Genomic DNA, 72,089 nt, shown 5'->3' with positions numbered 1-72,089 from the left:
TGAGGTCGGTCATACCGGATCTCATACACCTGGATCAGTCCGGCTTCCTACCGGATAGGGCGACTAAATTGAACTTGAGTCGGACGCACAATTGGCTACAGGAGGTGAGGGGACAAGTTGAACCCCACTGGTTCCTCTCCCTTGACGCGGAAAAAGCCTTTGACGCCGTACACTGGCCTTTTCTTACGGCGGTGCTCCAGAAGTTTGGCTTCGGCCCAAAATTCCAGAGGTGGGTCCAGCTCTTCTATACTACCCCGAGAGCGAGGGTGCGGGTAAATGGCAGACGGTCCCGAGAATTCCCGATCCGGCAGGGGTGCCCCCTCTGTCCCCTACTCTTTACACTCACCATCGAGATACTGGCAGCCAGGATCAGACAGAACGAGGACATAATAGGCTTTGTGAAACCAGGCACTGAGCTAGGCCAAGAAAAGATTTTGCTATATGCAGACAATGTTCTCCTCTACATAACAAGACCAGAGTCCACAGTCCCGGCGCTATTTCGGGAATTAGCGCTATATGGCGGGAGGGCGGGCCACACCATAAATTGGCATAAGTCCATCCTGTACGACCCTGAGGGACAGGACCGATGGGGATGGCTACCGGAGCGACTCCTGACTACCACTGAAGGCTTTCAGTACCTCGGAGTCTACATCACCTTGAATGTGGCTTTATCGTTCTGGAGGAATCTGGAGCGTATCATAGTGAATGCAGTGGCTGACATGGACCGTTGGAGACAGCTCCCACTCACACTCTTGGGTAGAGCGACCATGTACAAAATGATCATCCTGCAAAAATTTCTTTATGCGCTGCAAAACGAGTATTATCCGATATCTGTTGCGATGTTCAATAGAATCCATTCGGACCTGCGCACTTTTCTGTGGCTGGGTAAGCAACCACGGGTGGCCCTAACCACGCTCCAGAGGCACCAATACAGTGGAGGCATTTCGCTGCCTAACCTGGAGGCATAGTACTGGGCGGAGCATCTGATGCCGATCAATTCCTGGCTGCATACCCCTGCGGATCGCCCGACGTATGCCTTGGAGAGGCATAAAATGTCACCTAAGAACCTACTAAGCTACCTATATGGTGGCACCGGACGGGCGCGGCTCCTTCCGGCAACGGTCCAGACCCTCACAGCCTGGACTAGGGCCACGAAACGTATGGGGTGGGAGAAGAAGCTCACACGGCAGACTCCGCTGTGGCACTGTCACTGGCTGACAGAGCTCAGCAAACTACGCGGATTCCAACGATGGGACGATATAGGCATCTCCACTATAGGAGATGTGATTGTTAAGGGGAAACTGAAGTCCTTCGGGGCCCTGCAGGGAGACTTCGGCCTCCACGAGTCGCAGCTCTTTAAATACCTACAGTTCCGCAATGCGTGGAGGGTTCAGAATATACCGTTACAGGACATCCCGGAATACGTGTCGCTAGAGGGCGCCTACTCCAAGAACAGATGGTGGGACAGGCAGTTTCCCTTACCTACAAGACTCTAACGAACAACATGTTGGGAGATCTGGCAAAGCTCAGAGGCGTATGGGAGGCAGAGGTAGGAGAGATGGAAGACCTAGATTGGGAGATGGCCCTGATGCACCCCAGGGAGGTGGCAATCAAATCGAGATTACGCCTCATCCAGCTTAATGTGCTACACAGAACGTACTATGATCGACAACGTCTCCTCCGTATGGGGAGAGTGGCAGACGCCCGTTGCCTCAGGTGCCTGTAGCAGGAGGGAGACTTCTTCCACACTATATGGGCATGTAATAGGATACAGATCTATTGGACACACATATTCACTGAACTGGGAGAGGTTTGGGGAGTTCCACTCCAACAGGAGCCTAAGTTGGCGTTGCTGGGTTTGACCACTGAGGTTGACCTCCCGCGCCCACTCATCACTTTCCTGGTGCTATCAATGGTGGTAGCGAAACGGGACATTGCAAAACACTGGGGAGCGCAGGAGCCGCCTGACATAGAGGAATCGAGGAGAGGGCTCGACCTCTATATGGCAGCCGAAAGAGTGACTTACAAGGCAAGGGGTTGCCCGAAAAAATTCCGCAGAGTCTGGGCAAAATTGCGATACTACCATGGCTTAGACGGGGGCTGGGAGGGGAGGGAAGTGAAGAGAGGTTTAGGTTATTTCATTCCCAGAGGGCAGAGGAGGGGGAGGGCCCGAGGGGATCCAGGTTTTACATAAGGGGTGCCTTGAGGCACCGATTGTGAGATGCATCATTAGGGGATTGATCTTTGAAAACTGAAGGAGGTGGAGAGGGATATAGTTGCTGCCTGAAATGACCAAATGGTTTAGTTGCTGTGAGACATTGTAATGTATATGTGTTGGAAATCTTGAAGAATGACAGGACACAGTAAATAGGAAGATACTTGTTTAATGACCATCCACTCTCCTCTCTTGAGAACACACCAACATTCCACAGGGAGCTTCAGGATGGGAGAACCCAACAGGGGTCGGGGAGCAGGGGTGGACGGAATGTACCAACAGGGCTAATTGTAACAATATGCTTTCTTGAAACAAACGTTTTGAGGGGTGGGAAGAAAACGTAAAAGTGATGACCATTTCTGTATTGATAGTACATGCAGTTTTCCTCGATTTGTTCTCTGGGCAGTAGTGATCCGATGACATGGATGTGTAACGCCGCCCGGCCCCCGGGATGTGGGCTGAATGGCTGTGTGAGGCGCTGCCTGGTTAATTGATGCTTGGTTACGTTATCCCTCAGAAGAGGCACTGTACAGAATAACCTGCTTTCATCACAATAAAAAGTTGTTTAAAAAAAAAAAGATTATGTTGCATGATTAGAAAGAGAAGAAATGATCAATAAAGAAGGTGATTCAAGAAAAACAAGAAAGAGAAAGTGAAAAGGGCGATATAGAGATGGAAGAGTTCCAAGAGAAACTCTATCAAGATAGCAGAAAATTAGAAGATGCTAGAGTATAGTTCATACAAATCAAAAGAATTTGAAACATGTTAAAATAAAAAATGTGCTAAATGTTGGGAGATATTTGGTGATAAATCACCAAAGGAGGGAGATGATGGAGCGGTGTGGAACTAAATTTTGTATACCCCTCATGAAGTTACTTTCTCATAACAGTAACGTGGACTAATCGTATGGTTTTGAAAAATAATTAACATATAGTAGAATGCACACACAAATACACCTGGGAAACTAATTTGCTAGTGTTGCAACTATAATCGATTAACCAAGTGATATTGTGATGTCCAAAATTAATGCAGCAGCTATAAACTAACCAAAAGCAGCATGAATGTGCTTTCTGTTTATTTGTGGCAAAAACATGAAGACAGGTGAGCAAATCACGCATATGTGTTGCTTTATTTGCTAGGTAATAACTAACAGGGATACCTTAGTAAGGGGGGAGGTAAACAGAAGGGTTATAATTCAATAATTAACATTTGATTGTGTTTGTTTCTATAATAGTTCCCAATCTGGCCTATGAGGCCTAGAACAAAATGGATGTTTCCATAACTCCGAGATTGAAACGCTATAAGCACGCGCAGAGTGAATAAAGAATTGTAGACGAGCTCGAGATGACTATGCCCGTGCAGGATGGGTCAAGGACAGCGTGCCCTGAAAGTCCAGTTGAGTGCCAACAAAACGGATACCCGTGTTGAAAGAACGTGCGAAAGAAAGCAAAAATTGCAATTTATAGGACATGAGCGCAGCGGATGCAATGTGGACAAAGACCATTTCATTGAGTTGACATTGCGGAAATTAAACAATAAGATGATGAGGTTATGCTCATCCACCCCTTGTTTTGACCAATCAGAACTGTTGAAGACCCTAAGTGTTTCACATTTTAGATAGATTATATAGTGAAAAAAGGTATAAAAGAGTACGTTCGGACTTAAGAAAAAAACCTTCTTTTCCGATTTCCATCTGCGTATCCCGACATGCTGCTGGAATGCTGAATAAATAATGAGTTGTCCAGACTTTGAAAATTTTCTGAACTTAAACTTTATTTGAATGAGAAAGGAGTCTTTATATGAGGTTAATACCTAGAGAGAGTAGGGAAGTGAACTTTGGGAACTATTATGTTTTTGCTAATATTAATGTCCTATAATTTCAATAATAATATGCTTATTTTCTGAGCTTTGAATAAAACGAAATATAAATGTATGAGTTAAATTCTTGCTTTCCATTAAATCCATTTGCATTAAACAAATAAATGAGTGAATAAACACAGGTCATGCTAGGAGAATCTCTTTAAATAAAAATTAAAGAAATGAAGAATTAAGCTGGTCTTGTTCATCCTTAGCCTAATTTTTTACTAGCAGATCTATCGCCAAATAATGGTGGTGTGTCGAATAAATTGTCTTGTTGATAAAACCATAGTAAAACAATTTAAACTGCAGATGTACATATCATAAATAGGTAGCTTAATTTAGATACTCTGCTATGATTCAGCAGGTCTCCTTTGAAGTCTCACCAATCCATGAAGTAGGGAGAAGGTGTGTAAGAGTGACTCGCAGTGTTATGGGCCCCACTGATGAGTGAATGCATGATTTAATACTTTAGGGAAAGGTGATTAAGTTTTAGAAATTATTTCCGGAGTAGTGCTGCATCACTAGCACAGGGATCTAAATCAGGCTTTAGTAGCCTTGGAGGCAGTCACTCTTTTATTAATTATCATGACCAACACAATGTGATAAATATTACTTCCATCTTGACAGAAATGATATAGAAGCGCAGGCCCCCACTGGAAGGAAGTGTCGACATTCAGATGCTGATTAACAAAAAAAGGGGTGACCCTGTGTCCCTCAGAACCTGGGTATTCAATAGTTAAACAAACAATGGTTCTGTCGGGTAAGGCAGATTACTTGAACAATGCTCATAAGACTTATGAGCATTGTTCAAGTAATCTGCCTTACCCGACAGAACCATTGTTTGTTTAACTATTGACATTCAGATGCTGTTAAAGTCTCACTGATGCCTAAAGGAATGATTGTGAGATATACTTACCATATAAATTGGTCAAATGATGCTGTATGCCAGAAGACTGCCTTTTTCTTCTTCAGTCTCGGCAATGCAGACACATTCTGTTGTGAAACATTGTCACTGCTGGTCATTCAGTATAATCTGCAAATGGAAAAGTCCACTGTTAGCACATTTACTATAAGCAGTACAAAAAAGCTTGATTTTTATAAAGGGTAAACAGATCAATTCTATGGATTCTGTATTATTGTGAAAATCAACAGCATGTTATTAAATCTCAATTTGTGTTTTTAACCTACTATACTTCTCTGAATTCCATGCCTCATTTGCTAACACTCTTTAAACAGCTGTAGCATGTACATTAGGACATAGATAAAGAGATATTTTTGCCAGCCAATTGGCAGCGTACCCATCTCACTTCATTTGTTTTAGGATATGGTACACCAGTAGCAATTAAGCCAGCTGATAAGATGAGCGAGGAAGGGTTAAGCTACAGTTAATGGGAATAATAAAAGCTATGAATAGCATTGTCGGAGAGGACCGGATAGGGATGCCAAAAACATGGAAAACCTGCATCGGATTTTGTAACGTTCCTGGGTTAGGAACACACCTGACCGTCATTCGGGTAATTCCTGGTACGGGTCGTCTCTGTTGCAGGAAGATGAGGGAGGTCCTGGAGGTGCTGACCAATCCAAAACAACCAGGCAGGAAGAAAAGGCGTAACCAGGCAGAGAACGTGGTGATGTCTGGGAATCTGGATGAATGGAGAGACCGCGAGGATCGGAGAAACCGGGACTACAGAAGACGCCGCGAAGAGGACCCGAGAAGATTGAACACCCCACTGAAGATACCGAAGACGCCAAGGAGTGGAGTGAGGAGTGGTGGATACCCTCCCCCCAGGAGGACAAGAACGCCGCCGTAACTCAGGAGAGTTATGGCTATGGCGGTGAGTGAACCAGTAACAAGGGCACCACAGAGCTAACAAGGGAGGTGGGAGGGAACTTGTGGGAGGAGGGTGGTTGGGTTGGTAGGAATGGGAACCACAGGGCACTATAGGGATAAATGGGGACAATATTTAGGACCATTAGTGTCAGGTGAACTACAAGCTGCATACCAAGCAGTCAATCCATTGGGCCTCACCCCTTATGAGGATGTTAAAAGAAGTATTCGGGAGCGCATGGGGATAGATCGTTAAACATACAGAATCCATTTCCGGCAGGACTTCAGGAAACACACAGAGCACTAAACTATAGAGTTCAGGACTTAGCGGATTGCTGTTTACAACCAGCCCAGGCTATCAAGGAACAGATTATGGAAAAGGTATACCTGGAGCCATACATCACATCCCTACACCCTCCCATACAAAAGTGGGTCAGACAACATACCCAGCTTACATTGGAAAGTGCCGCAGAAATAGCCAGCGCTTTTAGCAGGGCCCAAGAGAGCCAGAAAGGGAGAGAGGAACCATCCTGGAAACACTCAGACAGAGGAGGTACCCATCGGAACATTAGACTCCCACAAAACCCCAAGAAATCAGAATCTGTGACTGTCTAACCCGGTCCCGTACCGGTGGTCTTGAGCCCACCAAATCCCCAAGGTCCCCAGTGCTTTAATTGTGGGGCATATCGACATATAGCTCGGGTATGCCCCCAAAAGGAGGAGCCAATGGAGATAGGCCTGACATGCTCATACCACTGTAAAGCAGAAGGAAAGACCCATCCTTATCGCCAGGTTTCCGTTAATGGAGAGCCCAGTGAAGCCCTAGTTGATACCAGATGCCTTCAGAGCGTCATGCAGCCACAAAGCCTTCCCAAGAACGTACATGAGACCCACGGAAATGTGAATATTCTGTGCGTGCATGGCAATCAAAAGCAGTATCCCATAGCAAAAGTAGATGTACAACACGATTCTGCCATTGCTCCCGTCAAAATTGATGTAGGGCTTATCCCTAAATTACCTGAACCTTTCATTCTTGGACGGGACTATCCATATATAGAGGATCTACTTAAGGAGACACGGACTAGCAAAGATGAACCAGTAACCAGGGCACTGCAGAGCTAACAAGGGAGGTGGGAGGGAACTTGTGGGAGGAGGGAGGTTGGGTAGGTAGGAACGGGAACCACGGGGCACTGTATATGCTTCCCGCTCTTCCACTGGCACCCCCTTCCCTTCTCACAGATTCCCCACCCGCCAAAATCTGCATTATTGTCCCGCAAATTGTCTTAATTAGACGGGCACTCTATTGATCCCCAACCGCAATGGATCGCACACCGCTAGTCCCTCTTCCGGATCGCCCCTAAGGTATCTGGTACATATAGTTCGTAAGTGGTTCACCTCAGTAGGTACAAGTAAGTACTTGTTGTTGTGAAGCTCTCTAGACCCGAGACTTGGCCCGGGTTTCGGGATATCTTCCCTCATCAGTAGAGAACGTAGTTGGGGTGGAAAAGAAGGCCGCCAAGTAACAGTCACAGGCCTTGATGCCTAAACGGCACGCAGGTGCGTCATTCAGAAGCTCGTCAGCTTAAAGGCTCATGGGAGCCCATTTGTAGAATCAACAGCGATGGATTGCTTATATTCAGGCTCCCTTGAGCCGGTGGGGCTGACAAGCCCATGGTTACGCACCTGCGTGCCACGAGCGGTACCGGACCTGAGAACATTTTTCGGCAGCCTACGCAGCGACCCTACATACATGCCTATTCCCTGCTGATGAGAGGTAACAACCTCGAAACACGTGTCTAGGGATGGTCAACGCGACAGTGATTTTTGCTCAAGACTCTGGCAGAGGCGTACTCGCTGAAGCTTACTTCATGGACCACAATGCTTTGGGGTAACACGCTGGTAGGACAAGCAGTGTACGACCAATTGGACTTTCGTTTATATTCAGGCTCCCTTGAGCCGGTGGCGCTGACGAGCCCATGGTTACGCACCTGCGTGCCACGAGCGGTACCGGACCTGAGAATATTTTTCGGCAGCCTACGCAGCGACCCTACATACATGCCTATTCCCTGCTGACGAGAGGTAACAACCTCGAAACACGTGTCTAGGGATGGCCAACGCGACTATGATTTTTGCTCAAGACTCAGGCAGAGACATATTCGCTGAAGCTTACTTCATGGACCACAATGCTTTGGGGTAACACGCTGGTAGGACAAGCAGTGTGCGACCAATTGGACTTTCATTTATATTCAGGCTCCCGTGAGCCGGTGGGGCTGACGAGCCCATGGTTATGCACCTGCGTGCCACGAGCAGTACCGGGCCTGAGAATATTTTTCGGCAGCCTACGCAGCGACTCTATATACATGCCTATTCCCTGCTGACGAGAGGTAGCAACCTCGAAACACGTGTCTAGGGATGGCCAACGCGACAGTGATTTTTGCTCAAAACTCTGGCAGAGGCGTACTCGCTGAAGCTTACTTCATGGACCACAATGCTTTGGAGTAACACGCTGGTAGGACAAGCAGTGTGCGACCAATTGGACTTTCGTTTATATTCAGGCTCCCTTGAGCCGGTGGGGCTGACGAGCCCATGGTTACGCACCTGCGTGACACGAGCAGTACCGGACCTGAGAATATTTTTCGACAGCCTACGCAGCAACCCTACATACATGCCTATTCCCTGCTAATGAGAGGTAACAACCTCGAAACACGTGTCTAGGGATGGCCAACGCAACAGTGATTTTTGCTCAAGACTCTGGCAGAGGCGTACTCGCTGAAGCTTACTTCATGGACTACAATGCTTTGGGGTAACACGCTGGTAGGACAAGCAGTGTGCGACCAATTGGACTTTAGTTTACTCTATTGACCACATTCTGAGAGGAACGCGGACAGCTTGTCAGCCCTTTGGACTGTCAATATTTTACCCTCACTACTCCCGGGTGTGGTGACCGCCTTCTACTGTCATTTACCTAAGCCATAAGGCAACATACTTTCCTCCCTCTGTGTTTTTTCTTTGGGGCTGCTGGGGCCGAAGGTATATCCTACCATAACTACAACCGGACACCTACGGGAGTACGACAACACCCTTCCCTGAACAGAAGAAGACCCAGAGACACAGCAGCCTCCCACATATTTCCTTCTCATACCAATGTCTTTAATTTTGTTACCATCTATCACAAATAAAAAGCACCATTGATAAATGGATTAAGCCTCCTAGCTTCTACTTCTGCCCATCCCTCCCACAAGCATGTTCACCATCATCATTTTAGGCAATTCCTACCAGTTCAGCAATAGTGAAGTTGAGACTCTTATGCTAAAACTTACCTTCATACAAATTTAGAAGTCTCAAAAATTGCCTTAATTTCTTTTATCTTACCATCTTAGTTTTCATTTGGGCATCCTGTGTACCCTGCTACTCATTTCATAACCAAGATACATGTATCCTGCTGCTTGCCCGGCAAAAGAGTGGCCTTCATGTCAGAACATATCTTGCTTTAGATTTATGATGTCAGAGCTCTTCTGGTCCAACTGTCCTTGTGGAAGCTGACCACACAGGAGGATGAGATATTAGAAGTTGTGCAGTAGGTTACTATCTGTATTCATGACTGGAAGGCAAGCAGGAGGGGGAATGGTAAAGGACTCTGCACCACTCAAAGCACTGGGGCCTTTTTGAAAGTGGGGTGGAGATACAAAAACACAGGTTATCCTTACCAACAATCCATCTGAAGTATGAGAGTCTAACAAACAGAGTGCAGGGGAAAACGTTAAATGATCTTCCTTCCATGAGAATGTAACACTATCGTTCTAAAGTGAGATAGTGCATTTCAGCCACAAAGGCAGCAATTTCCTTGAATGGAACATTGCTAGCAACGGGATGTAAATCAGGCTTTAGTAGCCTTGGAGGCAGTCAGTCTTTTATTAACTATCATGACCTATATAATGTGATCCATATTACTTCCATCTTGACAGAAATTATATTCAAGCACATGCCCCCACTGGAAGGTAGTGAGGACATTCAAATGCAGTGAAAGTCTTTTTAATGCCTAAAGGAATGATTGTGAGATTTACTTACCATATAAATTGGTCAAATGATGCTGTATGCCGAAAGACTGCCTTTTTAGGTCTCGCCTGACGAGCAGCGCGAAAGCGCTGTCGCTAGCGAGATCTATTGTTATCGACTTGCCTGCGAAGTGTTACAGACCGGGGCACGCGCAGGGCTTTGGCGATTGGGGTCGGTGGATGCACTTGTAAAGACACCCCGCGCGCACAAACGTAGCAGACGCCCCCAGCCGTGCACACACGCAGCAGCCACACACACATGCAGCAGCCACGCGCACACGCACCAGCCGCCCCCAGCCAGTGCACGAGTACTAAATTATTCAATAACAAACACACGCACCAGCCCCCCACAGTACAACCAAGCCCCACTCACTGGGCTCTTTTGTGGCTGCTAAAGGCTCCGTCTCAGGACTCCCCTGGTGTCATCTCCTCCGCCTCCATTGATGTGGCACACACGGGGCTTTCCTCACTCATGGGAGCCCCGCACTTGCATCGACGGCCTCGGCCGCCACTTCTAAGCCATAGCTTGTCCTTACTTCTGCCCCCACCGTGGGGCTCTCCCTCGGGCATGAGAGCCCTGCGTCACCACTGTCTTCTAAGCCAGCCACTCCGTGGGCACAGGCTTCCTGCGGAAGGCAGAAGTCCCACTCCACAGCAGGCATGACGCTGCTGGACTTCCGGATTTCGGGCCGGAGGCTTGCCAGGAACTCAAGCTATTTCTAGGTATTTGAAGAAAGAATGGTTTTTAGATGGCTGGTTGTTCACAAGCTGTGATTGATTAAAACAAGGAGACCAAGATTTCTTTATTGACACTTGTTTATTTATTCACATCAATTTGCATATAATTGTTGTTTTTCTGCACTATATTGAACATTTGCATTTGGACATATTGTATCCATTTTTGTACCTGTCAAGTGTGTGCATAGGGTATGTTTCCCTATTTCTAGGTATTTGTTTTATTTGTATTTTTATTTTCTTCCGTTTTCGTTTGCTACCTATCAAATGCGTGTTTACCCACAGTAATATGGGGAGGATGACATGGCCCTCTTTCCTATACGTTGATAGCAGATAACCACATCCCTATAGACTGTGGAGCCACTGTGCATATAGCATTAAAGCATTTAAAGCTTGTGCTACATTGACCCCTCTCCTGAATGAATTCCTCATTTGTTGCATCTCTGATTCCACTCCTATATCCCCCCTTAGATTTATTCACAAATGGACATCCTATACCGATATCTATACTGGTGTAGGTTCCCGCAGTAAGAATATTGTGCTTAAAATACAACACAAGAGAATGTTGTACAAAATATGGTTCTCTTCTTTTAGTCTATCCTAGTACATGCCCTTTTATCTGTGGCTTTGAAAGGCCCTGAATATTTGCCATTGTGCTTCTTTTGACGTCATTGTCATCTCAAGATTTAGATGTTAAAAAGCTGTCCCCAGAACGTGATGCCCTGATGTGTGGGCATGCTCCTTTTTCTCTGCATACTCTGTCAGAGACAGAGAGAAACAACCATTGTTTGCAGTGGTACCCAAGGGTCACGGTCCCCGAGGGTCATAGTCCCCTGCACTGCTGCGATCTTCTAGCTTCTTAAATCGTGTTTTTCATTCTAAAATAGTCCCAGGCATTTGTGACGCACTAGCTCATCAGAGTATGAATAGGCTTTATGGTTCATGTACCTGCAGCTGGAAGCTAATTTGTTTTCATGCATTTCCAAACAATGCAACTTATACTTCATGCACACACACCATTTCATTTACCTTAGCATTGGAACCTGCATCATCACCACCAGCTTGGTTTACGTTTAATATTTAGGTTCAGTGAGTTAGGTTCAGTGGCGAAGCTGTTCCCCACCTAAAGAGGTATTCCACAACTTTCTTCTTGTATGAGGCAGGCCCCTGGCCCACTGTTGCTGTTCCTATTTTAGTGTTTGGATAACTTCTTATTTAGATAGCCTAGTTTTAATTGAGACTGCTTACCGTTCAATGAGGCTTCCTCATAATGAGAGTTCTATGATTCTGCTTCTCATTCATTACTTCAGCTTTCTATTTATTTCTGTCACAACCACTTTAGTGAGACAGCATTCAGTTCACTAAATAAATATGGATAGATGGAAAAATATCTAGATATCTTTCTGGTGGCCATTTCCCTATGTGTTGCACTTCACCACTTTTAGGAAGCTTTATTCCATTTTGCAGCAAAGTGATGTGACCACATAAGACCCCGTAAGAGGGCCTACCTATTCCAAAAATTTGAGAAATGTGTTTCATTAGCAACATTTTACAAAACCTTATTATCATTTTAGTGTCAGTAGCTATATTTAAACACATCTAATATCATTGATAACTTTAACATCAGGATTCATATCAGTGCCAGAAACTCCAATGCAATTTAAAATATTTCAGAACATGCTTCTCTTGCATTCAGCAAGAAAAGGGACTCCTATTTTGCTGTTTTTCCTCCAACATATTCCTTGATATTCTTCCTTCAAGGTGGGTACCTTCCTCTGCGTTTCATGCTCGCATTGGCACTAGGTGCCTTAAGAACCTCCTGGCTTGCATGCAAAGTAAGGATGCATTGCCCCTAAAGGGACAATGGATTTAATTACCAAGAAAAGACAAAGTACATGATTGGTAGAATGCTTGAATGAGTCTTGTCCTGTTACTCATTACCCCTGTATTCCGAATTGGAAAATTCAAAATCCTGATTTTTATCCTGGGCAAATCTGTCACCAGGTATTATGGGATAAACATACATCAGTGTCAAATTTGTCCTCATCTTGTAATGCTGATGAGGGGGAAAATGCTGTTTCCTCCTACTGTCAAGTACCTGAGTTCCAACGTTGATTTCCGCAGGAGCCGATGCTAGTCCTCTAACTCCCACACCCCGATGCCAAGATCATATAGCTCCTGACAGCAAGGAGGGGGGAAATGGGAAGTGGAATAAGAGAGAAACACGCCACGTCTTCTACCTGAAGAGGATTCTGCTTCTGCTATTATCTTCTTCCTGTCAAAAGAGTTATTATGCAACCATGTACATACATAGATATATATATATATATGCAATCTCTATTTAATCTCTATTTAATTCTATAGCTTGATGCTTGATCTCTAAATTTTCTATCTATGTTACCTTAACCTTCAGGGTGGCTAGCTGTTCTCTAACTGTGTTCTTGTACTGGCTCTGGTCTCACTTACTGTAGTGTAGAACCTACAACATAAGACACCTGGTTATTCTCATTCTATCGTACTGTAGACCTAACCTTGCAAGACTTTTGCGTCTGGTTACCTTAACCTTAGTTTCATCAAGTCTTTACTCTGATACCTAGGTCTTCTAGTTCAAGAAGTTCGAAGAAACTGGAGATAGTCTTCTCTAAAGATGGTAAGTATCTTTATATATATATATATAAAATGCACACCTACTTGCTGAACCTCTACTGAAGACTTGTACCTTCTTCTTATAGCCAATTGTCTTTATAGAAAGATGTTTTTACTTCTGTCTATATATGTAATTACACCGTCCTTGTAACACTGGAATTTAGGCTTACGAATCTGGCTTTCGGGATTTATTTCTGAGTTCAATAGTCACTAGAAATTGAGTTCTTTGAGCCAATAGCCCTGTGACGCCTGTCACATTCCGAGACGTAGAAAAACTATACAATTATCCTCAAAAAGGTTTTCTGGATAACTCACCACAACTGCGGTAAGCTCGAACTCCAATGTGAGTGAATTTCTACTCACTATCTGCCTCACAGCAAAACTGAAGCGCCGCAGGAACAAAGAGCAGCCGCTTCGTCAAAACGAACAGTTGAAGTGCGCAGTTTACATTCAGCAAGCGCGCAACAACAGCTGCGGTGACTACTGGCAAACAACTAGACCGGCAACCGATTTGGCAACACCGGCAGCCATGTTGGAATACCTGCGAATACATCGCATCAGATTCCTGTGCACCAGCTGAGACCAGCGCTTGGCGAGAGTTGAAATAGTTTGCCCCAAACAATGTCGTTGCAGACCTGAAAGTACCATCACCATTCCTGAGGCATCATATTGATTAGCAGGACTAAAGGTATCTGAGAGGCTAGCGGGGACGATCCTGACACCTACAACTGCGTTAGCAGCTGGTTAAAAGGAAAACAATATCTTGTGAATGAACGAGGAATGTCGGGGGTAAGATTCACGAATCTGGGCGCACAGAGGCCGGGGAGTGTGTTGTAGCTGGGGGAGTTTTTGCAGGTTTATTTATTTTTTTTATGCATTTTCATACAGCGCGGACTTCACCCGAAGGTGTCAGAGCGCTTCACAATAGAAACAGTAACGTTACATCAGGAGAATATTACAAGTGGGCATGTTACAAAAGAAAACGTTATGTTACATGAGGAAAAAGTGACAATTGTGCATGTAACAAAAGCAAACAGAATACAAGCAGAGGTAGCAAACGATAAGTTACAAAAGGAACAAGCATTTGCATTGAAAAACACTAGTTGTTAACATATTATGTGCAAACTGGCTAAAAAATGCTATGAGGCGGGCAGTATTGGTCACGTCATAGTGCTTTTCCCTCTTTACTTTAAGCCTTATAACACAGCAGCCAGTGTTGAAAGTTTAAAACAAACCGATATGACATGGTTATCACTGGCTGAGTCACAGCGCTTTTTTCTTTACTTCAAGGCATGTTGCACAGCAACTCGGCTTTGCCAATCCGTGTTTAGAACTACACTTTCATCCCTCTTTCTGCCGACCCACCTCTCCATCTATCTCTACTTTGCGTTCATGTGGGTGAGTGAACACGGAGCTGCTTTCACTATTTAAAGACCAAACTATTGGCTTTATCAATGCATGTTTGATGCTGTCTTAACAATGCAGTAATTCTGAGAAGTGAATGTCTATTATGACATGTTGGTAAACTATAGCTCAGAAATATACCACGCAGTTTTATTTTACGGTAAACTATAGCTCAGAAATATACCACGCAGTTTTATTTTACGGTGCTTGTTTGTCAGAACCTCCTTTTTACTTTAAAAACACATTAGAGTCAACTTTTCAGATTAAAGGGTTATTTTGAAACAATACGCGAAATATCATTCAGGCCATTGAAAGGCAACACACTGTCCAAGTAGCAATGTTGTACTGCTGTTGTTTTGCGAGTTGCACGACTATGTACAAGCACTTGTGATGCAATAGGTCTCCCATTACCAAATGTTTGAGCTATTGCCATTACAAATAATAATGCAATGCACACACACAACCACACAAACAACCACAGACAAGCACACACACAACCACCCACACCCACACACACAACCACACACACACACAACCACACACACCCACAACCACCGATACACCCACAACCACAGATGCACATACAACCACACACACAACCACACACACACAACCACACCCACACAACCAAACACACACAATCACACAGTCAGTGCACACTTTCACCAGACACTGACACCATCAGTCATCAGTGCACGCTTTCACTGGGCACAAACACCACCAGCCATCAGTGCACGCTTTCACTGGGCACAAACATCACCAGCCGTCAGTGCACGCTTCCACCAGGCACACACACACCACCAGACGTCAGTGCACGCTTTGACGAGACATACACACACCACCAGCCATCAGTGCAAGCTTTCACTAGGCACACACACCACCAGCCATCAGTGCACGCTTCAACTGTTAACGCATCCACAAATTAATATTGTAGCAATCGCAGTATGGCGCACTTTACTTTTAAACATTCATCTAAAGCGCAGCATGCCACCATTGCTACAAAAATAAATACACATTTTTGTGGCCTAAAATGTATAGAGTTTTGTTACAATTGGTGTTGCAACATTTAGCAATGCGAATAGCTCAAACGTAATTAATGCGAGACCTATGGCATTGCAAATGCTTGTATTTTTCTTAAGTCTCTGCAATGCAGAGACATTCTGTTGTGAGACACTACCACTGATGGTCACTCAGTATAATCTGCAGATGGAAAAGTCCACTCTTAGCGCATTTACTATAAGCAGTATAAAAAAATCTTGATTTTTATAAAGGGTAAAGAGATCAAGTCTATGCAGACTGTATTACTGTGAAAATCAACAGCACATTAGAAAATCTCAATTTGTGTTTTTAACCTCCCATACTTCTCTGAATCCCATTCCTCATTTGCTAACACGCTCTAAACAACTGTACCATCACATTAGGACATACATAAGGAGATCTTTTTGCAAGCCAAGTGGCAGCGTACCCATCTCACTTCATTTGTTTTAGGATATGGTACACCAGTAGCAATTAAGCCGGCTGATCAGTTGAGCGAGGAAGGGTTATGCTACAGTTAATGGAAATAAGAAAAGCTATGAATAGCATGTTCACCATCATCATTTTAGGCAATTCCTATCAGTTCAGCAGTAGTGAAGATGAGACTCTTAAGCTCAAACTTTTTCTTTTGCGCTCCTGGGGCCGACGGTATATCCTACTATGACTACAACCAGACACCTACAGGAGTACGACAACACCTTACCCTGAACAGAAGAAGACCCGGAGACACAGCAGCCTCCCACATCATTCCTTCTCATACCAACATCTTTAATTTTGTTACCATCTATCAAAAATAAAAAAGCACCTTTGATAAACCGATTAAGCCTCTTAGCTTCTACTTCCTCCCATCCCTCCCACAAGCATGTTCACCATCATCATTTTAGGCAATTCCTACCAGTTCAGCAATAGTGAAGTTGAGACTCTTATGCTCAAAATTACCTTCATACAAATTTAGAAGTCTCAAAAAATGCCCTAATTTCTTTAATCTTATCATCTTAGTTTTCATTTGGGCATCCTGTGTACCCTGCTACTCATTTCATTACCAAGATCAATGTATCCTGCTGCTTGCCAGGCAGCAGAGTGGCCCTCATGTCAGACAACATCTTGTTTTACACAGGAGGGTGAGATATCAGAGGTTATGCAGTAGGTTACTATCTGTATTCATAACTGCAAGGCAAGCAGGAGGGAGAATGTTAAAGGACTCTGAGCCACTCAAAGCACTGGGGCCTTTCTGAAAGTGGGATGGAGATACAAAAACAGAGGTAATCCTTACTAACAATCCAACTTAAGTATTACAGTCCAAAATACAGATTGCAGGGGATGACATTAAATGAGCTTCCTTCCATGAGAATGTAACACTATCATTCTAAAGTGAGATAGTGTATTTCAGCCGCAAAGACAGCAATTTCCTTGAATGGAACATTGCTAGCACAGGGATCTAAATCAAGCCTTGGTAGCCTTGGAGGCAGTCAGTCTTTTATCAACTATCATGACCAACACAATGTGATCCATATTACTTCCATTTTGACAGAAATTATATACAAGCACAGGCCCCCACTGGAAGGTAGTGAGGACATTCAGATGCTGTGAAAGTTTTTTTAATGCCTAAAGGAATGATTGTGAGATTTACTTACCATATACATTGGCAAAATGATGCTGTATGCTGGAACACTGCCTTTTTTTTTCTTCAGTCTCGGCAAAGCAGAGACATTCTGTTGTGAAATACTGCCACTGCTGGTCATGCAGTATAATCTGCAAAAGGAAAAGTCCACTGTCAGCACAATTACTATAAGCAGTACAAAAATCTTGATTTTTATAAAAAGTAAACAGATCAATTTCATGGAATCTGTATTATAGTGAAAATCAACAGCACGTTAGAAAATCTCAATTTCTATTTTTAACCTCCCATACGTCTCTGAATCCCATGCCTTGTTTGCTAACTCTCTTTAAACAACTGTAACATGTACATTAGGACATACATAAGGAGATCTTTTTGCCAGCCAAGTGGCAGCGTACCCATCTCACTTCATTTGTTTTAGGATATGGTACACCATTAGCAATTAAGCCAGCTGATAAGTTGAGCGAGGAAGGGTTATGCTACAGTTAATGGGAATAATAAAAGCTATGAATAGCATTGTCTGAGGGGACCGGATAGGGAAGCCACAATCATGGAAAACCCGCATCGGATTTTGGAAAGTTCCTGGGTTAGGGACCCACCTGACAGTCATTCGGGTAATTCCTGGTACGGGTCATCTCTGTTGCAGGAAGATGAGGAAGGTCCCAGAGGTGCTCACCAATCCAAAGCAACCAGGCAGGAAGAAAAGGCTGAACCCGACGGAGAACATGGTGATGTCAGGGAGTCCGGAAAAACTGAGAGGCCGTGAGGATCGGAGAGACCAGGAATACAGAAGACGCCGCGAAGGAGACCCGAGAAAATTTAACACCCCACCGAAGATACCATAGATGTTGAGGAGTGGTGGATACCCTCCCCCAAGGAGGACGAGAGAGTTATGGCTACGGCGGTGAGTGAACCAGTAACCAGGGCAGCGCAGAGCTAACAAGGGAGGCGGGAGGGAACTTGTGGGAGGAGAGAGGTTGGGTTGGTAGAACGGGAACCACGGGGCACTGTATATACTTCCCGCACAGCCACCGGCACCCCCTTCTCTTCGCACAGATTCCCCACCCCCATAAATCTGCATAATTGGCACGCAAACGGTCTTAATGCAAAAGTTACTTACCTTCAGTAACGATATATCTGTAAGAAACAGTGGTTAATATTAGATTCCTTACCTTAGAATAGATACCCCAGCAATACCAATTACGGTGGTGGGTCTGCGAACCAATGATCACACCAGAAAGACCTGGAGAACGGAACGGCCAAAGAAGCCATTTCTCTGGACTTGGCTGTCCAGGCAGTAGTGTCTTGCGAACGTGTGCAGCGAGGCCCACGTAGCTGCCTGACAGATGTCCTGCAGGGGGACTCCGCGACCCAGGGCAGTAGTGGCCGCCGTGGCCCGAGTGGAATGGGCCCTCAGCCCAACAGGAGGCTCCTTTTTAGCCAAAGAGTAGCATACCTTGATTCACAACACAACCCACAGAGAGATGGTCCGCTTGTGCACTGCTCGACCTTTCTTAGCGCCCAAGTAACCAACAAAGAGTTGGTCATCCACCCGGAACTGGCGTGTGCGAACCAGATAGAATGAGCGCACACTTTTTGGGTTTAGACCAGGGGTCTCCAAACCGGTCCTGGAAGGCCGGATCCATGCCAGATTTTTTGGATATCCCCATTGAGATACATGTAGTTATTTTAAAAATCTGGCATGGATCCGGCCCTCCAGGACCGGTTTGGAGACCCCTGGTTTAGACGGTGGAGCCTCTCATCTTCTTTCGAGGGATGCGGAGGCGGAAAGAAGGTGGGCAAGGTGATGGACTGCCTGATGTGGAAGGCTGTGACTACCTTGGGCAGGAAAGAGGCTCACGTCCGCAACACAACTTTGTCCGGATGGACAGAAAGGAAAGGAGATTTAGAAGAAAGAGCCTGGAGCTCCCTCACTCTCCTGGAAGAGGTGATGGCAACCAGGAATGCAGTTTTAAGAGTAAGGAGACGAAGAGGACAGTTATGAAGTGGCTCGAAGGGAGCGCACATCAGATAGGTCAGAGCAAGGTTCAAGTCCCACTGAGGCATCACGAAAGGAACAGGAGGGAACATATGAGTGATGCCCTTCAAAAACCTATTTACAACCAGGGACTTGAACAAAGAGGGCTGATCAGGGAGCCTTAAGAAGGCGGATATGGCAGAGAGGTAACCCTTCAGAGTGCCCAGAGCAGAGCTATTTTGGGCAAGAGAAAGAAGAAAAAGGAGGACCTCTGAAAGAGGGGCAGAAAGGGGATCCACAGCCTTTGCTGTGCACCATGCCACAAATTTGTTCCACCTGCAGGCTATACCGTTTTTGAGGAGGGACGCCTGGCTGCCAGAATCACATTACAGATTTCAGGAGGCAAGTCAAATGGCCTCAACTGCCACCGCTCAATCTCCACACATGTAAATGGGGACTGGACAGGTTCGGGTGGCGAACCGGGGGATCGACAGACATGCTGAGTACCTTGGGATACCAGTATCTACGTGCCCAGTCCGAAGCCACAAGGATGACTTGGGCCCGGTCACGCCTGGTCTTCTTCAGCACTCTGGGCAGAAGTGGTATAGGCGGAAAGGCCTACAACAGACTGCCGCTCCACTTGCGACGAAAAGAGTCTCCGAGCGAGTGCCGCCTTGGAAATTCCAACGCGCAGAACTGATGACATTGTGCGTTCTCTTCTGTGGCGAATAGATCTAACCAAGGCTCTTACCACTGTTGAAAGAGGCCTTGCGCCACGTCCGAGTTCAGACGCCATTCGTAATCCATCATGCACCGACGGCTGAGTTAGTCTGCCTTGGCGTTCAGGGAACCTGCCAGGCGTTGAACCACAAGGGTCACGCCCTGTTGTTCCAGCCACTGCCAGAGGCACAGAGCCTCCTGACATAGGGTCCACGACCCCACCCCGCCCTGTTTGTTGCATTACCACATGGCGGTGGTGTTGTCCATGAACACCTGCACTACACTCCCCGGACAGAGGGGAAGAATGCCTTCAGTGCAATCCGGATCGCCCGCAGCTCCAGAAGGTTGTTGTCGAGCCGGGACTCCGCTGGAGACCAGAGGCCTCTTATCTTCGCCTCTCCCATGTGGCCCCCCAGTCCTGAGGGACACGTCTGTCACAACTACATGCTCCGGTTGGGGTAGGGAGAGGGATCTGCCACTGACCCAATCGTGGTCCGTGAGCCACCACTGCAACTGTCTTGCAGTGCCCTCCGAGATCAAGACATGGTCGGACAAGTTGCCCCGATGCTGGGCCTACTGAAACTTCAGGTCCCACTGCAGAGCCCGCATCCGCCACCTGGTATGATGCACCAGAAGGATGCAGGATGCAATCAGCCCCAGAAGCCGTAGCGTCAACCTGACCGCGACCTGGGATAACGGCTGAAAGATCGGAATCAGAGCCTGAATACCCCAAACCCTCTGTTCAGGAGGATAAACCCGAAACTGCGCCGAGTCTAGAATAGCTCAGATGAAGAGGAGCTTCTGAGAGGTACACAGGTGTGACTTTGGCACATTGATGGAGAACCCCAGCAGGTGCAGGAGGTCGGCCGTAGTCTGGAGGTGGTTGAGGACTGTCTGGGGCGAGCCCGCCTTCAACAACTAGTCATCGAGGTAGGGGAAGACTGAAACCCCTAACCTGCGCAGATGAGCAGCGACCACCACCATCACTTTCGTGTACACCCGTGGGGCGCTGGTAAGGCTGAAGGGGAGCACGGTAAACAAAGTGCTCATGGCCTACCATGAACAGCAGGTAACGCCGATGGTCCGGCAGGACGGGGATGTGAAAATAAGCGTCCTGCAATTCCAACGCATACCATCTGGTCCAGGGCAGCTAAGACCTGAGCCAGTGTCAGCATCTTGAACTTTTCCTTCCGGAGGAAGCCGTTGACGTTCCACAGGTCCAAGATAGGGTGTAGTCCCCCTTTGCCCTTCTTGGGAACCAGTAAGTAGTGGGAGTAACAACCACACCCTACTTCTGGCCCAGAAACGCACTCGATGGCCCCCTTGGCCAAGAGGGCCATAACTTCCTCTCGCAGAAGATTCAAGTGATCCCCCGACATGCGGTGATACTGAGGTGGCATGGCTGGATGGGTTGCCTCGAGGGGGGAGGGAGTAGCCCCTTCGGACGATTTGCAGCACCCACCTGTCCGAAGTGATGTTGCACCAGTGAAAGAGGTGATGGCGAACCCTGCCCCCCAATGGCATCTGGTGGGCCTGAAAGCTCGAACTAGGAGGGCTTTGAGGTGGATGCTGCAGGGGTAGATGTGGACTGGCCTCGCCATTGTCCCCGGGCCGCCATGGTGGTTACCACGTCTGCCACCGCGCTGGATGTTAGTCTGCGGCCCGTGGCCGGCAGGACATGTGGGGGTGCCCCTTCCTTCGCCACGAAAGGAGCGAAAGGCAGCAGGTTGCTGGCTTGGGCCAACAGGCCCAAGGACTTGGCTGTAGCCCTGGAGTCCTTAAAGCGCTCGAGCGCACTGTCTGCCTTGACGCCAAAGTGGCGACGGCCATCAAACGGCATGTCGATAAGAGTGTTTTGGACATCAGCCGAAAAGTTGGTGGACCTCAGCCAGGCGTGGCGACAAATCGCCACCGTCGTTGCCATCGCTCTGCCTAGCGAGTCCGTTGTATCCGGTCCACACCGTATGGAATACCGTGCCGCATCTTGACCCTCCGCAAGGGCTTGGGCAAGTTTAGTCCGAGCCTCCTCCGGACATTGTGGCAGCAAGGCCACTACCGTGCCCCTAATAGAGTGGGTATAATGGCCCAAGAGGCACGCGGTTTTAACGGACTCAGTGAGGAGAACATCTTCTTGCCATACTGTGTGCACCTCTTGGATTCCCGATCGGGGGAGTCGTCGGGAATGCGGTCTGGGAGTTAGAGGCCTGTATAACCAGGCTCTTGGGGTGGGGTGGGGTGGGTGGACAGGAAGCAAGGGTCGCCCGGAGCCGGGTGGTGACGTCTGGCAACATTCCTATCTACAGGGGGACCAGTAGCGGGCCTGGACCAGGTGCCCAGAAGAATGTCGAGGAGCTTGCCTGCGGTTTAAGGACCTAAGTGAGGAGGTTCGTCCTCACGGCCACGACGGGGTGCACAAGAGTCAAGGCCTTGACCGCCCTCGTCAACACCACACTATAGGCAGCCCCCTCCTCCGTAGCCACGGTAGGAGGGGAGACAAAACCAGTGTCTGGCGAGGTGTCCAGACCACTGGCATCCCCTACCTCACCTGCCCAGTCCTGGTAAGGCTGGCACTCACGTGCCAGAGGGTCCTCAGACCCCTCCCAATCCTCCTCGCCACCCATCTCCTGATACTCGGGGTCAAAGAATGGGGCGGGTCATAAAAGTAAAAATCTCCCATCGGTGTCGAAAGCTGGGTCGAACGGTGCCGCTCCGGTGCCGGACCTGAATCGAGGGTAGGACCAGGGACAAAGTCGTCCTGGGACGGTGCCGGGGGCGACACCCTGGGGGCCGGCACTGGTGCAGTTGTAAGGTCGACCGGCGACGACCCTGACCCGGAACAGGATCCAGCAGGACCCTGCTGCGTCGGGACCGAAGTCGCCGATGGCGCCGGGGCCGAAGCATCCGACGGCGCTGGGGCCGAAGCACCCGGCCCGCTTGGGGACCCAGTCGGGGCAGCTTGGCCCGAAGGCGCCGCGGAACCCGACGGAGCAGTGAGCAACCTCATGGCCACGAGGAAGGCATCGATCTCCTCCGGCATCGCGTTATGCCAGGGACCGGCGGGTATGGAGCAGGGCACGACTCCTGCGGCTCCGGTGGAGCCACGTGGGCCGTGTAACCCGAACCCCCGGCCGCGTCGTGCGAGCGTCAGGGGGAGTCAGAAGAGCGATGTCACCTCTTCGACTTCTTGTGCCTCTTACCTGAGGACTACGAGCCCGAGGAGTGGGGTCGACTCACGGAGCTATGACGACTCCGGCCCCGCGACCCGTCCCTCGACCTCCTACCAGACCGGGACCTCTAACTGCGCGGGGCCGACTGCCGGAGCTCGAAGAGCTTGCGGGACCGCTCCCGCCTAGGCTTCGACATCAAGGCCCGGCAGTCGGGGCACGACTTGTCATCATGGTCAGGCCCCAGGCAATGCAGACACCAGCAATGGGGGTCGGTAACCGACATCAGTCTGTTGCAGTCGACGCAGGGTTTGAACCCGGGCATCCCTACCGGCACCATCGGAGTCGTTCGACTGACGTCAGCACGCGAGGGCGGCGTCTAAGTGCTCCGACGACGTTATCCAGGTGCCAATGACGGATGCGGAGCCGCAGATGACTCCTACCGACGCGCAGGGGTACTGCTACGCAAAATTTTCCAGATCCAGTCTGACGCCTGGGGATATTCTAAGGTAAGGAATCTAATACTAACCTGTTTCTTTCAGATGAGATGGGTACTCTATTGACTGCGTACTGAGAGGAACGCGCACAGCTTGTCAGTCCTTCGGACTGTCAATATTTTACCCTCACTACTCCGGTTGTGGTGACGGCCTTCTACTGTCATTTACCTAAATCATAAGGCAACATAGTTACTGCCCTCTGTGTTTTTTCTTTTGAGCTCCTGGGGGCCGACGGTATATCCTACCACAACTACAACCGGACACCTACGGGAGTACGACGACACCCTTCCCTGAACAGAAGAAGACCCGGAGACACAACAGCCTCCCACATCTTTCCTTCTCATAGCAACGAATTTTATTTTGTTACCGTCTATCACAAATAAAAAGCACCATTGATAAACCAATTAAGCCTCCTAGCTTCTACTTCCACCCATCCATCCCACAAGTGGTGTCAGAAGTGGGATCAGGGGAATTGGGTGCTATTATGAAGAAGATGGCGGATAACCAAGAGCAATTGGGGAAGATCATGGAGTAGTTCCCGGCTGTAGCTGAAGAAGACCGAGAGAAGTTGCACCGAACACTCACGGAACAGAGTACAGCCCAGGAAACAGTAAGAGGGAAATTAGCCGAAACGCTCGGCCAACCAAAAACCCAAACCACCCTACCGTCTGTGGTGATGCAATAATACGTAGCTGGTGAGGATCCGGACTACTATCTGTCCAACCTTGAGAGGATGGCCAGGGCAGCCACCTGGCCCAAGGAAAAATGGGGATATATTTAGGACCATTACTGTCAGGTGAACTACAAGCTGCATACCAAGCAGTCAATCCATTGGGCCTCACCCCTAATGAGGATTTTAAAAGAAGTATTCTTCAGTGCATGGGGATAGATCCTGAAACATACAGAATCCATTTCCGGCAGATCCGAGGGGGACCTCAGGAAACACCCAGAGCACTATACTATAGAGTTCGGGACTTAGCGGATCGATGGTTACAACCAGCCCAGGCTACCAAGGAAGAGATTATGAAAAAGGTATACCTGGAGCAATACCTTACATCCCTACACCCTCCCATACAAAAGTGGGTTCAACAACATACCCAGCTTACATTGGAAAGTGCCATAGAAATAGCCAGCGCTTTTAGCAGGGCCCAAGAGAGCCAGAAAGGGAGAGAGGAACCCTCCTGGAAACACTCAGACAGAGGAGGTACCCACTGGAATATTAGACCCCCACAAACCCCCAAGAAATCAGAATCTGTGACTGTCTTTCCTTGTCCCATACTGGTGGCAATGAGGCCAACTAATCCCCAAGGTCCCCAGTGCTTTAATTGTGGGGCATATGGACTTATAGCTCGGGTATGCCCCCAAAAGGAGGAGCCAATGGAGATAGGCCTGACACGCTCATACCTCTGTAAAGCAGAAGGAAAGACCCATCCTTATCACCAGGTTTCTGTTAACACCTTGGCTGCTAGGGGTTTTCCCGTTCTGCGCTGAGTTTGGATGATCCCCATTGTTCATGACAAGGTCAACTCGTCATTAGCGCAGGGCAGGTAAAGCCCATGACGAGTTGACCTTGTCATCAGCGCTGAAGGGGTTAATGGCGAACCCAGCAAAGCCCTAATGATACCAGATACCTTCAGCGCGTCATGCAGCAACAACACCTTCCTAAGGACGTACATGAGACCCACATAAATGTGAATATTCTGTGTGTGCATGGCGATCGACACAGACAGGCACAGATGAATGGAGAGAAACAGCTCCCTTCGCTCTCCTCACAGACCATGAATGGCCTCCTTCCAAACCAAAGAAAAGTAAGAGCCAAAAAAAGAAGGACAAACGAGACTGGTCACAAGTAGCTGTAACCCAGAAAGCAGAAGACTGTATATGGGAGCGCAACCAACGATTTCACATTACACAAAGAGAAGACCCCAAGCTACAGGAGGCATGGAACAAGGCAGTGGAGAAGGAAGACGTCCAAAATGTAGGTCCCCAATTCATGAAAAGAAAAGGACGGTTATATAGAAAGGGGGGAAAAGGTGAGGCATTGCAGTTGATGGTCCCTCAGGTATTCCAAGAAAAATTCCTATTCCTAGCGCATAGTCCCCTCCTAGGGGGCCACTTTGGGGGGGATAAAACAGAAAGCATGATATTGGCTCAATTTTATTGGCCGGGTGTATACCACCAAGTAAGGAAGTACTGTCAAGAGTGTCCCACTTGCCAGAAAAACAGCAGGTACAAACCTCCACGTGTACCCTTACAACCTCTTCCTGTTATCGAGGAACCTTTTTTCCGAGTAGGGATGGACTTGATTGGCCCCCTGTTACCCTAACACAATGGAAGCCGGTATGTACTGGTCATTGTCGATTATGACACATGATTTCCAGAAGCCATTGCTTTGCGCCAACCTACCACTACCCAAATAGCCAAGGCAATGATCTCTTTCTTTTCAAGGGTAGGATGTTGAGGCCCCAACCTTCCAAATGTGGATTTGCAGGATGCTAGGGATCCACAACATTGAGTCAGAACTGTATGCTTTAAAGGGAGTTAAATCTAGGGAAATGGGGCTACGGATCTGGGCACCAGTGGCTACATGGAGGTTGTCGAGGTGTGGGGTCACATAAAGTCCTTCAATTTCCTGACTCTGGTATGACCATCACTCTTTTAATCTTCGTTCTGTTGTATATAATGCTTTTTGCTACATCAATTGTTCCTGCCTTTATATCATGCATATTTATTTCTATATTTATATATATTGTTGTGTCTAGTGTATATTATATTGCTATGAACTTTCAAAAAAAAAAAACAAAAAAAAAAAAACGAATAATATGGTCCCAAAATTGCATCCTTCTACATTGCTCTATACAGAGTTTGACTTGTGGGGCTAGTCACAGATTAACTTTTTGCCACAACACTACAGTCATGATCCTTCCTGGACATTGCCCTATGCTGTCAACCTCTTTCCATGATAATGAATAGTTGCTGGAACCCTGAGGAAAGCCTACCTACTTGGTTGATATTTTGTTTTTGTTGTCTTCACTGGGGATCTCTGTAATCTTGGTGATTCCTGTGCCCATTGGGGGACACGGTGAGACATAAATGCAGCCCTCAATTGCAGATAGCGATAGCATGATGTATTCCAGTGAGACATACTCCAGGGTGCTTTAAGTAGGTTCTACCCTATGAAAATCTTGCGAAAAGAAAATTTTCAAACATTTTACTACATATCTTTAACATTCATTTACTAAAAAGTCATATAGTTTCTAAAGAGGCAATTAAGAATTTGTTCAATGCTTTCCCTGTGTGCCAATCAACCATAACCATTTACTGGCATGCTGGGGATTCCTTTGCCCTATGAATAATATGAGAAAATAGTGCCATATTGTTCATTTTTCTTGACAGCATCCCATAAAAATGTAATCTGTGATAAAGGCGTTTCAAAAATTAAAAAAATTAAAAAAAAAAAAAAATTAAAAAAAAGATCTCTTTCTTTTCAAGGGTAGGATTCCCCAAAGAGATTATCACCGATCAGGGGACCCCTTTTATCTCCCGGATCGTGAAACAGGTATGCCAGCAACTTAAAATCAAACAAATCCGTACAGCAGCGTACCACCCCCAGACAGATGGCCTCCTTGAGAGGTACAATGCCACCATTAAAACAGCATTAAAGAAACTACTAAACTTAAAATATCGTAAATGGGAGGACTGTCATGTGGATTGGGTTTGCCTTCACACTGGGTTATGTTAGCATAAGCTTATTAGAAGTTTAAACGCCATTTTCCTTTGCTGCAGCTTCTGCGCACAACACATTTTGTTATTAAAGCTTTTCGCCTATTAGAACGTTTCGCTTCACACGAGAATAATATGTTTGCTTATAATATCAGCCTTGCTTGGTAAGCTATGTCTGTACAATGAGTGCCGAGGCCCTCAAGGTTATTTCAACACAGTGCGTGTTGTCCGGTTTGATCAGTGCCCAGTCTAGACTTAATACATATGCAGCTGTGGCCAACTTTGGGTTTTAGGCGCGATTAATAATGCACTGAACATAGCATGAACTACTACACTTGATGAATATTTGCATGCAGAGAGTTGGTGCAGGAGATGATGTGATCCTTTTCTGCTAAGACCAGAGGTATGGGCCCGCCCTTCTAAACCCAAGGAGACCTTCTGTAGATATAATATAATATAATATACTAGCAAGGGAGGGTAAACTGAGGTTCTATTTAGACCTTTTCCCTTTAGCATTTTAACATGCTTTCACCCTTTGTATTTCATGGAATAGTAACTATGCTGCTAACCTTGTTCCTTATATGTTTGCTTGTATTAGCTAAGATACTGCGCTTGAGAGCACTACATTAGAAATAAACATTTCAAAATTGCACGTGTCATCATTACTTCTCGTTCTGAACTGATATGTTAGTATAACGAAAGAGTGTTCATGTGTTCCACGTTACCGGAAATGTTCTAAGTCCATGTTCTGGGTTGTCTAAATCATTGGGGGTTTGTAATAACCAATGAGACACTGATTGCTAGTCTGGTAGGGGATTTTGGATAGTAAGGTGAGTTTTGGCACACCCTAATTCACTGAGGTTCCAAGTCTCTATGCACAGTTCTGTGTAAGAGCAGGATACCCGCGCTACATGGTGCCCAATCGTTGGTGGTCTTATTACATGACACTTGAGTAGTGCTGCTATCAGTCTTTAACCCCTTTCACTATTGTTTCCGGAAGACATTAATGTCGGACAAACCTACCTATACTTACATAGGTCTTTTCAAGCTTGGATCTTTCAAAACGGTTTCCTTGAATTACTACCCAGTAGTGCTACGTAGTTTTTATTGTACCTCTTTATTACTGTGTCTCTATGGCTGAAGTTGATCTACCGCAACACAGTCGTATTGCGGTGCGCAATCATTTAAAGACTTATAACGTCCCAGTTGATGGCATGGCAGTTATTATGGTAGTGAGTGCGTAAGTAGCTTACCCTTTCGAAATTTTCTATTCGTGGGTGACCTTCCCTGCAGTTAACTCGAATACTGGAGTATTCGACACTTATACTGCTACTGCCATGCCTCAGGAATATGTTCCAAATAGAACACAGGAAGTTCCGATTAATGCTTGGCAGCACCGAGTTTGGTATAATGGAGCCCTACCTCACTCTGTTAGCTCCAAGGTTAGGTCCCTTGTCCATTCCAGGCGCTAGTTGGCCTGTTTTGGCTGGATTTACACCACATCCTCGTCATGGAGTGATTCCTGTAGCATAGTTACGGCTGTTATATACAGTCGCGATTAGTGTAATTTGTTCGTTAGTACAGTACGTTACCCGCAATCTCCCAGGCGGAGCCCCAGGTGGTGCCCCAGGTGTTGCAGCGCTTCCAGACGGACAGGGCAGAATGAAACTTAGCCCTGTGATGGTAAACGCAGTGATGGGCAAGCGCCCCCAGAATAAGGATGACTTTCCTTTCTGGCTTGCCAAAAAGTTTGACCAACTGGAAGCAGTAGTTCCTAACACGACTCCTGTTGAAAAACACAAGATTCTAACAATTAGTATGCCTAAGGACTTGATCCCAGAAGCTGGTGACTGTGAATCTTGGGGTAAGATCTTTGCGGCAGTGTATACGAGGTGCTTCAGCACTCCGTCAATGACTGTCCTTCCAACGGTCGCTAAGCGTGTTCAAGATGAGCACGGACTTGAGGCAGCGGTAGAATTGGGTAGGCGCCTGCAGCAGTTTTGATGTAGTTTCCGATCTCGTACTTGCAAATGTCAAGGGAGATGCAGTGAGCTTTCAGGTGTTTAATGCTTTGCAGGCTGTGCCCAATGCCGACAAACCCGACAGTTACCAAGAATTATTGTGGCGGCTTATAAGACCGTGGGCGACAATAGTTTAGGAGTCAAGACATTTTCCACTAATGAGAAAAAACAACCCCAAGGGCAGACGTCAGAGACTGACGAACAGCCCAAGGCTAAAAAGCAAATTTGGCCCAAAAAACAAAAACAGGGTAAACAACAACAACAGAAACAGGAGTCTCGTTCTGCATCTCCAGTGCCTGTGTCTACAGAACGTGTTTAAGACTTGCGCGATCGCGCAACGATAAAATCATCTGATCGTTTTCAGGTTTCTGACTAACGCTCTCCTCATTCTTTTCAGGACTCATCGACCGGTGGTGGAGGAGGCGGCAGAGGTCGGGGTGGCCAGCAGGGACGCGACTAGCCCCGCCCGAAAGACAGTAATGGCAAGCAGGACGATTTAACACCGAAAAGAACCCAGTTTCAGAAAAAGAAAGTTGCAGCTTTAACAGCGAGGTAAGCCACAGATAGTGAGAACGCAGCTTCGAAATCAGACATGGGCTCTGACCTTGCTGGATAGCGCAGCGGAGATTACCATAGTGCGAGAGGCCCTGCGTCTGCCACTGAAGGTGACAGCGACTGACCAATATGTTGTTGTGGAGACAGCTGATACTAGAGTAGCTCCCCCTGATAGACTTTATAACATAGTCCTTTTAATTGAAGGGACATACAGCGTACCATCAAAGGGGTGTTTTGGGAAAATCTTACGACTACCTATGACATTTTGTTAGTGGAGGCTGACTGGCCCCCACCTTTTGTACTTGCAGCGCCGAGAGGGGAGGAGATAATCCTCCTTAGTTTTGCGCACACAGTCTCGAAAGAGCATGCGCTGAATTTTGCAGAAGAGTGGGCTAAGGCTCCTGTGCCGGCTTTGTACCGTACACAGTGTGGGTGGGATACATTTTCTCCACACCACGAAATTCCTTTACGGTCTATGCCACAGCCTCAACCTCAAAATCCCATCCAACGTGAAGCTAAGGCTTCCGTCGCAGAAATCCTTGAACAATTGGAATATCAAGGTGTGAATGAAACTTGTGTGTCACCAATGAATAACCCTCTTTTTACTGTGACCAAGCCTGACGGTTCATACCGTTTGGTATTGGATTACCGGCATTTGAACTCGCATTGCTGTACTTGTGCAGTACAGAATACCCACAGCTCTGCTTTAGTGGATGGTCTTGTGCGAAAACGGTTTAAAACCACACTTGACATATCCAACGTTTCTTTTGCCCACAATTTGGACGGACTGAGTTCCCAGTGGACCGGTTTTACCTGTGGCGGCAAATATCGCCAGTATAAACGGTTACCTATGGGCTACAAAAATAGTCCAGGCGTGTTTGCTGCCCGTATTGTCTCTCTCTTAGAGAGGATAGACACAGAAGCATGTGGATGACATATCTCACAGACGACGAGCTTTGGGCGCATCTGTGTCGCGTTGACCGCATAATTGGTAACTTTGCGGACTTTGGTTACAAGTTCAACTTTGCGAAGTCTCACATTGCTGAGTACACAGTGTTGTTCCTGGGCTACGAGCTCAACAATGAAGGTCGAGGATTGGTTCCTTACTTCTTGTAGAAATGCGCACAACTCCTTGCTCCTACAACTCTGAAAAAATTACAGTCCTTGCTGGGATTTTTAAACTTCGGGCGTACTTACATTCCCGAATATGCCCAGCATTTCAAGCCTTTGTATGCTTTGATACAACCTACTTTTACCAAATCTTGCAGGATGCCTGAACATTCAGCTATTTTGCAATCTTTGCAGGCTGATCTTCTAGAATCTAAATTCTTACTGACTCGTGACAACCACACCAACCTGGTGGTAAGAATAATCCCTGGGGCGGTGGGTTTTACTTACCTTACTTTTAATGAAGGAGACACAGTATCTATTGCTTACAAGTCACACTTGTACACTTCGGCTGAAATGCGGTTTTTCTCGGAGGAAAAAGTTTTGACAGCAGTGCAAATGGCGATTCTAAAGGAACGTGCGCTATCACAGGGAAAACGCATGTTGGTGGTTACCCCGTTTCCTGCGTTAGAGGCAGTGACCAAAGCCAATGTACCTAATTCTAAAGCTTTGCACCCACGGTGGATACAATGGGCAGCATCATTGACATCTTCGGATGTCACATTTATTTTTGATGCCTCCTTACAGTCGCAGGAGTTTTTGCTGTTTGAATTTATTCATCCTGCTCCTTTAGCAATGCGGCCTTTGGAGGATTTCCATTGCATCATATACACTGATGGTTCGGCGCAGGTTGCGCATGGGTCTAAACACGCATACGTTTCCGCTTGCGCCATTGTGGTAGGTGCCATGGTGAATGATGAGTTCAAGTCCAAAGTCGTGCACGCGCAGACTCTAGGGGACGGCACCGCACAATTGGCTGAGCTTCGTGCTCTGATGCTTGCATTGGAGTACGCTGATCCTAGTATGTAAACTCTTATTGTGAGTGTTTCTTACTACTGTGTCCAGTCTTACAATGAAAACCTGTTCTTTTGGATTCAGAATGATTTTCGTGATTCCAAGGGTAGCACAATAAAACATAAAATGATCTGGGTCCGAGTGGCTGAGCTTAAAGAGCAGTTGCCACTCGTGTTTGTGACTCACACTCTTGGTCATCAGCGCGTAGGAGTCCACGCTGTTGGCAATTCGATTGCCGATGAGGCCGCGAAATCAGCAGTATCGACATATTTGGTTGCAGCAGTTACACGTTTCAAAAGTAAGATTGATGATGATATCTTGGCAGCTGTTGCTGCATCTGAGAAGGGAGGTAAATATCCCAAGGAATTCCCTTCTAAATATTCATACTACTTATTTCCTGATAAAGTTACTTATGTAAAAATACCTGACGTTGGTGAGAGGTTAATTCCCAACGCAGCCGGCAGGGCCACACTGATTACTGCAGCCCATGAAGGTTTTGTGTCTGCACATGCGGGCGTTTCGGCTACTGTAGCTCAGTTACAACATCGTTTCTGGTGGCGGGGACTGTACAAACAGACGCGTGATTATGTCCTTCAATGTGACATTTGCCAGCAGATTAAACCTTCACCTGCTACGCGTCCGCCCCAGACCCAGTTGTACATTTTTAATAAATCACTTGGCTGTGTTTATTTAGATCACTGTGGTCCTTTTTCTTCTGATACTGCATATAAGTACATCTTAGTTGCAGTTGATTCATGCACACACTTTGTGTTGGTCTGGCCACACTGCAGCGCTGATTCACGGACTGTCATAAGAGACTTGCGTGTCTTTGTAGGGATTTTTGCCTGTGGTACCTTCCATTCGGATCAGGGTCCGGCTTTCACCTCTAAGGCGTATAAGGATGCCATGACTTCGTTGGGGGTACAAGTCAAGTTTTCCTCTCCATACAGACCTGAGGGTAATAGTGTTGTGGAATGAATGAACTGAGATTTAAAGCAGTCTTTGACAGCTCGAGTTATAGGCACTGGCAGGAACTGGCTAGCCCACCTCAATAGCGTGCAGCGTGCCCTTAATAATCTCCCTAGAAGGTCTCTGGGTGGGCAGACCCAATACGAGGTGCACTTTGGTATCAAGATGTATGTCCCGGACCTTGACGGTCTAGACTCGGTGGCTCTTGCTGCCTCCTTTGACGTAGATAAACATTGCAATGTTTTACAGGATCTAGAAAAGACAAGAGACAGTCTTGCAAAGGAATATTTGTCCTCCACCTCGGATGATCCATTGCAGATCCCGGTAGTTGGCTGACTACCCCAAGTTGGAGAACTGGTTTGTGAGAAGATCGAAAACAAGAAATAATTTGGTCCCTCATATCGGTCTCCGGTTCCAGTGCTTGGAGTGAAGGGCACAAGAACAGTTGTTTTACCACCACTTCCAGGTCGTAAGGAGAACAGGTATGTCTCCATTGACAATGTCAAGATACAAAGAGTGGCCGATTCTTCTTAGTATGACACCGGCGGTCTCATGTCCTTCGATTTTGAGAAATTCTGTTTTGGCCCCGGTTTCCAATCCTGTGCCTGATGTTGCTCTCGAGATGCCTGCTATTTCCAGTCCTTTATTGAGTACACTGCCTGGTGCTCAACATGATGAAACTGACTACACTTACTCAACTGACTTATCGATGCCTGATTTGCAAACTCGCTTAGCTACAGAATCCAGATTTTCATTTGACACTGATTCCCACACATCAAAAAAGCCTTCAGTGATTAATGTTCTAGCAAGACTGTTTAAAAAACATTTTTTGATTCCCCCTTGGACCTATATTTAGATAGTGCTTTTTTCGATTTACCTTTTTATGTCAATTGGTTTTGTGTTTTAATTTTTCCGTCTCGTCAATGGACACTATGTCGAGGAGAGAACATGCATTCAACATATCAATGGAACATTGGCTCCTCATTCCTCATTACTGAGACTGAAGAGAGACTTGGCTTTTGTTAATATCACTGCTTGGCCTGTCTTAGATGGGATTGTATGGGATACTGTTCGATTTCAAATCCATGGGCCCACTGAGGTTATAAATGTCCCTAATGTGCTTAGAGTTTCTATGGGGGATGTAGTAAAACAAAATATATGTTTTGATGATTGGGATGTTCAGGCCGTAGAATCATTGTTTTCGGATTTGAAATATTATGCTGCCCTTGATGCTGAAGATTTATATTTGGAGTCGGCTAATTACGGTGATTTGTAATGTTTTTTTATTTTTTTTAAAAACCTTCATTTTTAGATTGCACAGTGCACAGCGTCTGCCTACAACCCAATCGGGCCGGCCGCTATGACAAAAGGTCTGGATACCAGACAACACAGTATATCAAACATATCTCCTTCAGTCACACCACTGCTCTCCATTGGACGGACCACAGCTGCGTTCACTTTATCTACAATAAGACCACAACCCACAACCATCCTCAACCTACTCTGCGAAGAAACTGGAACAAAATCACCATCGACCAGATCTCCTCATCGCTTCTTCAAAACCCCCCTGCCCACTCTTCGAACCCCAACCAAGCAGCCATCAACCTCACCCAATGGCTAACCAACAGCGCCGACAACCTAGCACCCCTGAAAAAACGTCACATCAAACTAGGCAACAAAAAGGCCCCCTGGTTCAACGATGATCTCAAGAAATCCAAGAAACTCTGTCGCTCCCTTGAGAAGGCCTGGAAAAAAGACCCAAACACCAGCACTAGGAACGCCTTCAAAAACGCCACCCGCATACACCACCAACTGATTCGGACTGCCAAAAAAGCCGCATTCAAAGACCGACTAGACAACAACGCCCACAACAGCAAGGAATTATTCAACATTGTCAAAGAGTTTACCAACCCCACTGCCAACTCCAACGACATCACTCCCTCTCAAACCCTTTGCGACTCCCTAGCTTTGTTCTTCCATGACAAAATCACAGACATCCACAACAGCTTCGACAATCAACCCGGAGACCAACCCACCCAACCTTCTGCCGTACCTTCACCCCCCTTGAACATCCTTAATGAATGGAACCCAATCTCCACTGAGGACACTATCCGCCTGATGAACTCCATCCACTCAGGATCCCCCACAGACCCATGCCCTCACCACATCTTCAACAAAGCAGATTCCATCATAGCACCACACCTCCGAGACGTCATCAACTGCTCCCTCAACTCCGCCACCTTCCCGGAAAGCTGGAAACACGCCAAACTCAGCGCCCTTCTGAAAAATCCCACAGCGGACCCCACCGAACTCAAAAACTACCGCCCCATCTCGCTCCTTCCATTCCCGGCCAAAGTCATTGAGAAAGCTGTCAACAACCAACTCGCCGCCTTCCTCGAAACCAACAAATCCCTCGACTCCTCACAGTCCGGCTTCCGAGCCAAACACAGCACTGAGACCGCACTCATCGCAGCAACAGACGACATTCGTACTCTACTGGACAATGGAGACACAGTCGCCCTCATCCTCCTCGACCTCTCCGCAGCCTTTGACACAGTCTGTCATAGCACCCTGATACAACGCCTCAGAAACATCGGAATCCAGGGAAAAGCACTGGAATGGATCACCTCGTTCATCACCGGAAGAACCCAGAGAGTCCGCCTCCCACCATTCAAGTCAGAGGCCACTGAAGTCATTTGCGGCGTGCCACAAGGATCGTCGCTCAGTCCCACCCTCTTCAACGTATACATGAGCCCCCTCGCGGCCATCGCACGCCACACAACCTCAACATCATCTCCTACGCTGATGACACTCAACTTATCCTCTCACTCACCAAAGACCCTAACACCGCCAAAACCAACCTACATGAAGGAATGAAAGAAGTAGCCGAGTGGATGAAGCACAGCCGTCTGAAACTGAACTCCGACAAAACAGAAGTCCTTATCTTAGGTACCTCCCCCTCTGCCTGGGACGACTCTTGGTGGCCAGAGTCCCTTGGAAAAGCACCCATCCCGACAGACCATGCACGGAACTTGGGCGTCATTCTGGACCCCTCACTCTCGATGACCAGACAAGTCAACTCCATTTCCTCATCTTGTTTCAACATTCTTCGCATGCTCAAAAAAACATTTCGCTGGATCCCCACAGAAACTAGAAAAACGGTCACCCACGCACTGGTCACAAGCCGCCTGGACTACGGAAACACCCTTTACGCCGGTACCACCGCCAAACTTCAGAAAAAACTCCAACGCATCCAGAACGCATCAGCCAGACTCATACTAGACATCCCGCGTAACAACCACATTTCTGATCACCTGAAAAACCTCCACTGGCTCCCCGTCAATAAGAGGATAACATTCCGCCTCCTAACCCACGCACACAAAGCACTTTACGAACTTGGACCCGAATGCCTCAACACACGACTTTCCTTCTACACCCCCTCCCGCCAGCTACGCTCCTCCAACCAAGCCCTTGCTGCTGTACCTCGTATCAACAAAACCACCATGGGAGGGAGATCCTTCTCCTACCTGGCGGCTAAAACCTGGAACTCACTTCCCATTCACCTTCGCCTTACTCAGAACCACCTAGCATTCAGAAAGCAACTTAAAACCTGGATATTCGACAAGTAATCCCCCACCCTTCTCCTAGCGCCTTGAGACCCTCTGGGTATGTAGCGCGCTATATAAATTAATTGAATTGAATTGAATTGAATCATTGAGGCCATAAATCGCAACGGTGCACTGAATCAAAACACCATAAAGAAAGGATCAACCAGGTTTCGTTTTTTTAATTTTGATGAAAACAAGAACAAACAACACAAACACTCACATGGTAAGAGCAATATCTAGGGTGCGGGGCGGAGAGGAGGAGGGAGTCAGTTTCCCAAAAATCTGTGACTATCATCGAGGGGCGGGGGGATGGTGAAGAGGATCACAAAGAAGATTTATCAGTCAGTCTTCAGGAACGCCAATTACGGGGACAAAGGGATATCAGCGGTGTATTCGAGTGGAGGGGAGCAGATATCTCCACGGTACTCATTCCACTGTGACCAAATCCTGCCCCACTTCCTGGGACGGCCCGAGCCTCATAGACCGTCTTCTCCCGAAACATGCACCAGTCCATGTTTTCCTTCCAGGCTATTATCCCAGGCGGTCTATGAGAACCCCAGAGTTGCGCTATGTCCCTCTTGGCAACCATGTTGCCAAGAGTTACCCAAAAGGTCTGAGCGGCCGTGCAGTCCGTAGGCTCCCAGACATTAAGCAGGCAACGACGCGCCTCAGGCAAAAGAGAGACCCCGGTGACCCGCCCCATAATGTTATGCACTCTGGACCAGAAAGCGGATACCACCGGACATTCCCAGATGATGTGGAGAAAGGTGCCACTCATGCCACAGCCATGCTTACATAATCCATCACTCGAGTATCCCATTCGGACCAGACGCGTACCAGTCATGTAGACTCGATGGAGGATCTTCAACTGCACAAAACGAAGGCCAGCTGGAATAGCCACCTCTTTTGGGGAAGCAATCGCTATATGCCAATCCTCGTCGTCTAGCTCGAGGCCGTCCGCAATCCAGGAGGCCCGAAGCTGCACCAGAAGATCAGCTCTGGTATTAATGAGCTTTTTATAGATCAAGGAAATCGTACTGTCAGGCACGTGGCCATCCAGAATACGATCCTCGAGCGGCGACGATTGGGGAATCTCCGTCCCGGGAGGGAACACAGAGATCAGAGCGTGGCGCGCCTGAAGTTATCGAAAATATTCCCTGTCGTCAAGCTGGTACTCCACCTTAAGGGCCTCAAAGGACTTAACTGCACCCTTGGACCAAAGATCCTCCACCTTGCTAATACCGATCATATCCCATCTATCAAACCCTTTCGACCGCCACAGGCTGCCCAATCTCTCAGTCATACAATGGAGTCAGCCGTGTCATCTTATCACCCCAGCCAGTAGCCACAGTCGCATCTCTCCACGCACGCACAGCACATTTTGTAGGTCCAGTCAGGAGTCGGAATGGCTCCTTCGAATACAAAGCCCTGTTGAAGTTGCCACCCGGGAACAGTAATTTGTCCATTGCGAAGGCAGGAACGGGTCCCGGGGAATACATCACATGGTTGACCGCACTCAACTGTGAGGCCCAGTAGTAGCGCTTGATGTCCGGAAGGGCTATGCCACCATCATACCATGGCACCATGGCAACGTGAGCTTAGATAAGGAGATACGAGCCCGTCCGTCCCAAATCAATTGCCTCTGGAGCCCCTCAACCTCACGAAAGTAGCTAGAGGGAACAGGATCAAAGAAATTCTGTAGAGTGTATAAAAATCTAGGGAGGGACATCATTTTGAAAAGAGCCGCGCGTCCCAGTGGGGACAAGGGCAAGCCGCGCCACCGCTGGACGTCTAGTTTAAGGCGCCGAAGAGGAACATATAGATTGCGGTCATAACGTACAGAGGGGTCAAGGGAAATAAATATTCCCAAATACTTGAACCCAGTCTCTGCCACCTGGATCGGGAATCTACGGGGTAGCGGAGGCAGCACCCCCGCTATAACATATATACACGATTTGGTCCAGTTAATTACGAGCCCGAGTTCTTCCCAAAGGAGGTGAGGACGTCAAAAAGCACGTTAAGGGACTTCTGAGGGGAAGTAAAGTAAAGAAGGATATCGTATGCGTAGAGAGAGACGCGATCCTCAAGGTCCGGGGCTCACCCGATCCCTTTAATCGAAGGCTCCCACCGAAGCCACGCAGCCAACGGTTCCAATGCCAGAGCAAACAGGAGGGGGGAGAGCGGGCAACCCTGTCGGGTGCCTCGCCCCAGCGGGAACGATCCAGAGACTCTTCCATTAACAACTACCTGGGCCAACGGACGTTCATACAGGAGCTGCACCCACGCAATAAAGTTAGGACCAAAGCCAAACTTCGAGAGGGCCGCCCACAAATAAGGCCACTCGATAGTGTTGAAGGCCATAGTGGCATCCAGCGAGGCCAAAATGGCTGGTTCAGTCAGCGTCGCAGCTCTCGCGAGAACACCGTGGAGTCTGCGAAGATTAAGCGCCGTATTCCGATGAGGAATGAAACCGGACTGGTCCGGATGGATCAGGTCACAGATCACCGTTAGCAAGCGATTCGCTAGGACTTTAGCCAGGATCTTAGGCTCGGCGTTGAGCAACGAAATAGGGTGATAAGAAGTGCATTGATCACGAGGCTTACCCTCCTTGTAGTTGACGACTATAGTGGCCAAACGCTGATCAAGGGAAAGGAGACCAGCCTCAAAGGCTTCAATGAACATATTGCGCAGATAAATTGCCATCTTATCAGGCCGTAGCTTGTAGAGCTCGATGGGTAGATCATTCGGCCCCATAGCCTTACCCAAACGCAAGGACCGGATAGCGGTAGCAACCTCATCCACCGTTATGGGCGCATCCAAAGCGGACCTATCCTCTTCCGACACACAGGGCAGCGCAATATCGCGCAGAAGCAAGCGGGAGTCAAACTCGTCTCTATCACTCACGGAGCGGTATACTGTCTGAAAGTGGTCCATAAAGCATTCAACAATCTCCCCTGGGTCAGACACGCATTCCCCAGTCACATGGGCGATCACTGGCACCACACGACTCATTCTCTCAGACTTTTCCAACCATGCCAGAAGTTTACTAGCCTTATCTCCCACATCATAGATCCTGCCCAGTTTATTCTGTGCATAACCTTAGCAGCATCGGTAACCAGGGCCCTAGAATCAGCTGTTTCAGCGCTAAGGAGTGCAAGATTGCAGGGGTATCGTCACCACCCAATCCACTTTCAAGCGAGGTGATGTCGGCCTCAAGGGCTAACAAGTTTTCCCTCTTGGCCTTCTTATCAGCAGCAATGAAGGACAGTGCAGAGCCCCTTACTACAGTCTTGAAGGCCTCCCACAAGGAAATAGGGGAAGAAACGGACCCCTCATTCTCATTAAAATAACAGTCAATGGCCTTGAGAAGGTCAGAACGAAGTTTAGGGTTCCTAAAATGCCAAGGAGGAATGGGGGGAATCCTACTCCCACCAAAATATCCCACCGAAACCTCAAGCATCAAGGGGGAATGATCAGAAATGCCCCTGGGAAGATGACGAACCCCACGCACCAAGGGGGTATGGGCAGCCAACATCAGAAAGTAGTCAATTCTCGAGAGGCTGCCGTGGGCTCCAGAGTGGAAAGTGTATTGAGTTTGTGTGGGATTCAACATCCACCAGACATCCACCAACCCGAGAGTCTCAAGCAACTCAGGTAGCCACAACTGAGACGCCGGCAGGACCTGGGGGGTAGCCGGTCACACTCTCCCGAGACCACCGAATTGAAATCGCCACCTAGTATAAGGATACCATCCGGAAGTCCTAGGAGAGTCCTTCCAAGATCGGCGTATGTAGTAGCCTGAAGCCCCGGGGGGATATAAACAGTAACAATCGTAAGCAGCTTCCCCTCCCACCGCCCAGAGACAGCAGGATACCGGCCTCTATCGTCGAGGGCAACTTCATCGATTTCAAGGGGTAGGGAGGATTTAACCATGATGCCGACTCCTCTGGAGCCCGATGTGAACCCAGCATGCGCTACCAACCGATAGCCTCGTCTATCAAGAGCCTTACAAGCGTTCCCTATCAAATGGGTCTCCTGTAGCAGAACTATATCAGGGGAATGACGTCTAATGAATTGAAGTACAACACCACGTTTGATTTTGTCACCCAGACCATTAACGTTCCAAGACAACAGTTTCAAATCACCCCCCCCCCGTCCCTGCTCAGCCCCGAACCTCCCCCCTCGGAACCCAAGAGCAAAAGGATAAAAGCAAAAGAGATTGTACATGTGAGAAAAACACACAAAAACAAAAACAACCCCTCCCTCCACACCACAAACAACAACCCGTTACAACACCCCCCACCCTGCACCCCTGCTGACTAAAAAGCCACCCCAAACTGCAGTGTGCCTGTCGCCCCTTCATAGAACTCTACACAAAGAACCCCGGAGGAGAAAAGAGAGACAGTCTCACCCCGCCCCACCCCGGGCCTACGCAATAATAAGATAAAAGACAAAACTCAGCCGGTAAATGCGACCCAAAACCGGACATCGGAACCAAAATGTCACTCCTGTGCCGATGCACCTCCGTCCGCACCGCCGGGGCCTCCACTCCCAGTGTCCATCTTCGGCAACGAGTCCAACCAGTCGCCAACACTGTCCGGTCGATCAAAAAAGAAAGTGCGTTCTTGGTACTCGATGCGAAGTCGAGCTGGAAACAGCATCGCATACTTAAGTCCCAAGTCCCGCAATCGACGTTTCACTCCCTGGAATCCCGTCCGCTGCCGCTGCACTTGAGGAGTGAAATCAGGGTAGATAGAAATGGAACTGTTCTCGTATTTCAGTGGGCCATGTCTACGAGAGGCCTGGAAGATAGCGTCCCTATCCCGAAAGTGGAATAGCCTAGCGATGATAGGCCTCGGGGGAGCCCCGGGCTTAGTCTGCCCACCCGGGAAGCGGTACGCACGCTCTACCGCAAAAAACTTACTGAGGCCTGCGGGAGCAAGATGAGTCACAATTAAGTCCTCCACCAGTAGGTCCACGGTAGTATCACCACTATTCTCGGGTACCCCGACCAGGCGAATGTTGTTCGTCGGGCCCTATTTTCGTACTCCTCCAGACGTCTGGCCATCAAATCATGCGATGACCGCAGGTTGCCGATCTCCGACTGCTCGGCCGCCATGTCAGTGTTAAGACTGGAGGCCTTAAAGTCCAAGGCTTTGACCCTCTCATTGGTCTTAGCCAGGTCCGCTCTTATGAGGGTAACATCAACCGCTACCGTGTCTATCTTTGAAACAATGGCCTCGTACTGGTGCCCCATGTCCGTCTTGATCCCAGCGATGGCGCGCATAAGTTCCTGGAGGGACACCTCCGACGTCGCCGCCTGGTCCATCTTCGGGTCCTCAAGACTACGGCCAGCAGCACTGGGGGAACCTTTCGGTTGCGTGTAGCGGTCCATAACATTGGACTGGACCGAACCCCCACGGGTAGGCACCTATGTCTTGCGCTTCTCAATGTCGGGTTTAGTCGCCATATTGGAAGCCGCGCCCCGAAGGGCCTCTCTGGACCTGGTGTAAATGGCAGTGATCTTTTGGTCGCCAAATCAGCACTTCTGTCCAAAATTGTAGCCTGGGAGGCCAGGGTTGTAGCCAGAATGCGCAGCGGGTCAGGCCACCGTGGTCCGAAATGAGAAGTACGTCCAGAGCAGTCAATTAGGAGGTAGAGGGGAAACCGAAAGTGAAAGTGACAATGACACCGGTGGAGCAGATGCTCAGTGCCCGCTGTTGTTGAATTACTTCTCGGCCAGCCAGAGCAGTAGCGACCCCGGTCCCGTCCAGGGTTAGGCCAGAAAGTGAATGACGGCGTAGAAATGGTTCCCGAAGTCCGATCTCAGCCCTGGAAAGTGTAGCAGGATAAGCAGAAGTAGAACTTCAAAAGCCCGTAGAAATAATCAGGATATCAAAAGGATAGATGTAAGAGGGCGGCGCGGGTCTCGGGAGCTCTCTGCTCACGCGACCATCTTGGATGCCCGCGTAGCTCCTCCCCGTGATTTGTATTGTTATCAACATTTTGGCAATCATTACCTGCATAACACTAATACCAGGAGACTCACTGTAAATTATACCCAGTGGGAACACTGTCCCGCTCCTATACAAGGCAGTTCGGCTTCTTTTTTTAAAAGGTTCACATACTTTACAGATTTTAATCAGACAAATCCCAATGCATTTTATTTTAAAATGACTGAACAGTCCACATCCAAAGTTAGACTTACCGATACTAAATTATTGTGCTTGAAGTCCTTTCTCGACCAGTTAGCTGTTGGGGGCTACGAGTTGTAGAAGGATACAATTGACCTTAAATCAGTTTGGGGTTCTAAAAGCTGGCAAGTGCAAGGCACTGAGGCTTTGCACCGTGCATGCCTCATCTCGAACCATGTGTTTTTGAATTTTACGATTTCTCAGACAACATGCTTTAGATTGGCTACTGCTAAAAGATTGAATGCTCCTTCTTTTCCTGACTTAGAGGAATATCCCGGTTGGAGTAATATTACTAAATTTTCCATAAGAGAGTTACAAACCCTGCTATTGAATTCCTCCTTTAACATATCCAGTTTGGATCCCGAAGGCTGGTTGCTCTGGCACAGAAGTGCTGACTCATGTCAGCATTGTTTTCTGGGTTTAGCTCATGGCTTTACACAGGTCAGGGTGGATCCCCGTTTTGAGAGTGGCCATTCTGTGACTACCTATTCTGTAGGCAAATTATGTCTGAATTGGCTCAGACATTCTACCTTGGCGTCAGTTAAATTGCATTTATCTAAACTGACTGACGATGTTGATCTGAATGATTTTATAAAAGGCCCGGCTAATGGTAGATCTAAAAGATGGATATATGCTGTTTATAACGAGTTCTGGAAAACATTCCAGATTGAGGCGGCTACCCGCCTTAGAGCTATAGATCAAGCTAATTTAGAAAAAGTGCTAGCCGTTGTAGATAATAGCATAAACACACTCTCTTCCCACATTTACACGTTGGATAATATTGTGTCATCTGTTGTAGATATTGTGCAAGATGAAGTGTCTGTTTTGTACCATGGTAAAAATCAGTTGCGTTCTATTCTGCAGTTTGCATGGACATTGCAGATCCTTAAGGCAGGAAAAGTGCTGTGGCATTACATGAATATATCATCTTTGTTTGCCCCGTTTAATTTGACTGACAAGCAGCGCTTACTGTCGATGAAAGATGCTTCTTTTTCTATGTTACACATTGAAAGGTTGGCACCTTTACCGTTTTCTGTGGCAGAGGCCAATACTGCAACGTGGCTTATTTACAGTTTGATAACACTCCCGTTTCCCCTGTTCGAGTTTTAGGGCTGTATGAAGCACTTTGCCATAGGTAGATAGGAGCCTCTTGGAAGTTCTTATCTCCATGAAGCTTGGTCGCTTCCGTTTACATATAGATGCCTTAGGGAGGGAAAGGAAGTTTATTTGAATGGTGAAGAATGCACTGAAACACCGGATCACTCATTAATGTGTAGACACATCCAATTACACGACTCATGTAATCAAAACAAGCCAAATTTAGCCTGTATTTTGAAAGGTACCCCGTGCCTGCAATCATTCCCACATTCACATTACTGGCAAATGGGAGTTATTTACTTTTAAACAATGAAGATTGCTGTGGGTTAATAAAAGGGATTGCTTATGTCGTTACCGTCAGTGAACGTGTGGTTTGCTGCAAGAATGTAATGTATCTACCCCGCATGGGAAAATGGATGTTTCCATCTGGCCTAAGATTCCGACCTTGAATACAGAGTTCAATAAGATGAGTTGCATAAGAGCTCTATTGTCCCAAAAAGAAGTAGCCCTCACATCTGCTCGTGAAACATTTCTCCTTCACGTGGCTAACACCCGCACAGTGGTGCATGCCTTATTAAACACTGATTTGCCTTTCGGTGAATTAATTCACACAATCTTCAATGCATCCTCCACATCAGGGCTGGTTCACTTTTTTAAATTTGTAAGCAGTGGCCTGGTGACTTCCTTTCAAACGATTTTCGGGACCTTTCCAGCTTTCTTCCATTCTATTTTTTCCAGCCTGTTTGGTGGATTTCCCTTACTACTGGCTATTGCTGCTGGCGTGCTATTGCTGTTTTGCTTGTTTCAAAATGGATGCACATCCTGTGTTACAAGACGAGCTGTCTCGGCTGGGGCTGCTTCGCGCCCGGATGCTGGAGTACTATGGACCGCTGCCTCTTGCTACACTGAGTGCAGCTTATGGATTATCGTTTCAATTTTCCTACTTAACATGCGTCTAGCCTGTCTTTCATTGCCTGAGTTGCGACTTCGAATGGGCCCTGGATTTGTGTCTCTGCAATAAGGTGTCTCCCGATGCGGATTATAATCAGCTTATGAGCCCCTTAGTTGCTCATGAATTGCTTTGTTCTTATGGATGGGATTATGGCCTTTGCAGCGATGCATGGAATACTGGGTCGTTGGAATGTGTTCACAGCGGCGCAAGATTTCTTGGCTCGCAGCTTCCTCAAAAACCCACCGAGTTGTCCTCTGATGTTGCTAGAGGCTCCGGTAATTGAGGAACATGTATATCCTTTCCCTTTGTTGAATTGGATGGCCGAATTATTTTCAGATGAGAACAGTGACTTCCTGTTGGAGGCTGTTGCTGCGTATTTTGCATATTCATTATTAGGATGAGATGTGTTTGCAGTCTCGCTTCCTTGACCGTCACCTTTGGTTGGATGATAGGATTTATTTTTTCACACATTTTTTGGGGGGGCCTAACCTATTGGCTTTATCAGTTCAGTTCAGTAAGCTTTATTCAATTATAAAGAACAATCATAAAAGCACAAAAACATTTAAGGCATATACAGTACATTTTAAGAAAATAGCAGCAGTCAGGACGACAACATTTTCAAATAGCATACTCTTCCTAAGAGCAATTGATTTTAGGATGTAGGTTGCAGTAAAAAAACAGATATCCAGCTCATATAATAAAAACAGGAGATTCATAGCAGTATTGACAGATAAAATGCCGTACTTTTTAAAAAGTGGTTTTAAAAAAGCAATACGAAGGTGTAAATATAAATCACAAATGAGGAGAAAGTGCATAGTGCTTTGTTTTTGTTATTCCGTCACATGGACATGGGACCGTGGGATACTTTTTAATACATGGGAATGCCACCAGGTGGTGTACAATACTTAATCTCATTCTGGTGAGTACAAACTGGTGTGATGTTCTAGTAACCGTGGTTAGATATTGTTGAAAAACAACGGTATCCACATGTAAAGTATAGAGCTTAGAAGTTATTAACTGCCCACTTGTATGTTTACGTTCAAAAGCTTTCTTCCTCAAATAAATATGTTTAATTTCGCACTTCGATATATCAGTAGCCCTACTGGGATCATCCATAATATTTATATTAAATATGTCCTTAAATGTTGTTACTACGTATTTGAGCCATGGGATCTGTAAGCATTTGTCCAAACTGAGGCAATCATTAATAATGCTTCTATTGAAAATGGTTTCATCCTTCAACCATATAGATCTTCAGGCCATCAGGGGTCTTAGCCCAATTAAATCTGTCAAGTGTTCACCCCCCACTTCGGTATGTATAAGTTCGGTGGAGGCAGACGTAGGTAAACAGAGTAATTTTTTCAAAAACATATTTTCCTCAATTTGTAGATATGCATGGTGACAGTAACCCCAGACCCCGGCTCTGTAGAGCGCTATCGACACGCATCTGGATTGATATATATGTAGCATAACACGGAGTCGGCAATCCCAGAGTTTAGCCGCGAATTTTAAAACCCCAAAAGCGCTTTTGGCCATATTAGCCCTAACATTAGTCACCTCCTGTGTCCACATTCCGTTACCGGTAAAGGTTATGCCCAGGTAACAGAACTTCTCTACTAGTGAGATTTTATGGTGGTCTAAATAAAAGGATTTTGTTTTTCCTGCTCTATTTCCACAGATCATAGCATAAGTTTTAGTTTTATTGATCTGCAGCTTTCTCCCTTGATAAAATTAGAGAACTTGTCCATAAGTCTTTGGAGGCCTAAAGGTGTCCTAGAGAGAAGTACTGCGTCATCCGCGTATAGCAGTACCGGTACTTCGAGGCCCTCCACTTGTGGTGCATCACATTTAACCATTTTAAGTTCAGCATCGATGGCATTAATAAAAAGGGTAAAAAGGAGAGGCGCAAGGACACAGCCTTCTCTAATGCCTAGATTGACCTTAAATTTAGCAGTGCATTCTCCAGCTTGTCCATAGCGCACACAGTCAGATAATTTAGTATATAGTCTAGCCAAAAAGAAAATAATTGGCTCTGGGGCACCTAGTCCCAATAAGATCGGCCATAATAGGCCGTGGTCTACTAGGTCGAATGCACTACTTAGATTTGCAAAGCAAAGGTAGAGGGATCCTTGCTTTGCTCGTGTATATTTCCCTAATAAAAGATCTAAGTTAATGCATTGTTGCAGGGTCCCAAAACAGTTTGGTATTGGATATCAAGACTGCCATAGTCAGTTTGTTCCAGACTTCTTCCTGTAACTCCTTCTTCCTTCGCTTTAGCTGTACTTTATATACAGATCTCAAGTTGGTAACAATTGTCCTGTCCCTTGGTCTACTTGACAGGGCTTGCTTTAATAGCAACAGAGATTGCGTACAGGCATGATCGAACCAGCCTTTAATCTGGACTGACTTATTCACCTTAGTTACAGTCAGGATGTTAGAAATTGTAACATTAATCTTGCTAAAGCACCTTATAGTATACATGGGGTCAGCATTGGGTTCCAAGCAGTCGTATACTCTGCCTGACATGCCGTAACAATACTTTTTAAAAGCTTATCAGAGTTTTCCCCTTTCCACTTTATCCTTGGGCCTTTCGGTCTACATGGAGTAATGTCATCTACGCTTATTTGGAGTATCTGACTTCTAGGGCCCCAAATATAAAGCGTTAGAACAATAAAGTTATGGTTGCTGATAGCCAAGTCTATTATCTCTGGGGTGGTACAGTATGCACTAATGTTAACAGAGATCAACAAGTGATCAATAATAGTGCATGCATTCCTGCCTGTGAATGTCGGTAATGGGTTACCATCCTTATCATTGGCACACTGCAACACCTCCATGTCAAATTTGGCCATAGCTGAATTCAACACCTCACCGTAGGTGTTAAGCGGAAAATGAACACATTCCTCACCTAGGTCATTGTTAAACCCACAAACTTTCGTTAAGGAGAAGGGACACATAGATACATTAAAATCACCCCCCCCCCCAAATAAAATCAAAATTAACATGATTATCAGAGCACAATTGATCTAGTACATTCTTCAGTTCACTAACCGCTTTTTATCCCGTGGAGTTAAACACATTATTATAAAAATTAATTAACAGGACATTACGACCATTTTTGTGTTGTAGCCACAGAACCTGAGAATGACATCCAACCATTTTATACAATTTAACTTCCGCCGGCAATTTAACAGACAGAAGAATTAATAGTCCTCCTTTTGCTCTGCCAGCGGCAGATTCCAGAGCAGGTAGATTAAATGCAACATACCCATCAAAGTAGATGTTCTCCATACTCCATGTCTCCTGGTAACATAAGATATCATGTCTAGTGACAAAATCCTTCCATCCTAAAGAATCTATATTCCTTCGCCACCCGGCAATGTTCCAGGTAATAAAACTAAACCCGCTACCATTACTAGGTGGTCCTGCCTTAGTGTCAGATACTTTGGACACCCGGTGTTTTACAGCCCCAATTTCCTTTGGGGTGCCAGTCACTTCTTTAGGAAGACAATTCGATGGGCTGTCAGGATCCAAGTCTGGTGGATTGCTTTGAATAGACTCCATTATTGGCCTAATATCCCCGATACTGGGGTCAACCTGAGTAGAATTGTCCAGTTGTCTAGCATCCCCTAGGGAAGTCAAGCTAACTTGCTCCACCATACATATGCTATGGCGGTCGAGGTAATGTCAATCTATCTCCTCTAGTGATGTCAAAGGGAGATATCTGTTGGACGTCGGGATAGCGGAATAGTGTGGTACCGGGATTTGAGAGTTTAATGTCTTCCGGTTCCACTCTTGTACCATAGAACTATCTACTTTTAGGTGTCTATAAAAGTAACCCAGCGGTAGCAAAGAGACATTTCCGTAAGTATGGGGCCGGATAGGACCTTTCTCTAGAACTGTACGTGCGTAATAAGGATTTTTAAAATTAATAATTACGCAGTCCCCTTTAAAGGATTTATTAGATGGACCAATCCAGTTTACTCTCCTGGTTGTAAGGATTTGATCCACGCAGGCTATTGGAAATTCACAGTTGCGATGGACCCAGTCAACAACCTTGTTTTTAAGTGAATCGTGCGAATCTGTGGCACCCGGAGTAAGAGGGGGGACATTTGCCAGTACAGTTACATATGGACAACATGCTGGGGGGAGGTCAATTGTCCTAGATCTTATCTCCCTCATCGGGTCTTAACTTTTTTTTGTTTATTTGTATCTTCCTGTTTTTTCGCTCTATTTATGCCTGGAGGGCTATTTCCTGTAGTTGCCTTGCGCTGTTCCCTAGTATTTTGGGTATTACTAATAATTTGTAGGTCTTGTATCGGACTATTAGATAGTCCCACCCCTTGTGTAGATATACCGGGGCCATCATTACCTTGGACAGCTATATGTCTTTGTGAACAGAGTGGATTCTCCGTACTAACCGCTAGCCTGCTTTTTCCCAGCGTCGTGATTACATCCTGTAATCTGCATACTTCTGTTTGAAGAGCCTCTATTTTATCCTCAAGATGCTTAATATTTGATACCAGGGAACTTGTTATTTTATCAATGATCATATTAACCTGGTCACTGGTAATAGTACCTGATCTCATTTGTACTTCCACTGGGGGTGTATGCATAGGTGCATTTGAACCCTTTTTAGCAGGTCCCTGCTTGGGTGGTTTTAGCTGGGCCTTCCAACAATTTCACTTTCTTTTTGGGGATGGAGAACCGTTGTTTAGGAGAGTACAAAGTGATCCATCTTGCTCAGGATTACTAGTAACATCTAGAGGTAGTAAGTTAACATTTGAAATGATAACAATGGGCGTAATATTCGTAGGGTCAGACTCAGCTTGAGTGGCAGTAATGGATAAAGGGTCAGGTGAGATACCTTGACCCAGAGAGAGTCTGCGTTCTGCCTTATCAATCTCCTAGTTAATAGCACTAACTGCTTTCACCAGGTAGCAGTCTATTGTATTTCCGGGTGTCTCCGAAACATCAGTGATCCCCTTATTTAGCTTGCGTTTAGGCATGGTTAGTAATTGCAACGCTCGCCTCGTTGCACAAGTTACTACTTGTGTAACGATATATCTGTAAGAGACATTAGTTAGTGATAGATTCCTTACCTTAGAATATCCCCAGGCGTCAGACTGGATCCGGAAATTTTTGCGTAGCAGTACCCTTGCGTGACGTCTGCGGCTCCGCGTCCGTTGTCGGCGTTGTGGGCGCTGTGATGATGTCGTCCGAGTACTTAGATGCCACCTCCGCGTTCTTAGACACAGCTTTTCCGTGCCAGAAACGCAGAGCTATGCCAAAAAACAACACTGGTGCCTTGAAACTAGGGCCCTGAATGGGGATAACCTTAACCCTAGATATCGGTTCGCAGAACGGGGAGGATGGGTGGGTCGGTAAGGAATCTATCACTAACTAATGTCTCTTACAGATATATTGTTACACAAGTAGTAACTTGTGCATCTGAAAGAGACACGTTAGTGGTAGATTCCTTACCTTAGAATAGACACCTCAGCAATACCAACCCCGGTGGTGGGTCTGCGAACCAATAATCACACCAGAAAGTCCTGGAGGACGGACCGGCCAAAGAAGCCATCCCTCCGGACTTGGCTGTCCAGGCAATAGTGTCTTGCAAACGTGTGCAGCGAGGCCCACGTAGCTGCCTGGCAAATGTCCTGCAAGGGAACTCCTCTGCCCAAGGCAGTTGTAGTCGCTGTGGCCCGAGTGGAATGAGCCCTCAGCTCAACAGGGGGTTCCTTCTTAGCCAAGGAGTATCATGCCTGAATACACAAGATGATCCACCGTGAGATGGTCCGCTTGTGCACCGCTTTCCCCTTCTTAGCGCCCACGTAACCAACAAAGAGTTGGGCATCCACCCGGAACTGGCGTGTGCGATCCAGATAAAACGAGAGCGCACGTTTTGGGTCCAGACGGTAGAGCCTCTCTTCCTCTCTCGAGGGATGCAGAGGCGGAAAGAAGGTGGGCAAGGGGATGGACTGCCCAATGTGGAAGGCTGTGACTACCTTTGGCAGGAAAGAGGGCCTTGTCCGCAACACAACCTTGTCCAGATGGACTGAAAGGAAAGGAGGTTTACAGGATAGAGTCTGGAGCTCACTCACTCTCCTGGCAGAGGTGATGGCTACCAGGTAGGCAGTCTTCAAAGTAAGAAGGCGAAAAGGACAGTTGTGAAGTGGCTCAAAAAGAGCGCACATCAGAAAAGTTAGAACCAAGTTCAAGTCCCACTGAGGCATGACAAAGGGCACAGGAGGGAACGTATGCGTGATGCCTTTCAAGAATCGGTTAACAATAGGGGACTTGAACAAAGAGGGTTGATCAGGTAGCCTCAAAAAGGCTGAAAGAGCAGAAAGGTAGCCCTTGATAGTGCCCAGAGCAGAGCCCTGCTGGGCAAGAGAAAGAAGAAAGAGAAGAACCTCAGAAAGAGGGTCATTGAGGGGATCCACAGCCTTTGCTGTGCACCATGCCACAAATCTGTTCCACCTGCAGGCGTATACCGACTTTGTGGAGGGACGCCTGGCTGCCAGAATGATGTTACAGACTTCAGGAGGCAAGTCAAATGGCCTCAACTGTCGCCGCTCAATCTCCAAGCATGGAGGTGGAGACTGGACAGGTTCAGGTGGAAGACCGTCCCCTGCTGCTGCGACAGAAGGTCCTCCTGAAGAGGCAGACAAACCGGGGGATCGACTGACATACTGAGTAGCTTGGGATACCAGTACCTTCGTGCCCAGTCCGGAGCCACAAGGATGACTTGTGCCCGGTCGCGCTTGATCTTCTTCAGCACTCTGGGCAGAAGTGGTATAGGCAGAAAGGCGTACAACAGACCGCAACTCCACTCGCGATGACAAGCGTCTCTGAGCGAGTGCCGCCTTGGAAATTCCAACGTGCAGAACTGATGACATTGCGCGTTCTCTTCGGTGGCGAATAGATCTAACCAAGGCTCTCCCCACTGCAGAAAGAGACCTTGCGCCACGTCCGAGTTCAGACGCCATTTGTGATCCATCATGCACCGGCGGCTGAGTTTGTCCGCCCTGGCGTTCAGAGAACCTGCCAGGTGTTGAACCACCAGGGTCACTGCCTGATGTTCCAGCCTTTGCCAGAGGCGCAGAGCCTCCTGGCAGAGGGTCCACGACCCAACTCCGCCCTGTTTGTTGCAGTACCACATGGCGGTGGAGTTGTCCGTGAACACCTGCACAACACTCCCCCGGACAGAGGGGAAGAATGCCTTCAGTGCAAGACGAATCGCCCGCAGCTCCAAAAGGTTGATGTGGAGCTGGGACTCCGCCAGAGACCAGAGGCCTCTGATCCCCGCCTCTCCCATGTGGCCTCCCCAGCCCTGGAGGGACATGTCCGTCACAACTACGTGCTTCGGTTGGGGAAGGGAGAGGGATCTGCCACAGACCCAATCGCGGTCCGTGAGCCACCACTGCAGCAGTCTCGCAGTGCCCTCCGAGATCAGGACATGGTCGGACAGGTTGCCCTGATGCTGGGCCCACTGAAACTTCAGGTCCTACTGCAGAGCCCGCATCCGCCAATGGGCGTGATGCACCACAAGGATGCAGGAAGCCATCAGCCCCAGAAGCCGCAGCATCAACCTGACCGAAACTCGGGATAAAGGCTGGAAGATTGGAATCAGAGCCTGTATATCCCGAACCCGCTGTTCGGGTGGGTAAACCCGAAACCGCGCCGAGTCGAGAACCGCTCCGATGAAAAGGAGCTTCTGAGAGGGGCACAGGTGTGACTTCGGCACATTGATGGAGAACCCCAGCAGGTGCAAGAGGTCTGCCGTCGTCTGGAGGTGGCTGACGACTGTCTGGGGCGAGCCTGCCTTCAACAACCAGTCGTCTAGGTAGGGGGAAGACTGAAACCCCTAACCGGCGCAGATGAGCTGCGACCACCACCATCCCCTTTGTGAACACCCGTGGGGCGCTGGTAAGGTCGAAGGGGAGCACGGTAAACTGAAAGTGCTCATGGCCTACGGTGAACCGTAGGTAACGCCGGTGGGCCGGCAGGACAGGGATGTGGAAATATGCGTACTGCAAGTCCAACGCCACCATCCAGTCTCCTGGGTCCAGGGCAGCTAAGACCTGAGCCAGAGTCAGCATTTTGAACTTCTCCTTCCGGAGGAAGCCATTGACGTTCCGTAGATCCAAGATAGGACGTAGGCCCCCTTTGCCCTTCTTGGGTACCAGAAAGTAGTGGGAGTAGCAACCACGTCCTACTTCTGGCCCAGGAACGCGCTCAATGGCCCCCTTGGCCAAGAGGGCCGAAACGTCCTCCTGCAGAAGCCGCAAATGATCCCCGAAACGCGGTGGTGTTGCGGTGGCATGGCTTGAGGGGTCGTCTCGAAGGGGAGGGAGTAGCCCCTCCGGACGATCTGCAGCACCCACCTGTCCGAAGTGACAGTGCACCAGTGAGAGTGGTGATGGCGAACCCTGCCCCCCACTGGCGTCACATCAGCCGAGAAGCACGGACTAGGACGGTTTAGAGGTGGATGCTGCGGGGGAGGGTGTGGACTGACCTCGCCGTTGTCCCCGACCGCCTCCACAGTGATTTCCACGGCCGCCACCGCGCTGGATGTTAGTCTGCGGCGTGTGGCTGGCAGCACGTGTGGGGGCGCCCCTTCCTTGGCCACGAAAGGAGCGAAAGACACCCGTTTGCTGGCGCGGGGCAGAGAGGCCCAAGGACTTGGCCATAGCCCTGGAGTCCTTAAAGCGCTCAAGTGCATGGTCTGCCTTGTCACCAAAAAGGCGACGGCCATCAAACGGCATGTCCATCAAAGTGTTTTGGACATCAGCCGAAAAGTTGGCGGACCTCAAACAGGCGTGGCGTCTAAACGCCACTGTCGTTGCCATCGCTCTACCTAGTGAGTCAGTGGTACCCAGCCCACACCGGATGGAATATTTGGCTGCATCCCGGCCCTCCACAGGGGCTTGGCCGAGTTTGGCCCGTACCTCCAATGGACACTCTGGCAGCACTTCCACAACCGTATCCCACAGAGAGTGGGTGTAGCGGCCCAAGAGGCATGCGGTGTTGGAAGACCACAGTCCCAGACTAAGGGAGGAGAAGACCTTCTTACCGTACCTCTTGGATTCCCTGTCCGGCGGAGCTAACGGGAATGCGGTCTGGGAAGTGGACGCCTGGATGACCAGGCTCTCGGGGGTGGGATGGGTGGACAGGAAAACTGGGTCGCCCGGGGCTGGGCGGTGGCGTCTGGCCACGTTCCTATCTACGGCCGAACCCGTAGAGGGCCTGGACCAAGTGCCCAAAAGAACGTCGGTCAAGGCCTCATTAAACAGCAGCAGAGGATCCGATGGGCATGACTGCGGTTTAAGGACCTCAGTGAGGAGGTTAGTCCTCACGGCCGCGACGGGGAGCTCAAGGCTCAAGGCCTTGGCAGCCCTCATCACCACCACTCCGTATGTTGCACCCTCCTCCGAAGCCACGGTAGGAGGTGAGACAAAACCAGTGTCAGGAGATGTGTCCAGACCACTGGCCTCCCCAAGGTCACCTGTCCAGTCCTCTAGAGGCTGACAATTGCGTGTCAGAGGGTCCTCAGACCCCTCCCAATACTCCTCATCAACCATCTCCTGAAGTTCAGGGTTGTCAACCAATGGAGCCGGTTCATTGAAGTAAAAATCTCCAAACGCCGTCGGATACGGCGCCCAGCGGCTCCGCTCCGACGTCGAAACCGGAGCGAGGGAGGCATCGGGGACGGCGCCGCCCGAGGACGGTGCCGGAGGTGACACCTGATGGACCGACGCCAGGGGCGGTCGTAAGGTCCACCGGCGACGACCCAGATCCCGAAGTGGGTCCAGTGGGGTCCCGCGGCGCCGGGCCCGAAGGTGCCGGCGGCGTCGGGACCGTTGGGCCCAGCGGCGCCCGGCGGTGTCTGGACTGTGGGACCCTGCAGCGCCGGCGGCGTCGGGGCCGAAGCACCCGACGGTGTCGGGGCCGAAGCCCCCAACCCCCTAGGGGCCCCAGACGGGCCCGTCGGGTCCGAAGGCCCAGCGGAACCCGCCGGCGGAGAGAGGGACCTCATGGCCATGAGGAAGCGCTCGATCTCCTTGGGCGTCGCATCCGACGGAGCCGCGTGGGTGTGTCACCCGAACCCCCGGCCGCGTCGCGCGAGCGACGGGGGGAGTCAGAAGAGCGATGACGCCTCTTCGACTTCTTGTGTTTCTTACCTGACGACGACTTCGACCCGGAGGAGTGGTGCCGGCTCTCGGAGCTGTGGTGGCTCCGACCCCGTGACCTGTCCCTCGACCTCCCGTGGTACCGGGACCTCTCGCGGCGCGGGCCGACTGCCTGAGTTCGAGTCGCCTGTGGGACCGCTCCCGCCTGGCTTTCGAAGACAGGGCCCGGCAGTCGGAGCAGGCCTTGTCGTCGTGGTCGACGCCTAGACAAGGTGGGCACAGGTGGTGAGGATCCGTGACCGACATCGTGCGGTCGCAATCCTCGCAGTGCTTGAAACCAGGCATCCCTAGGCACCAATCGGAGTCGTAAAGACTTCGAAAAATGATCAAAAGGATTCAAAAAAGTTAGTCAAAAATTTACTAAGGGTTATTGCTTTTTCCAGATCTGCGCTTGCTGGCGCGGAAAAAAGAAGAACTGACGTCAGCACGCAGAGGCGGCGTCTAAGTACTCCGACGACATCATCACAGCGCCTACGACGCCGAGGACGGACGCAGAGCTCAGACGATGCCTACCAGTACCGACGCGCAAGGGTACTGCTACGCCAAAATTTCCGGATCCAGTCTGACGCCTGGGGATATTCTAAGGTAAGGAATCTATCACTAGCGTGTCTCTTTCAGATATACCAATGTGCTCCAATCAATAATAAAGAGAAATGTACCTATAAATATAATCCTAATACAATATTTAACGTATGAAATACGGTTGAATTAAGCTTACGGAATAAGAAGAAGAATACAATTTAAAATATATGTTTAAGACATTTTCCGAAGAGAAAATAAGAAATGCGGTATTATAATACCCAGTTCAAATGTCCCAGGAAACAAATGCCCAAGGTCTAACCTACCTACTTATGTGCCTCCTGGCGCGGGTTGATGAGGGGGGCGGCGTCCTGGGTTAAGGCTGCAGGGCTGCTGGGAGACGTAGTTCTGGACCAGCGGAGCGGAGCCCGGCCAGCAGAGGAAGCAGTGGGGGCAAAGGTCGCAGCACCTCGGTGGAGCAAAGCCTGGCCGGCACAGGAGTCAGGGAGAGCTAAGCCTCGTTGCGCCTCAGCGGAGCTAAGCCCGGCCGACCCAAATACCCCCTGCGGACTGCGCTGGGGTCCAGGAGGTGCTCAGCTGGAGAGGCCGGGCCGCACTGAGTGGCAGGCGCTGCGGTCCCGGATCTGGATCTACCCCGCTGCTGCTGCTTCTCCGGGCCCCGGTCCTTGATGTCAGGCTCTCCTCGAACCAGCAGCAGCAGCTCCAGTTGTATCTCTTATGCTATTAAAATGTCTTATGTCTCAGCACAATATCAGGCTCACCGAAAATGATCACCAAAAATGCTCACCGGAAACGCCACCCTCCTACCTTCATCAGACTTGGAACACTTTTTGCCTTCCATACCTCCACGCTTTTATGAATTTGCTGCCCCCAACCGTCTTCAGGACACAAGGCTTGGAGGCGCCACTGTGCAGCTGCCGTCAGAGGAGAAAGGCAATGGGCGGGCGGAGCCTCCACGCGCCATGTAGTGATCAGCAGTCAGCTGTGAAAGATATTTGGGGCCAAATCCAGCACCATACTCCTCGTCCCCGAAAATCCCAGATTCCTGCCCGGAAAGCACACCAGGCAGTACCGAGCAGTACTGGGCGGCATCCGTTTCACAGAAGCAGCAAGAGGTCTAGGAAGCCCAATGAGTTTTCAGCCACAGCTGCTCTCAGTCCGCTCGCAGCACGCCAAATGAGCAAACCAGCAAAGCCGCCATCCTGTTAGAGAAGGTGACAGGTGAAACACTTCCTGCCCGGAAAGCACACCAGGCAGTACCGAGCAGTACTGGGCGGCATCCGTTTCACGGAAGCAGCAATAGGTCTAGGAAGCCCGATGAGAGTTTTCAGCCACAGCTGCTGTCAGTCCGCTCGCAGCACGCCAAATGAGCAAACCAGCAAAGCCGCCATCCTGTTAGAGAAGGTGACAGGTGAAACAGTGCATTGCTTTGGTTGGATGATCGGATTTATTTTTTCACACATTTTTTGGGGGGGGCCTAACCTACTGGCTTTATCAATATCCAAAGGCTAGAATTTTTTTTTTCTCTTCTCCTTTCAGGATTATGTTTATTTTATCTCTTCTCTTAACATACCAAATTGGAGACTTGTGTTCGGACTATCGATCTTGAACTCTGCATTCATAAATTTGCCCCTTTTTCATTATTCTATTCGTGCTAGGATCAAAGGGAGGGTGTCTTGTGGATTGGTTTTGCCTTCGCACTGTGGTATGTTAGCATAAGCTTATTAAAAGTTTAAACGCCATTTTCCTTTGCTGCAGCCTCTGCACACAACACATTTTGTTATTAAAGCTTTTCGCCTAGTAGAACGTTTTGCTTCACACGAGAATAATATGTTTGCGTATAATATCAGCTTTGCTTGGTAAGCTACGTCTGTACAGTGAGTGCCGAGGCCTTCAAGGTTATTTCAACACAGTGCTTGTTGTTCGGTTTGATCAGCGCCCGGTCTAGACATAATACATATGCAGCTGTGGCCAAATGTGGCTTTTAGGCGCGATTAATAATGCACTGCGCAGAGCATGAACTACTACACTTGATGAATATTCGCATGCAAAGAATTGGTGCAGGAGATGATGTGATCCTTTTCTGCTAAGACCAGCGGTATGGGCCCGCCCTTCTAAACCCAAAGAGACCGTCTGTAGATATAATATAATATACTAGAAAGGGAGGGTAAACTGAGGTTCTATTTAGACTTTTTCCCTTTAGCATTTTAACATGCTTTCACCCTTTGTATTTTATGGAATAGTAACTATGCTGCTAACCTTGTTCCTTATAATATGTTTGCTTGTATTAGCTAAGATACTGCGCTTGAGAACACTGCATTAGAAATAAACATTTCAAACTTGCACGTGTCATCATTACTCCTCGTTCTGGACTGATATGTTAGCATAATGAAAGAGTGTTCATGTGTTCCACGTTACAGGAGGTGTTCTAAGTCCATGTTTTGGGTTGTCTAAATCATTGGGGGTTTGTAATAACCAATGAGACACTGATTGCTAGTCTGGTAGGGGATTTTGGATACTAAGGTGAGTTTTGGCACACCCTAATTCACTGAGGTTCCAAGTCTCTATACACTGTTCTGTGAAAGAGCAGGATCCCTGCTACAGGACATGCTACCTCTCGCTCTTTTTGCCATACGTTGTCACCGGCAATAGAGCACGGGATACTCACCATTCGAACTCCTGTATGGGAGACAACCCCGGGCCCTGCTGGACATGATTAGAGAAGAATGGGAGGAAGAAGAGAGCGAGGCCAAAACCCTCCCAGAGTATGTGTGGAACCTAAAAACCCATCTAGCACAGATCAGGAACATAGTTATGGCTCACTTAGCTGCCTTTTTATTATACTGTCTTTTTTGTTTTTCCTGGGCTTCTTCTGACAGATCATTGAATGTGGGTGACATGGTCCTACTAATGAAGCAGAGTTCCGATCACAAACTCATTGGCCAATGGCAGGGACCTTTTAAAATAACGGAAAAAATAACCACAGTCACGTATCAGTTAGAGCTCGACCCCCACAACAAACGAAACACCCAGATTTATCATGTAAACTTAATAAAAAATTGGCAAAGCCCCATACCTACCCTAATGAGTACTGCAGAAGAGCCTAACCCCTGATTGTTTCAGAGCATAGACAGTGATCTGCCCCTGCAACTCAGGCAGGAACTCTGTTCTACTTTGTCCCAGGTACAGGAGGTATTTTCAACCATCCCAGGAAAAACTACCTTAGCACAGCACGAAATACATACCATCCCAGGGAAGAAGGTACAATTACGTCCCTGTCAACTGCCTGAATCCCGTAGAGAGGCCATAGAACAGGAAGTGCAACAGATGCTACGTATGGGGATCATCGAACCCTCACATAGTGAGTGGAATTCACCTATAGTGATAGTACCTAAGCCTGATGGATCGATTCGTTTTTGCATCGATTTCCGTGACATCAGTAACATATCTCGTTTCAATGCCTAGCCATTACCCAGGGTTGACGAGATGGTGGAAAAACTAGGCAAAGCAAAGTATATCAGCACCTTAGACCTGTGTAAAGGTTGCTGGCAGGTCCCTCTCCGAGAACAAGTCAGGGAGAAAACAGCATTTTCCACACCCGGTGGCTTGTACCACTTCCTGGTGTTACCTTGTGGCTTACATGGGGCCCCCACCACTTTTCAGAGACTCATGAACCACGTACTGAGACCCTGTAGGGACTTTGCTGCAGCATACATCGATATTATCATCTATAGCGATTCTGGGGAAGAGCACCTAGCACATTTAACTAGAGTAATCAAAGCTTTGAAAGAGGGGGATTAACCATCAACCCTGCTAAGAGCCATCTAGCTGGAAGATCAGTCAAGTATTTGGGGTTCCTACTGGGAGAAGGATACATTAGGCCACAGGAAGAAAAAGTAGCAGCTATCACCCAGCTAGCCTTTCCCTGAACCAAAAAGGATCTACGAGCCATTCTTGGTATACTCGGATGCTATAGAAGGTTCATTCCCTCATTCTCTTAAACGGCAGCCACCCTCACTGATCTCCTTAGAAAAGAAAGGAAAACTGAAGTAGAGCTGAAGAACCCCTCAGCCGCAGTACAACAAGCCTTCCATGACCTAAAACAAGCCCTAATAACCAAACCTGTACTCCTCAGCCCTGACTATACAAAACCCTTCATATTGCAAACCGATGCCTCTGAGTACGGGTTGGGTGCTGTGCTTTCACAAGAAGAAACTCAGGGCCATGAGAAACCAGTCATGTATACAAGTAGGAAACTCTACCCCAGAGAGACGAACTATGCGGTAATTGAATAAGAGGCCTTAGCCATTAAATGGGTTATCGACTCTCTAAGGTACTACTTGGAGGGTAGAGAGTTCGCTCTATTTACGGATCATGCAACCCCGGAGTGGCTTGCATGGAACAAAGGGCAGAATGATGGGATCCTAAGGTGGTTCCTCGCATTACAGCCATTCAGATTCATCACATTACATAGAAAAGGACAAGCACAAACCAATGCTGACTTTCTGACGAGGTATCCCAGGGACCCCTTTCTTGTGAACAAGAAAGCAAGGAAAGGGGAATGTCAGAGAGGACCGGATAGGGAAGCCACAAACATGGAAAACCTGCATCGGATTTTGGAAAGTTCCTGGGTTAGGGACCCATCTGACAGTCATTCGGGTAATTCCTGGTACGGTTGTCTCTGTTGCAGGAAAATGAGAGAGGTCCAGGAGGTGCTGACCAATCCAAAGCAACTAGGCAGGAAGAAAAGGCGGAACCTGATGGAGAACGTGGGGACGTCAGGGATTCCAGAAGAATGGAGAGACAGCGAGGATCGGAGAGACCGGGACTACAGAAGATGCAGCAAAGAGGCACCGAGAACATTGAACACCCCACCGAAGATACCAAAGACGCCGAGGAGTGGAGTGAGGAGTTGTGGATTCCCTCCCCCCAGGAGGACGAGCACGCCGCCGTAACTCAGCAGAGTTACGGCTACGGCGGTGAGTGAACCAGTAACCAGGGAACCACAGAGCTAACAAGGGAGGTAGGAGGGAACTTGTGGGAGGAGGGAGGTTTGGTTGGTAGGAAAGGGAACCACGGGGCACTGTATATACTTCCAGCACAACCACCGGCACCCCCTTCTCTTCTCACAGATTCCCCAACAGCCAAAATCCGCATAATTGTCCCGCAAATGGTCTTAATTAGATGGGCACTCTATTGACCCCGAACTGAGAGGAACGCGGACAGCTTGTCAGCCCTTCGGACTGTCAATATTTTACCCTCACTACTCCCGGGTGTGCTGACCGCCTTCTACTGTCATTTACCTAAGCCAAAAGGCAACATTCTTATTGCCCTCTGCGGGGTTTTTTTTGTGCTCCTGGGGCCGACGGTATATTCTACCATAAATACAACCGGACACCTACGGAAGTACGACGACACCTTTCCCTGAACAGAAAAAGACCCGGAGACACAGCAGCCTCCCACATCTTTCCTTCTCATACCAACATCTTTATTTTTGTTACCATTTATCACAAATAAAAAAAGCACCACTGATAAACTGATTAAGCCTCTTAGCTTCTACTTCCGCCCATCCCTCCCACAAGCATGTTCACCATAATCATTTTAGGCAATTCCTACCAGCTCAGCAATAGTGAAGTTGAGACTCTTATGTTCAAACTTACCTTCATACAAATTTAGAAGTCTCAAAAAATGCCCTATTTTCTTTATTCTTACCATCTTAGTTTTCATTTGAGCATCCTGTGTACCCTGCTACTCATTTTATTACCAAGATAAATGTATCCTGCTGCTTGCCAGGCAGCAGAGTGGCCCTCATGTCAGACAATATATTGCTTTAGCTTTATGATGTCAGAGCGCCTCTGGTCTAATTGTTGTTTTTGAAGCTGACCACACAGGAGGATAAGAAATCAGAAGTTATGCAATAGGTTACTATCTGTATTCATGACTTCAAGGTAAGCAGGAGAGGGAATGGTAAAGGACTCTGAACCACTCAAAGCCCTGGGGCCTTTTTGACAGCGGGATGGAGATACAAAAACAGAGATTATCCTTACCAACCATCCATCTTAAGTATCAGAGTCCAACATACAGAGTACAGGGGAAGACGTTAAATGAGATTCCTTACAAGAGAATGTAACACTATCATTCTTAAGTGACATAGTGCATTTCAGCCGCAAAGGCAGCAATTTCCTTGAATGGAACATTGTTATCATCGGGGTCTAAATCAGGCTTTAGTAGCCTTGGAAGCAGTCAGTCTTTTATTAACTATCATGACCAACACAATGTGATCCCTATTACTTCCATCTTGGCAGAACTTATAAACAAGCACAGGCCCCCATGGAAGGTAGTGAGGACATTCAGATGCTGTGAAAGTCTTTGTGAGATTTACTTACCATATAAATTGGTCCAATGATGCTGTATGCCGGAAGACTGCCTTTTTTTTCTTCAGTCTCGGCAATGCAGAGACATTCTGCTGTGAAACACTGCCACTACTGGACATTCAGTATAATCTGCAGATGGAAAAGTCCACTGTTAGCACATTTACTATAAGCAGTTCAAAAAAATCTTTATTTTTCTAAAAGGTAAACAGATCAATTCTATGGAGTCTGTATTACTGCGAAAATCAACAGCACGTTAGAAAATCTCAATTTGTGTTTTTAACCTCCCATACGTCTCTGAATCCCATGCATCATTTGCTAACACTATCTAAACTGTAGCATGTACATTAGGACATAGATAAATAGATCTTTTTTTCAGCCAAGTGACAGCATATCCATCTCACTTCATTTGTTTTAGGATATGGTACATCAGTAGCAATTAAGCCAGCTGATAAGTGGAAAAATGTCCTAAATTCTTTATTCTCACCATCTTAGTTTTCATTTGGGCATCCTGTCTACCCTGTGTCAGGTATGCAGGAGGGGGAGGGGGGGTGGGGGTTGTGAAGTAACAAACTGAAGAATTACTCGTGAGTGTTCGCTGGTGGTGCTTTTATTAGCAGTCACAAGAACACCAGTCAAATGAAAACAACCCTCGTTTCTAGAGGGGAAAACACCACTGAAACAAGAACTGCCATGAGATGGGTTTGTCCTTCTGCTAATTTCAGTAGGTTGTCAGCTTGATTCTGTATTGCCGTGGAGAATGTGGCACGATCTGCTTCGCTTGTGTCGACGTTTGCCCGATGGCCCACTCGAGCTTTTCCTGGCCCTCCTTCATCTGTTGGATAAGGTTCTCCTTTCTGTATCAGATGGCGGTTCTTCACCACAAAGATTCCTATCTGACTCGCCACTTGTCAGGTATGCAGGACGGGGGGGTTGTGAAGTAACAAACTGAAGAATTACTCATGAGTGTTCGCTGGTGGTGCTTTTATTAGCAGTCACAAGAACACCAGTCAATTGAAAACGACCCTCGTTTCTAGAGAGGAAAACACCGCTGAAACAAACAGTCTCCTTCTCAGGAGTTTCGAAAGGAAACAAACAATAGTTGTGGTCCGAAGTCCTTCTCGGTTCTTGCGTCGTCCTTTCAAGGTTCTGCGCAAGCGACCAGCAGGAGTTCCCTGGTTAGGCCATGTAAAAGAAAAGAAGAAAACCCCGAGGTTACTGTTGGCTCTGGGGTCCTGGGCTTGACAGAGGGGGGAACGGGGAGTGAGGGAATCACCAGGGACTGTCACCAGTTTTGTCTTATGGTTAAGCTATATTGGTAAGGACTGAGGGGAGGTGAAATAACAGGAACACATACAGATTCGGTCCTGTGACCTCCCTCAAACCTCCCCTATCCCGTCCCAGCCTGTGAAATAAACAATCCCTTTAGCCTGCCCCGTACCTTGTCCAGCCACACTTCTCCAGAAGTGGGGCGGGCGGCTCGTGACAACGTTGGCCTCCTGGCGTGTCCATTCCGCTGTGCTGCCCGTCTTCTTTGTCCTCTTGACGGCGTACCTTCTCCTCGAGGAAGCTGCTTGGCTCCGGCATCTCCTCATCCGATCTCCACCCAGCTTTCGCTCCATCGACTTCCGGGTGGCGGTCTTTGAGCGCCGCCTTGGTCCCTGAGTGGTGGAAAGCTGGTGACATCACGCCTGAGGTTTCCTCCTCCGGGAATGCCCAGGCAACATTAAAGGGACCGCACAAGTCCTGTTCACGGGGCAGAAACGGAGAAGGGTTAAAGTCCACGTCCTGCCCTGCAACCCCGTGACAGATCCCACCCCCGGGATTTCCCCTATCGGGGGAAAGAGGAATTCTAGACAAAAAGTCAGCGTTGCCCTGGTGCAAGCCTTTCCGATGATGGACCTCCATTTGAAAGGGCTGGAGTGCCAGGAACCAGCGGAGTATACGTTCGTTGTGGCCACGATTCTTTTGGAGCCAGGTCAATGGGGCATGGTCCGTATATAATATGAAGGGTCTGCCCTCTAGATAGTACCTAAGCTTGTCCACCCCCCAGCGAACCGCTAAACATTCCTTTTCGATGGTGGAGTAGGCCACCTCTCTAGGAAACATCTTCCTTCTGATGTAGAGGACAGGTTTTTCAATACCTTTACCATGCTCCTGTGAGAGAACAGCCCCAATCCCTACCCCGGGGGCGTCCGTTTGCAGGATAAAAGGTATGCTGAAATCCGGTGACACCAATACCGGGGGGGAAGTCTGAATGGTCTTTAAGGTGTGAAACGCTGCCGTTTCCTTGTCAGTGGGGGCAGGCAATTTGGAAAAGGTATGGGACTTCTTTAGCAGATCTGTGAGGGGACCGGCTATTTCAGCAAATTGGGCGATAAACCGTCTGTAATATCCCACCAGGTCTAAAAACGCTCTCAGGTCTCTCTTGGTTTTGGGATATAGGACGCTCATAATGGCTTTCACCTTTTCCGTTTGGGGCTCTATCAGGCCGTCACCTAATACATAGCCAAGATACTTCACTTTTCGGAATGCAACCCTTGATTTTTTTGCATTTATGTGGAATCCAGTGTCCCTAAGACTAGTGAGGATATTCTCAAGGTGATTGGTGTGTTCTTCCCACGTCTTGCTAAAGACGACGATATCGTCTAAGTAAGCGGAAGAATATTGGTGGTGAGCAGACAATACCGTATCCATGGCCCTTTGGAATGTCGCTGGGGCGCCGTGTAATCGAAATGGAAGTATGGTAAAGTGGAAGTGCCCATAGGGAGTAGAGAAGGCAGTCTTCTCTAGGTCCTCAGGGGCTAGGGGGGATCTTCCAATACCCCTTGGTGAGGTCGATAGTAGTGATATAACGAGCCTCACCAAGGCGCTCTAGCAACTCCTCCACTCTGGGAAGTGGGTATGCGTCTTGTTTGGACACTCTGTTCACAGCACAGAAGTCGATGCAAAACCGGATGCTGCCATCCGGTTTTGGTACCAAAACCACAGGCGAACACCAATTGCTGTGTGAGGGAACTATCACCCCAGATCTTAACATTTGGTCGATTTCATCCCGAAAGGCAAGCCGCCTAGCTTCGGGTATACAATAGGGTTTTTGCTTAACCACAACCCCTGGGGAAGTGGTTATGGAATGTACCGCTATCTGTGTCTTCCCTGGCTGGTCTGAGAAGACGTCCGTATACTTAAGTAAGATGGAAAGGACTTCTTTTTTTTCTTGTTTAGGGAGGCCGGGGTTGATAGGTGTGTCGTGCACAGTGTGAGCAATGGTGGTGAGGGTGTGAACAGCTTGTGGGGGTTTACCTAGCCATTTCTTTAACAGATTGATGTTAAACATTTGAGTCCTAGTTCTGGTCATTTGTATAATATAGGTGGTTCTACCTATTTTCCTGACTATCTTAAAGAGGCCTTGCCACTCCTTTTTCAGTTTGTGAGTGGATGTGGGTAGTAGGACTAAGGCCCAATCCCCGACATACAACTCCCTCCACTTCTTGCCTTTGTCATAAAAGGTATTATGCTTTATCTGGGCTATGGCTAGATGGTCATGGGCCAAGGTTCTTAGTTTATGGAGCCTGGTTTGCAGCTGTCGGGTGTAATCTAACAGGGCTTCAACTTCTTGAGCTCCCTCTCTTTCCCAACTGTCCTTGGTTATTTTGAGTAGGGATCTCGGACTTCGTCCGAATAACAGCTCAAATGGAGAGGCACCTAGGCTGGCTTGTTTTTGACTACGGAGGACAAAAGGAGCCAGGGGTAACAACTGATCCCAGATCCTAAAATCCACAGACAGAAGTTTTTTTAGGGTGAGCTTTAGGCTCCCGTTATAACGCTCTACCAACGCGTCTGTCTGAGGTGGTAGACTGAGGTTTTGATATGGGTGATCCAAAGTTGGCGGCAGACTTGCTTCATCAACCAAGAGAAGAAGGGTGTCCCTTGATCGGTAACGATCTCCCGAGGAAAACCCATTCGAGAAAAAACCTCCACTAGCCTTTGGGCTATGGCGGAGGAAGTAGCGGCCTGAAGGGGAAACGCCTCCGGAAAACGGGTGGCGTAGTCCACCAGAACTAACGCATACTGATGCCCCTGGGCCGACCTGGGCAAGGGGCCTATCAAGTCCATCCTCATCCTATCGAATGGTTTTCCAATGATGGGAAGGGGATTCAGGGTACGGCCGGAGGAACATAGGGATTGCGCCGTTGACAAATATGACATTCCTGGCAGTATCGCTGTACTTGTGCGTACTAATCCCGGCCAGACAAAGTGTTGAAGGATGGTCTGCCCTGTTTTCTCCACTGTGAGAAGTTGGCCTGATATATGATGCTCACTAGTTCTAGTGATCACCTTGTATCAGTCCAAACAACCCTTATGGTGATTGGTTGTAAGTCAACCTTATAGACCAGCTATCCTAATGGTAGCATGGACAAAGCAGTCTTAGGCTAAACTCTTTTGGCATGTGAAGCAGCTGTTTTACCACATATAACCCCTTGAATACCAAATGAAAGGACACCACACAGGTAGTTATGAAAATAAACAAGATATTTATTAACTAACAAACACCTCTGAACTCTTTATGAGATCAGAGGGCTAAGCACATGACAAGACTCTCAATCAAAATATGTTTAAATTGCACAATTACAATGTTGCCCTAGGGGCACAACAAACCATATACTAAGTGGAATGTGAAAGTCGATAGAAGGAATGGAGCTGTCCAGAGGCTGTAGGATCGCTGGGACCACACTACCCTAACCCTAGGTAAGTAATAGGAGGCCCACGGAACGCGTGTGCAGAGTGTGAACTCACACGTGAGATGCGTAACAACGTCTATGGACAGTACAGTTCAAGTAAAAGGACAATCCTGACTAGTTAGGACTAAAACGACTGTGGAACTGGACACTAGGAGAGTTAATCTACCCTTGAGCACCGATATGCTCTTGTTACCTCACCCACAGGCTGCGGGTGCATGGGTGCGAAGTCGTGTCGGGTTCCGGCGTTGAAGTCTATGGAGCCTGGAAGAAAAGATGCTGAAGGCGACCAGGAGGAAGATGTCCGGTGTGATCCAAGGGTGGATCAGTGAAGAGGAGAACCTGAAAGCAGAGGGGACAATGTTCAAAGTCACTAGCTAGTGACTGGAGTGGAACAAGATGTCGTCGTCGCGATCAGGTGAAGAGTGGACGCTTGTCTCTGCAGCCACGTGGACCAGGTGGTGTCTTCAATGACCAGGATGGAGGCACGAGCTGTCCCATGCAGGCTCTCGCTATTGGCGGTGTCGGACCCGGATTTGGAGTCTACAGGCCTTGGCAAAGGCAACCCACGCGGTGAGTGGAAACGGCGTCTGGAGTGGACCAGGAGGGTCCGGCGTACTTCTCCTTTGCAGGGAAGCAGGGGCCAGTCTGGAGCAACCAGACCAACAGATTGGATTTCAAGATTCATCGTCTAGGAGGTCAATAGCCAGCCGGCAAGTGACCAGACAACGCGTCGAGCAGCAAACAGGCAGAAGGCCCCCACGCAGATCTCGTGGATGCTGGAGGGCTGGTCTTCGGTGCAGGAGCTGCTCGGGGTCGGGGCTTCTCAGTCCCCAAAGCACTTGGTCGAGGTTACCTCAGAAGTCGTGCTGGAGCGAAGTGCTGCTTCTTCCAAGATGGCCGGTCCCACGTGTCTCGTCGCACCCACGGATCTCAGCTGTGCTGCAGATATAGGTAGAGGTCAGAGAGGTCTGGGAATCCGGATCTCGTCGGGCTCTGAAGTCTGGATCCTCAAGGGAAGACGACAAAGGGAAGCCGCTGGACGCTGATGGAGCCTGCCTGTGCAGGGTGGACACTCCTTGTCCACAAGGGAGATTTCTTCACTCTTCTTGGCAGAAAGTCGAAGTCCAGAGTTTCTTCTTGTAGAGTTTCAGTTCAGGATTAATCTAATTTGGAATGGGACCAGCTCCTACCTTTATCCTGCTAAAGGGGGCTGTACTACGACTAGGTCCCTCCTATGGGTGGGACCAGGAAGGGGGGTGGTTACACCCCCTATCCTTTGTCCGGTCTTGCACTAGAGCTGGGGCTGGAGAGCCCCAGGAACTGGTTTAGACCGGTGTATGCACAGGGACACCTTGTGTGCCCCAGGCATGTCTCATTCCTTTCAGCCCTGTCCTACCCAATATACAAACTCCTGTCTGGGGTGGTGCTAGCACCTCCCAAGGCAGGAAACCCTTTGTCCAAGCCTCCCTCGCTGGAAGGACTCCCAGCAGCAGGAGGTCAGACTTGTGTCTGTGGTGGCAGCATCCATTTTGTGATGCTGAGGCTCGGGTTAACTTTAACCGGGGTTCACAGTTAGGTACATGTTGTGCCCCTCTAGAAGGGTGGAATGCTACCCCCGTCGCCAGAATTGGCGAGGGGGTAGTATTACAATTTGTATGACACCTTACTCGACATGTTTTGATAATGCTATGCCAAAGTTAGCAATAACCGAGAGGGTTATAATGCACTTAAGAGTATATGGTATAGCGTTATCTTGGAAACTGCTAAAGGACTTGGTTCCGAAAGCTGCAGACAGGCTCAGCTCATGCCAGAGCACTATCTCACATAATTCCAAGCACTCTGCCTCCAGGATTGTTAAGGCCTGCCATAGGAGTGACTTATAGGAGTATATGTGTCCATTTTAGGGTTAGATATAGGTATACTATATCTAAAGCAAAGGGTGCTTACACCACCTTGCCCCAGCTGATTGATCAGCCAGTTGTGTCAGATTTGGATGGCCCGCCAGGGGTGGCATAATACATGCTGCAGCCCCTGGTAGGCCCTGGTTGCACCTATGCCCTGGGTACCTAAGGTACACTGTACAGGGGCTGATAAGGTGACTCGGTATCCAATTAGATATGTACCTAGAGTACATGGAATCCATTTTACAGAGAGAGCAGTGAGCCTGGGGTCCTGAATAGCAGGGCCCCAGGTCAACTAAGTCGAAAAACCAGCTAAACACCAGGCAAAAAGTTGGGGGCAACCATAGTCCAATATCCACCTTCCTACACCCACCCCCGAGTGTCCCGCTAGCAAATGTGCATGGGCAAAAAAAAGGATTTGGTCTCTGAAATCTGTTGGGACCAAGAGTTGGGGTACCCCATCGGGCTTTGCTAGTCGATACAACAGTCCGTTTTGTTCGATGAAAGTAGTATAAGACCTAGTTAAGGGATCCTGACCTGAACGGGCTGTTTGCCATGCATTGGTGAGACTGGCATTGTTTAATTGGGCTGTTCTGAAATGTGTCCCCCTAGCCCAGGGTTCTGAAGCAAGAAGGGTGTTGTTAGGGGTTTGCTTAACGGCATCAGTCATAAGAGAAAGGAACCCCGGATTATCGGTTCCAATAATGACCGGTTCAGGAAGGTCATCTAACACCCCAACCACCAGCTCCGTCTCCGTTCCTGAGGAACTACAAAGGGATATTTTGGCCAGAGGATACTCCTTAATGTCCCATGGACACATCTTATGTGAACAGATCTCCCAGGCAAAGTACAAGAAGGGGAGAGAAGCTCTTTCCTTACTACTGAATGTTTACACCCAGAGTCAAGCAATGCTTTTACTATTCTCCCATTGATGACTACACTCACATAAAAGACCGGTCCTGTTTCCTGGGCATACAGGAGAGAACGGTGAGTGTAGCTCACGTCCATGGGTTCTTCTTCTTTATCCTTTTTCTTCCGACAATACCGCGCTATGTGTCCCCACTCCCCGCAATCGTAGCACTGGGGACCTGAAGCCAGTGGAAACTCAGGTCGAGGGAAACGAGGACGTGGGGTTTCTACTGGAGTTTTTATTAATTTCTTGTCTTGTTTTCCCAGGATGTTTCGGTTGGGTTTCTCTGGTTTATTATTGGGGTCGACCTTGGGCACATGCATAACATGTAGCCATCTCTATGGCGTGTTCAAGAGTCAATCCAGCGTTTGCTTTAGCCAACGCTGGGTCCCATACAGCAGGGCTTCCAGGAATTGTTAGAGGTATATTTTGTTCATGGCCTCTTCCATACATAATATGAAGCGGCAGCCCTGAGACTAGTTCTCTACATACAACTGATTGGATCTATCGATGTTTATTTGGAATCTATGGAATTGCTTTGAAAAGTTACAGAAGAGATTATATGTAACTGTTTGCGCCCTGACGAAGGATTGGTGAATATCGGTCCTGGTCCGAAACGCGCGTCGGCGCTTTTTCTTTTTCGTCTTGTTTCATTTGTGTATGTTTCTCCTAATGGTGTACATTTTTGTAAAGTGTTTGTACTTTCTGTATATATTGCTGATTGGTATGACTGATGATGGTTTGTATGGGTGTGATTGGTGGTTACTTTGAAGGTGTGAGAGGGTATGTGCCGCATACATTTTGATATGTAAATAGAATTGTATATACATTTGTGCCTTTATTATTGTATGATATATAAATGAAAACTTCAGAAATTAATAATAAATAGATATGTTTTTCAAATAAATACTCTCAGTGTGGGACTACTATTATGTCTGTTATGGATTAGAGTGTTTGCCATTTAATAGATTTAGTCTTAGGGGGGGTTCTCTTGTTTTTGATTACAGTAATTTCCCTGCCTCCTCCCCCTAATACTGATTTTCAGGGACCCTCGTGTGTTTTTGATTGATTCTCTTCCATACTCGAGTCTTGTGGTTTGAGCTACTAATCAGCTGCTGATTTTAACCTATAAAAGAGCGTTTTGGGGAGGTCTCCGGGGGTCCCCCGTTCTTGTCGGAACTTAAGCCTATGTGTTTCCTCGTCAACACCCAGCCGGTCTAGGATGTACTGCTTCACCAGGGCATAGGCAACGGTGCCATCTTTATTTACCATTTGATATGCAGCTTGCGCCTCCCCTGTTAAAAGAGGGGCAAGGTAGAATGGCCATCTATCCCCGGGCCAGGCGCAGGCCCTGGCAGCCCTTTCAAAGTTCAGAAAGAAGGCCAACGGATCATCCCCGGGAACATACTTTTGTAGCGGCACGACGGTTCCTGGAGGAGGGGCAGTGGTTTTTCCCTGCCCAAGAACTGCCGTGAGATGGGTTTGTCCTTCTGCTATTTTCAGTAGGCTGTCAGCTTGATTCTGTATTACTGTGGAGAATGTAGCACGATCTGCTTGGGCTTGTGTAGACGTTTGCCCGATGGCCCACTCAAGCTTTTCCTGGCCCTCCTTCATCTGTTGGATAAGGCTCTCCATCCTGTATCAGATGGCGGTTCTTCACCACAAAGACTCCTATCTGGCTCGCCACTTGTCAGGTATGCAGGGGGGGGGGGTTGTGAAGTAACAAACTGAAGAATTACTCATGAGTGTTCGCTGGTGGTGCTTTTATTAGCAGTCACAAGAACACCAGTCAAATGAAAACAACCCTCGTTTATAGAGGGGAAAACACCACTGAAACATAAACAGTCTCCTTCTCGGGAGTTTCTAAAGGAACCAAACAATAGTCGTGGTCCGAAGTCCTTCTCGGTTCTTGCGTCGTGCTTTCAAGGTTCTGCGCAAGCGACCAGCAGGAGTTCCCCGGTTAGGCCATGTAAAAGAAAAGAAGAAAACCCCGAGGTTACGGTTGGCTCTGGGGTCCTGAGCTTGACAGAGGGGGGAACAGGGAGTGAGGGAATCACCAGGGACTGTCACCAGTTTTGTCTTATGGTTAAGCTATATCGGTAAGGACTGAGTGTGCTCGGGGAGGTGAAATAACAGGAACGCATACAGACTCGGTCCTGTGACCTCCCTCAAACCTCCCCTATCCCGTCCCAGTGTTGTAAATAAAACAGCGATAATGTTAAGCATTAGCTAAAGACATGATAATTGCATTCCCCTCTTGCGTGTTTTCCCGCTCTAACTCTTAATACGGCCAGACTCCATCTTGTATTCTGTCCTCCATTTTGTCTGCTGCATATTGCCATGTGCTCGCCATGTGATGAGTCCTACCTCTTCGCTAGTCGCCCTCAGGATCTGCCCAGCAACAGTCTATAAATAGCCCTTTTTACATCTAGCGCATACTCAGTAAGAGTCACATCTGTCTTTGATTAGCGTAGATAGGAATGTGCATTTTCGTGGGCCTCAAGAACCGTTAACTCCACCCATGTATTGATCATGTTCAGAAATGTCCATATATGGTCGTAAATCATGTTCTGAGTTGTATCCGCCCAT

The sequence above is a fragment of the Lissotriton vulgaris genome, chromosome 6 (assembly GCF_964263255.1).
Source record: "Lissotriton vulgaris chromosome 6, aLisVul1.2, whole genome shotgun sequence".
NCBI classification, from domain to species: Eukaryota; Metazoa; Chordata; class Amphibia; order Caudata; family Salamandridae; genus Lissotriton; species Lissotriton vulgaris.
Note: the sequence above shows the minus strand (reverse complement) of the source record.